Source organism: Zingiber officinale, chromosome 8A, assembly GCF_018446385.1.
Source record: "Zingiber officinale cultivar Zhangliang chromosome 8A, Zo_v1.1, whole genome shotgun sequence".
Lineage (NCBI taxonomy): Eukaryota > Viridiplantae > Streptophyta > Magnoliopsida > Zingiberales > Zingiberaceae > Zingiber > Zingiber officinale.
The window spans coordinates 3,172,570-3,244,658 of NC_056000.1; the positions used below are offsets into that span (position 1 = coordinate 3,172,570).

At 35.4% G+C, this 72,089-nt stretch overlaps 5 protein-coding genes and 1 long non-coding RNA gene across 6 annotated transcripts in view; 2 read left to right on the forward strand and 4 right to left on the reverse strand.

Moving 5' to 3' along the window:
* LOC122012263 (ATP-dependent Clp protease proteolytic subunit-like) overlaps positions 1–358 on the reverse strand; it is a 2,007-nt gene extending 1,649 nt beyond the window's left edge. The window contains exon 1 of the mRNA XM_042568742.1: positions 1–358. This exon is cut by the window's left edge and continues 452 nt beyond it. Coding sequence (XP_042424676.1) covers positions 1–358 — 358 coding nt within the window.
* Positions 359–5,470: 5,112 nt separating this feature from the next.
* On the reverse strand, positions 5,471–8,801 carry LOC122012188. Its single transcript, XM_042568640.1, has 2 exons — positions 8,493–8,801; positions 5,471–5,932 (listed from the first exon to the last, which is right to left on the reverse strand). The coding sequence occupies exons 1-2, from the start codon at positions 8,610–8,612 to the stop codon at positions 5,609–5,611; spliced, it is 444 nt and encodes a 147-aa protein (XP_042424574.1). The 5' UTR covers positions 8,613–8,801; the 3' UTR covers positions 5,471–5,608.
* An 8,458-nt stretch (positions 8,802–17,259) lies between these two features.
* Positions 17,260–32,918, reverse strand: LOC122009622. Its single transcript, XM_042565849.1, has 4 exons — positions 32,910–32,918; positions 30,990–31,154; positions 30,539–30,719; positions 17,260–17,837 (listed from the first exon to the last, which is right to left on the reverse strand). The coding sequence occupies exons 1-4, from the start codon at positions 32,916–32,918 to the stop codon at positions 17,818–17,820; spliced, it is 375 nt and encodes a 124-aa protein (XP_042421783.1). The 3' UTR covers positions 17,260–17,817.
* A 4,681-nt stretch (positions 32,919–37,599) lies between these two features.
* On the forward strand, positions 37,600–41,554 carry LOC122008568 (ATP-dependent Clp protease proteolytic subunit 2, mitochondrial-like). The gene is made up of 2 exons (XM_042564336.1): positions 37,600–38,305; positions 41,266–41,554. The coding sequence occupies exon 1, from the start codon at positions 37,649–37,651 to the stop codon at positions 38,261–38,263; it is 615 nt and encodes a 204-aa protein (XP_042420270.1). The 5' UTR covers positions 37,600–37,648; the 3' UTR covers positions 38,264–38,305; positions 41,266–41,554.
* A 7,442-nt stretch (positions 41,555–48,996) lies between these two features.
* LOC122011938 (ATP-dependent Clp protease proteolytic subunit 2, mitochondrial-like) lies at positions 48,997–52,025 on the forward strand. Its single transcript, XM_042568379.1, has one exon. It carries the CDS (start codon positions 49,096–49,098, stop codon positions 49,612–49,614), a length of 519 nt encoding a protein of 172 aa, XP_042424313.1. The 5' UTR covers positions 48,997–49,095; the 3' UTR covers positions 49,615–52,025.
* Positions 52,026–52,991: 966 nt separating this feature from the next.
* On the reverse strand, positions 52,992–57,516 carry LOC122011941. The gene is made up of 2 exons (XR_006120065.1): positions 56,822–57,516; positions 52,992–53,358 (listed from the first exon to the last, which is right to left on the reverse strand). It is a non-coding gene; the product is annotated as an uncharacterized LOC122011941 (long non-coding RNA).
* Positions 57,517–72,089: the final 14,573 nt, after the last annotated feature.

Here is a 72,089-nt window from a genome sequence, read left to right on the forward strand (position 1 = left end):
GGAGTAGCGAGGCCATGGACTCAGTATTGCCGATGCAGAAGGTGGAGACCCGGGAGCGGATGTACTGAATGGTGTTATATATCGCAAGGACGGCACTGACTGAACCCCCGGGGGAACCAATGTGGAGGTGGATGGGCTTTCGGGTGTCTTGGAACTCAAGGAAAAGAAGTTTGTCAATGACAACAGAGGATTTGGTATCGGAGATAGGACCGATGAGTAAGACCATACGGTTCTTGAGGAGCTGGTCGTTCGCCGTGGGGATGAGGCCGTAGGAGCTGTAAGCACCGGCGGCGAGTCGTGTCGACGGGCGACTTGCCGGGAGAATGGACCCGGAGAGGAACAGGCGGCGCCACAACATTTCAGGTTAGGGCTATCGCGAAGAGGCCCGAACGACTTCCCTTTTATGAATGGGCTGACAAATATAGGGCTTTTTATTTCATAATTATTTTTACATTTTATTATTAATAATTAAAAATATCAACAAAAAATACTTCTTTTAAAAAAACTTATCAAATTATAATCAGGATGCCACATTTTTCGAATATTTACTTTATAAATACATCATTTTTAAATTTAAGTTATTAATTACTTTTATCTTTTTTAAAAAAATAGATAACTTAATTAAGAAATTTTAATTTATTAAAAAGTTTAAATTTAAAAAAAAAAATCAAAAAGCTAATAAATAAATTAATTATTTCATTCTCAACTATTAGCTATTTTTATGATTGTTTAATATGAAAATAAAATATTATTTTTCAAAAAGATGTTATAATGACCTATGTCAATTAATATTAGTATTATTTCTTATTGATAACATAATGTATGATAATTTTTACATCACACACAAATTAATTTAGAAATGATTGATTGTTGTATAAATAATTGCATGATATTTCGGAATAAAGACAGTGATTTAAGTGAATGTAAAATTTGTACTCACCCTCGTTATAAGTATCGTACTCATAAACCAGGAAAGAAATGGGAAAATATTACTTAGAAAGTGATGTATTATTTGTTAGATTTTGAGGGGTTTTTAAGACAATCGTCTTATGATTTTACTATTTATTTGATAAATATATATTCACTATTTAATTGCGTATTATATGTTTGAATAGCCTTGACTTATTTACTAAATATCCGCAATATAATTGAAATAATTTGTGATTGAATCACAACTTGTAATTATCTCTACATGTATAATTATGAATATATTGGAATTTCCTAGTCATCAAATTGGTGCATTCAGACATCATCAATTCTGTAAGACTAACACGGGTTATAATCTTTGATTTGGCCAAATAGCTGTTTCTCACTAGCTGGAGACATTAGGATGTCGAGAGTTAAACGTGGATGTTAGTTATGGTAACTAGTTTATTGAAGTGATCTGTTGTAAGACTTCATATGATTTTCTATATCTATGAATATGTCTGTGAAGTCTCTACTACAGTTCAAGTACAAGTCAATGTTCTAAAACGCACCCTAGGTAGCCTCCTAGGCGCTCGACGGTCGGCAACTGCATCGGAAATGTGCTAGGCGGGCCAACCGCCTAAGCGGTGTTGGGCAGCGCTAGGCGGCCCAACCGCCTAAGTGGTGTTGGGCAACGCTAGGCGACACGAAAATTTCATGTTTTTTTTTCCTTTAAAGCCCTAAATTACTATCCACTCAGCGGCTTAGCCTCCTCCGCCTCTCGTCTCTTCCGAAAAACTGTGCTCAACACGATCAGTAAGTTTTTCATTTATGTAATAATTTTTTTCCCTCCCACGATGCTTCTGGGTCACAAGACCGTCCGCTGTCGCCGAATGCATTCTCGGATTCGTCTATTGCCGTCGAACGAGTCCGGGAACGTGTTCGACGACGACGAACGCATCCTGCGTGCGTTGTTCAGCGCTCACGATTTTATTTTTTTTTTAAAGTATATATTATTTATTTAATTAAATAATTTCTCAGTTAAATAGGATAATTCAACTAGGTTTTATACACTCTAATTATATTATTACAACAAACTATATAAAAAATATAATTAAAATAAAAATCTTTTTATTATTTTTATTAATTTATTTATATTCTAATAATATTATATTTAAAAATTAAAAATTCTGATAACTATTATTAATTAATTTATATTTTTGTTATTTTATATTTAAAATTAAATTTTTTTAATAAATCTTATTAATCCATATAAATTATATTTATATTCATAATTTTATATTTAAAATTTTTAAAAAAATCTTAATTAATTTTATTTATTAATTTATATTTTAATTTAAAATTAAAAATTTCTAATAAATCTTATTAATCCATATAAATCATATTTATATTCCTAATTTTATATTTAAATTTAAAAAAAATCCTAATAAATTTTATTAATTTATTTATATTCTAATCATATTATATTTAAAATTTAAAAATTCTAATAACTATTATTAATTAATTTATATTTTTAAAATTTATATTTAAAATAAAAAAAATTCTAATTTATATAATTTATATTTTGATATTTTATATTTAAAATTAAATTTTTTTAATAAATCTTATTAATCCATATAAAGTATATTTATATTTATAATTTTATATTTAAAATTTAAAAAAAAAATCTTAATTAATTTTATTTATTAATTTATATTTTAATTTAAAATTTAAAATTTTATTTATTAATTTTATTTATTAATTTTCATTATTTTTTTTAATAATAGAATTTTGTGGAGTTGATAGATTTTATTGACTTTTATAAAATCTCATATAGTTGTAAAAAGAATTTCATGGAGTTCTATAGACTTTTTACAAGACTTTTACTTACATTTGTATATTTCATGAAAATTTATGGATTTAGAGGAAAGTAAAATTCTAAGTTTATTATTGCCAATATGATAAACATTGCTCCACATTCAATTCATCTCTCCATAAATTGATAAATTTTATTAGTAATTAAAATTAATAATAATATTATTAATTTGATTAGTAATAATATTATTAAAATAAATAAGTATAAATATATAAAATTTATTTAGGAATTTTAAAAATTTAAATAAATTTTATAAAATATTTATATGGTCTAATTTCAATAGACTTTATTATCTATTAATTAAGTTGAGAATTAATTTGATTTATTATTATATAATTTATATTAAAACATAATGTGTCAAGCTTCTCTTCCCTTTACGCACAGTTCTGCCATCCAAATTGACTTCAACCTGCTCACGAGTAGTCGACGGAAGCATCATCGACCGTCTTAAACAATTTTTCTATTTGTTTTCCTCCTTTCTGGTGCACTGCAGGCTTCACCGGATGACATTCCTTATTCTTTCCCATCACGAACAATCGGAGAAAAATCTCCACCAGCAGCTTGCCGTCGCCGGAGAAAATGCTGCAAGCTGTTGTTGTTCTGCTCCAACCGTTTTGATTCGTTCTTTTGTCATTATAACATCGGAGAACGGTGTTTCAAAGCAAGCGACGTTATTTACCGGACTTTGAAATGACGTGAGGCGTTCCCGTGCCGGAGCGCACATTCCGGCCGTTCCACTTCCGTTTCGATGAACCATGGCGAGAGCACTCGACAAAATGCTTCAGAGGACTCTCAGCTTCGCATGAAATGCATATTGAGAGGTTGATACAGGCCGCCGAGATGTTGAACAAGGACGGGGCCTTTAAAATCAAAGAAATAATTAAAATCGAGAAACAGGAAAAGAAAGGATTATTCATAAAAAAATTAAGACGATTTGAAGTCTATAGAAATTTCGTGGGCGAGGAGAAGACTTTTTATTAAAATTTAGAAAGTTCTTATTGGTTAAATTTGTATCCATAGAATTCTAAAAGAATCCATGAAAATCTATTGAAACATTGGATACCAAAAGATTTTTATAGAGTTTTAAAAAATTAAGTTTGAATGCCATATAATTTTTTAATTCAAAGTAATTAAAAGTCTAACATTGAATACACCCTCTTAGTTGTACATTTTTCTCAAGATTCCAGACTTCCATGAAATACTTATTAGCACCCCCTTAAAAAAATATAGAACTGTCACATCAGCGGCCCCTAGAGTCGGTCCCACGGATATGGAGGGAAGTAAATGCAGGTACACAGTTGAAAGCACATGGTTGGAACGCTAACCCCAGACAATAACAATCCAATGATCAAACCCTAGATCTCTCAATCACAAAACTATACGTCTCTAACTGTGCTACGTCCTGGGGACACTTATTCACCCCTTAGTTTTTGTGCATTTTTGCTCAAGATTCCAGACTTGCCCTATAATACTTATTAGCACATGGAATATACACATATGATGATATAACATGACTAAATCATGCACTATATTGCTAACGATATATTTTTTTAGGATTTTATAAAATAAGTCATTTCTTGAATATGGTAGTTTTTTTTACAATTGACAAAATTTGAAATAAATTAATTTTTAAAAAAATACATAGATTTGACCCAAAAAAAAAAGAAGTAATTTAATGCTTGCCAAAAGCTTAATATAATATATGCTCTGTTAAAGGGAATAATTTATTTAATAGTTATTTAAGGGATTATCACATTTAGATATCTGTTTATTTGTAATTTATTTATTCTCATTTACTTTAAAGTTTGTTTTATTGGGCATTAAAAGAGATTTAAATTTCTCATTGTTTATTTCTAATTTATTTATTCTCATTTACTTTAAGTTTGTTTTATTGGGCATTTAAAAAGAGATTTGAATTTCTCATTGTTTATTAAATTTATTTATTCTCATTATGTTTAAGTTTGTTTTATTAGGCGTTAATAAGAGAATCGAATTTCTCATTTTTCATGTATGTTCTTAATAAATTTTCCTTTTAGTGAGTTTAGCTTCGATGATATATCTATTTAGTATTGATAAACCTTTAATAATGAATGATTTTAAATCATGATAGAAATCAATGAGATTGAGTTTGGATTATCTCATATGCTTCCTTATATTATTGTATCATTTTCTCCTTAATGAATAGTGAATCTGTAAATGTTGATTATTAGGATGATTTTTTATGTACATTTTTTCGATTTACCCAAGTGACTTTAATTAAGCCCCCTCGCACTTGCTTTGCCTCATGGTTGACTAACGGTCTAGTGACTAGTGCATGAGGTGTTGTCATCATGAGATCTGAAATTCCAAACCTGAATTGACCTATTAAGATTTCAAACCGTGAATTGACCGTTGGTTTCAAATCATAATCAGATTTTCCGTAATGTTCTATCCATCCCATTTTATTATTTTTCCTATCCTCGTGTGGAATAAGATGACACATTCGAACACTGTTTCTTAATTCTCAAGTAAATAGAAAAGTGCTCAATCGACCCATTTCCATTAGCCATCGTTTTTACTAAGAGCAAATGATAGCTTTCAAGTGTACATAATTCTATCAAATCAAGAAATATTTTAAACCCTAATTATGAACAGCATGTAAATTAAAATTTCCAAACAAATCAAAGTAATAAGAAAACAATTCTCAATACCCTACTCAAACTGTACCATTACAAATTACTTATCTACGGCCGCCATAAGTTATTAAAGCAGTACAAAACAAAATCACATTTCTCGATCAAATCTAATACTCAGTTCATCTTCAGTTCGGATCTTCTGTCCAGCAAATCAAACTGGTTGGTCTTCCACTTTTTCAAGTTGACTAGTACATCCATTTTCCAAATTTGATAGGAGGGGAAAGCCAACTTCAACTTTGGGTTTAGCTGTGGGAAAGTATTCAACTTCGGTTAAGTAGCATGGGAAGTATACATTAGGAAAGGGGGGTGGAAAGTACTCATATTTAGGAAAGTTTTGAACATTGTGGAAGTGTTTAACTTTGGGATAGTCAATTTTTTCTTTAAACTCTTCAATCTCTCGCTCCAGTTCTCTAAACTCTTCAATCTCTCGCTCCAGTTCCTCTCGCTCCAGTTCTTTAATCTTTGAAATCTCTAGCTGCAGAAAATGAAGTTTGTCACAAAATCAGAGAATAATCTTATAAGTGAAATTAATAATAACATGGTAAAAGAATTTGAACGGAAATAAATAAATAAATAAATAAATCATCCATAAATGAAAGACATTTTAAATAACTTCTTGAAATATCATAAAAGTATTAATAACAAAATATAATTGATACATATTTGATAATTAATATTCTAACAAACTAGTAAAATAAATAAATTTTTTAATATTGTCAGTTATGTAATAGAAATAGGATTAAGCTTACACTAATTATACATTGATTCACTATTTTAATATTTAAAAATATTCATCAAATTCTAATAGAAAATTACATGACGAATAACAATATCATTGTAAAGGAGAAATCTTTGAATCTAAATAATGAAGGACAAATACAAGTGATCCGGTAGTGAGGACGGAGGACTCCCTTTGTGGGGAGCCTACGTGTCAGAAGTCAAAAGGGTCAGCATGAGGTCCATCCGATCGGAGAAGGGTTGGGTCGATCGGCCGAACGGGTCCGGGCGGAATCAAAGACAACCCGACGGGGAGTCGGGTTTCCAACGCTCATGGTGAACAGGGTCGCCGGGCCGAGCGGGTAGCCCGCTCGGCTGAGGTGTAAAGCAGCAATGCTGTGAAGGAACAGTCTCAGCCGGGCACGCGATGGAGTGAAATCTTCCCGGTCGGACCGATACCCACGCCCGGTCGGACCGATGCCTGCCGAGCGGCTGGACGCTCGGCTCGGGAAAAAGGAGACAAGGACAAGAGGACATTGGGGAACATCTTTTGACAACAGGCATGTTCGACGACCAAGCCATACGCAGAATAATACGACGGAAGATTCTGCTGTTCCATCAGAGAGGTGCTCGGACTGTAGCAGTATGGTGTCAGACATGCTCCTCTGGTAAGCCCATACTGAGGTATGGTAAAGGACACGTGTACGTCTCGACAGGTGTGCACAAGCCTCCCTAGAGCTCTATATAAGAGCCCATAAACTTCACCGGAGGTACGTAATCTATCATCTTGGAGCCACTTCACCATTTTTTCTCTTGTCTGACTTGAGCGTCGGAGGGTCGTCGCCGGGAGCCCCTTCCCGGCTCGACTTCCTTACAGGTTCGCCGGAGATTTGTGCAGCTGGTCGGAGATATAGGAGAACGCTACGTGTCCAGCGTCTGTCGACTCAACATTCGGATAGGATCAACAAGGTTAAAGAGTTAAATCTAATTTTCAAGTTAAACTAGACAATAAAGATAAAAACACCTGTTATACCACCTACCTATAATAAAGGGATAAAAGATCCATTTTCTAATCAAATACTTGAGACATGCAGGACCTAATTTGCATTTTTCAATGAATTATTTATTACTTGATAAAATGTTATTCTATTTTCTAAAATAATAGAAAAAAAATCAACAAATGATGCAAGTCGCTATCACGTCAAAGTTAGACATCTAAAATTTCAAAGCTCAAATACAAGCTTGGATTTGAGGTTCAAACTACAAATCACACTTGCATTTTTAATTACATCTCTCCAAAAATAAATTCTAATGTCAACATTGGACTAGGGATAAATGGTTACATGCATTCAACTAAATTGACATAATTCACTAAAAGAAATTTAATTGCTATGAAGGGATTATTTAGTAAAGAAATTATTATTTGTAGAATTCAATAATTAGGATGGAAAAATAAATAGCAACTATGAAAATTATATCAAAAAGTAATTATAACTAGAATAGAAACAATTTACATGTAGATATATTCAACACAACATCCAAATATATTCTCCAACTTAAGGTACTCTCTGATTTAAGGTGAGACTATATATATTATATATATATATATATATATATATATAAGAAAATTTTGATAATAGTGGCAATAATATTGATACATTAAATAGCCTAGTTAGTAGCAATGATAATAGATAATAAACAAGTGGCATTCAAGAGAAAAAATGGATGCCGCATATCAATTTTAGTGGTTGTAGTATGTGATGATATTGATGAAGTCATGTGGGGATGCAATTAAATGTTAAATGAAATAAAAATATACCCAAAAACAATTAAGAGGACAAAATTCATGTATGTTAATACAGATAGAGAATAGTAAATTTAAAGCACCTTTTAACATGGTAGGACTATTAAGTAGTTGATTCAAGTGAACAAACTGATTGATTTAGAAAATGAAACCATACATAAATATATTAAGTATATAATTCCTTCAAAGAATGTTGACAATAAAAAGTATCAAAAAATTATTACACTCCAAACTATTTCTGTATTTAATAGAATTGTATAAGTTATAACATTTTAATAACCAAAACACTAATAAATAAAAATATTTTTCAATTGACTAAATATAATCATTATGAATTAAACAAATAAAAAATGTATAATTATTTAATATCAATTAGCTAAACAAAACATGAAATATATTTACACTACATATTAACTGCACTTTGATCCAACTATACAAACACAAAATAAATTATCATCTGATGTAAAAGAAATATATAATAAATCTATAAAACACTCAAAAAGATGTTACAAACCTGATCTATTCGAGACTTTGATGCAAAGAAATTGCAAGAAACTAACATCGGCTGGAAAATGGGTAAACGGATGAGGGACCAAACTCTTCCGGATGCGCATGACATTGACAGAGATAACATCGCGGTTGACAAATGATCCACGAGCAAAAGGTAGTAGATGAGCACATGAGAATCGATAAAATCATGCAAAGCGACGCCATATCTTTCAGAACAACCGAAACTGTGAAAAGAAAAAAGGAAAATGACACTAACAGAGAGATGGCTGGAGCGTCGAGGAGAGATGTTGGGGAAGGTTGATCTCAAAGCGATGAAGAGACGTGGAAAAGGGGAAAGAAAAGCGACGGCGGTGGATCCTACTTACTACTTACAAATACAAATCCAGCGCTACTTTTCATCCGCCAATCACGCGAAAATCTTCATCAGATTTTCCTTTTAATTTTTTATAATTCCAAATTTAACTATAATGTATTTTTTTTAAAAAAAAACAGAAGATTGTTTTTTATTTTCAAATTCATTTAAAAGAAGTCCATATTTTAATTGAGATTAAAAAAATGTTATATCATTTCGTCATAATCTTTTTATCTTAATATTAAAATTGAATCGTTGTACTAATTACCATTTAGGATGTGTAAATTTTAGGATAGTAAATTGTTTTTTCCACTCCTCTCTGACAGTCCACCCCCTCTCTCTTTTCTATTAAATGACTTTTTCATCCCTCCTTCTTTAAATAACAAATTATTTTTTTTTCTAATTTTATTTACTTCTTTAAATTTTTTTTTCAGTTGTATTTACTTCTTTAATTTTATTTTTTTAATAAATTTTGTTTATTATTTTTTCATCAAATTTTTTTATTTTTTATCCATAGTTTACTTTTAATTTTTTTTTATAAATAATAACCCCTAAAATCTACTATTTAAAAAAAAATAAAAGATTAAAAGAGATCAATCCTCTATTCCAATATCACCTACTCTTGTTCCCACTCGTCGCCTCAGCCCATCGTCGGTGGCACCGCCGGAGGCCCTCGGTTGCCGCCTCAATTAAAATTATATCATAGGGGGAAGGTGAATGTAGTGAGGTCGCATCGACGCGATCAGCGTCAAAATATGGCCGGATCTGAGCAGACTTTCCTTCACCGTCGATCTGTGTCCCTGCTCAGATTCGGTCGAATACCGATGTCGATCGTGTCAATGGCGATCCTCCTGGGTTCACCTTCCCCCTAGGGTATAGTTATGGTCGGGACAACGGTCAGAGGTTGCCGATAGTGGACTGAGGCGACGAGTGGAACACGGGGACAGAGAAAATTAGGAACATAGAATCCGATCTCAGATTACACATATGATATTATTGCTGAGAAAATACTTAATAAAAAATAAAAAAATAGAATAAAAAAATAGTATAAAGATAAATAATATGATGGAGCTGGAAGAGAGTGTGTGGAATGTGAAAATATATAATTAAAAAATAAATAAAATATTAAAAAATTATACTATTTTTTTAATATTAAATAAATATTATTTATCATGATAAATATATAATAAAAAATTATTTAAAAAGAATAAAATTGATAAAAAAAAATGATAAAAAGAACTGATTAAAAAATAAAACCGTTAAAAAAAATTTTGATAAAAAAACTGATTAAAAAGAAATAAAAAATTGTAAAAAAAAACATAGACGCTGAATAAGAGGTATAAAAGTCAAAAAAAATGGGTGGGACCGGGAGGTGAGGGTGTCAAGGGAGGGGGAAAACAGGTCTCTTTAGGATATAATATTAAGTGATATAATATTAAGTGGAAGAGACGTTGAAAAATTTGAGAGGAATTAATCAAGGTAAGAATTAGGGTTCAGATTCTTTGATATGTAATCCCTGATTCCTTCTTTAATTTGCATGTGGGATCATAATTATAATCGGGTTAAAATTAACTACGATAATTTATTTTCTCATCTATATTATAGTTTGGGTTGAAACAGGTAGCTGGAGACCTTCCATAGTAGACGGGCCGCCCTCCTGCTCGGTGCCATACAGTCTGCCTATCTCTGGTCGTCTACCTCGACCCAAACTACAATCTAGGTAGGAAGATAAGTGAATCCAAGAGAGATCACAACTAAATTTGACAGCGATAAGATGTACAAATTATGAAAGGAATAAAAAAAATGAAGGATATGATGATCTAAACTCACGAATTAGAATCTTCCTTTCTAGAAAATTATCTTATTAATCCATATAAATCATATTTATATTCCTAATTTTATATATTTTTTTAAAAAAATCCTAATAAATTTTATTAATTTATTTATGTTCCAATAATATTATATTTAAAATTTAAAAATTCTAATAACTATTATTAATTAATTTATATTTTTATATTTTAAATTAAAATTTTTTAATAAATTTTATTAATCCATATAAACCATATTTATATTTATAATTTTATATTTAAAATTTTTATGTATATAAGAGATGTTCAGTATGATAGAGAGGTTCTGTAAGCACAAGGAGGAATTTTTTATTTTTTGTTTTTGTTTTTGCAGGTAATAGCCTTTTTTTTTTTTTTTTTTTTTGGCTAAGTTTAGTTTTTCTGCATTTTTGCTCAAGATTCAAGACTTCCATGTAATACTTATTAGCACATTGAATATACACATATCATATAACATGACTAAATCTTATTGCCAAAGATATATTTTTTTGGATTTTGTAAAACAAGTCATTTCTTGTGAATATGGTAGATTTTTTTATCATTATACTCCATTGACCGACTTTTATTGATTTCTTGTTTAATGATAGACTTTTATAGTCTATTTGGGAGGAGGTGAGGGAAGAAGAAATAAAGGAAAGAGAAACTTTGAATCTTGTTTGGGAAGGAGTGAGGAAAGGGAAGGAAAAGTAAGAAAGGGTAAGCTTTAACCTTTGTTACCCATGGAAAGAAAGATTTTCTTACATCCCGAATTGAGGTGTAAGGAAGGGGAAGAGAAAACAAAAGATTTTTTATTTCAATTTTTTCTCTATTCTTAATAGTTTAAGAAATATTCAAATTTATAATTTTGCTACCTATATCGCTGGACTTCAATTTCCTCGCCTTCTTCACAACTTGCTTGCTGCCAGATTATTAGACGAGGGGATCCGACACATCTTCTAACTGAATTAAGGAATAAATCATTTTTGTCATCAAAATTTAAGATGATATCTACTATTTTTTAATTTCCCATAAAAATTTAATAAGTTTTTAAAGAATAGAAATTCTCGTTATCAACGTTATTTTTCAAATTTTTTTATTTAAGGTTTATAAAATCATTATTTTCATTATTTTTCATTTAATTACTTAATTATCGATAATTCATTGTTTTGTTATGAATAGTATAAAAATTTAATTTTTTATTAAAAAAATAGCTAATTTAAATGATAATATTTATTATTAAAAATATCTAATTTATATTTATAAAATAAATATTAATATTATGAAAATTTCTAATTTAAAAAGTAAGGGTATTTTTGTAACTTTATCTATTTAACCTTCATTCACTTTCCTTTCCTCCCAAACAAAATAACACATGCATGTTAGGTTAATGAACCTTCCCTCCCTCCCAAACAAGGAGAAGTTAAATATTTTACTTCCTCTCACTTCTCCTTCCTTCTCCTCCCTTCCCCTTCCGTTAATGAACTTTCTCTCACTCTATCCAAACAGAGGGTTATGAGATTGATAGATTTTAATGACTTTTATAGTTGTCAATATGATAAATATCACTCCACATTCGATTTACAATTATATCTTCATGAACTGATAAATTTGATTAGTAATAAAAATTAATAATAATATTATTAATTTGATTAGTAATAATATTATTAAAATAAATCAACATAAATATATAATTTTTTATGAATTTTTAAAATTTAAATAAATTTTATAGAATATTTTTAGGGTCTAATTTCATTAGACTTTATTATCTATTAATTAAGTTGAGAATTAACTTGATTTATTAATATATATATTATATTTAAACATAATGTCTCAAGCTTCTCTTCCCTGTACGCACAGCGCCGCCATCCAAATCGACTTCGACCTGCTCGTGAGTAGCCGACGGAAGCATCACCGACCACCTTAAATAATTTTTCTATTTGTTTTCCTCCTTTCTGACGCACTGCAGGCTTCACCGAATGACATTCCTCATTCTTTCCCATCACAAGCATCCGGAGAAAAATCTCCACTGGCAGCTTACCACCGTCGGAGAAAAGACTGCAAGCGGTTGTCGTTCCGTTCCTGCTGTTCCGATCCGTTCTTTTGTCGTTATAACATCGGAGAACGATGTTTCAAAGCAAGTCACGTCATTTATCGGAACTTTGAAATGACGTGAGAAGTTTCGGTGCCGGAACGTGCGTTCCGGCCGTTCCACTTCCGTTTCGATGAACCATGGCGAGAGCACTCGACAAAATTCTTCAGAGGACTCTCAGCTTCGCATGAAATGCATGCTGAGATGTTGATGCAGCCCGTCGAGAGGTTGAACAAGGACTGAGTCTTTAAGATCAAAGAAATAATTAAAATCGAGGAACAGGAAGAGAAAGAATTTATTCGTAAAAAATTAAGGCGATTTGAAGTCTATAGAAATTTCAAAGTTGAGGAGAAAACTTTTTATTAAAATTTGGAGAGTTCTTATTGGTTAAAATTTGTATCATGAAATTCTAAAAGAAATCATAAAAATCTATTGAAACGTTGGGTATCAAAATATTTTCATAGAGTTTAAAAAAGTAAAATTTGAATACCATATAACTTTTTAATTTAAAATAATTAAAAGTCTAATATTAAATACACCCTTAATTTATGTGCATTCTTTTTTCAAAATACAGACTTCCATGTAATACTTATTAGCACATTGAAAAAAAAAATATATATATATATATATATATATATATATATATATATATATATATATATATATATATATATATTTATATATATATATATATATATAACATGACTAAACCATGCACTATATTCCAAAGATATATTTTTTTAGGATTTTATAAAACAAGTCATTTCTTGTGAATATGGTAGCTTTTTTTACAATTGACAAAATTTGAAATAAAAAAAATTAAAAAATACATAAATTTGACAAAAAAATAAATTAATTTAATGCTTGCCAAAAGCTGTTAATATAATATATGCTCTATTAAAGGGAATAATTTATTTAACAGTTATTAAGGGATTATCACATTTAGATATCTGTTTATTTGTAATTTATTTATTCTCATTTACTTTAAGTTTGTTTTTTGGGCATTAAAAGAGATTTAAATTTCTCATTGTTTATTTCTATTTTATTTATTCTCATTTACTTTAAGTTTGTTTTATTGGGCATTCAAAAAGAGATTTGAATTTCTCATTGTTTATTAAATTTATTTATTCTCATTTACTTTAAGTTTGTTTTATTAGGCATTAAAAAGAGAATCGAATTTCTCATTTTTCATGTATGTTCTTAATAATTTTTTTTAATGAGTTTAGCTTCGATGATATATCTATTTAGCATTGATAAACCTTTAATAATGAATGATTTTTAATCATGATAGAAATCAATGAGTTTGGATTATCTCATATGCTTCCTCATATGCTTCCTTAGATCCATGTATCATTTTCTCCTTAATCTGAGAATGCTAACAGTTAGGATAGATTTTTATGTACACTTTTTCAATTTACCCAAGTGGCTTTAAGTCCCCTCGCACTTGCTTTGCCTCATGGCTGACTATTGTCGTGATGGGTTTTATTTTTGGAAGATATATGTTTTCTCATGATGATTTAGTGGCTAACGCATGAGGTATTGCCACCATGAAATTTGGGGTTCGAATCTTGGTATAGTTGAGGTAAATATCTCCCTCATGTGTTATTCACTATTCCAAAGGCTAGTAGACATCAGTGATTTATCTCTTTCGTGTTGGTCTTGTGACGGGTTGACGGGGGGCACTGGGGCAAGCGTAGTCATCTTTTTTTTACCACCGATTTACCCAAATGTCCAGTGGGAAACTTCTGTGATGTTAGGCTGGTCACCTTAGATTCGGTGTTACCTGATTCATTATTTTTTTTAGATCCCTATATCGTAAGTATGTACTTTGTATAGATTACTAGCTCCAACATCCAACCATCTTGATATGTAAAATTTCAACTATATATAGTTCGATGGTAGCTTTAAGTTTTTTAGATCCCTATACGTGACAAAAGGTGGTTCGTTCGTTCCAGCGCCCCCGTCAATCTATCTCTAGGTCAACATGAAGGAGGTAAATTATGGATGACTACTAGCTATTTGTGTAGGTGGCTAAAGTATGAGGAAAGGTATGCTCAAACACATCGAGCCGAGTTTTAATCCTAAAATCTCATATAACAACATCTCATATCTTAATCACCGTACAGTCTTAATAAGATTTTTTTTAGATCCCTATATGGTACTTACATACTTGGTATAGATTATCAGGTATAGATATGTGTTTATTTCTAATTTATTTATTCTCATTTACTTTAAGTTTTTTTTTTCACGAAAACAGATTTGAATTTCTCATTTTCATGCATCTTCTTATTAAAATTTCTTTTTAGTGACTTTAACTTCATTGATATATTTATTTAGCATTGATAAACCTTTAATAATGAATGATTTCTAATCATGATATAATTCGATGGGTTTGGATCATCTCATATGCTTCCTTAGATCCTTGTATCATTTTCTTCTTAATAAATAGTGAACCTGAGAATATTGACGGTTAGGATGAGCTTCCATTTATACTTTCTCGATTTATTCAGATGGTCAGTGAAAAATTTCTAAAGGACTAGACTAGTCACCCTAGGTCCGGTGTTATCTAATTTATCATTTTTTTTAATCCCTGTACGTACGTATATACTTGGTATGGCTTACTAGCTCCAACATCATCTTAATATGTAAAGTTTCAACTATATAGTTTGATGGTAGCTTTCATTAATATGATGCTTTGTTCGTTTTGGACACAACTTTCCATTTTGGTTCAACTCTCATTTTTGCTTGATTTTGTGTCTTTTCCCTTCCCATCTCTATTTACATCATCCACAAATCATGGCTACAAGTCTGAAGCCAAAAAACCGAGGACTTTTAGTGTAGGGAAGCAAAACTTTAGTAAGAAAATGGATATGACAGAGAGTTCCCATTGTTGACTACTGGATGCACATAGGGAGAAAAAATGGGTTCGCAAAGAGAGGAGGCGGAGGAGCCACAGGCTGACCTAATTGGAGAGGAAGAATCGGGATCAGGAGAGGAAAAGTAATGTAATAGAGTTGCTCAAGGGATCGAGTTGGGGATGAGAGGCGGGTCGCATGCAATAAAAAGAGAAAAGCTAAGAAGTGGTGTTATTTCCTCCCTAAATAATGTAAAATCCGCCTTTAAACCTTTAAATCCCTAAGCTAACATTTTCACCTTTAGCCAATCAAAACCAAATTGACATTAATTCGAGCCTACCTGAGTTGGAAAACTAAACTTGACCACAACGTCAAAGAACCTAACAGCCTCAAATTGAAACTCACTATAGCACTAGAATTAGCCTCTAAATTTTTTTTTAACTTTATTTGAATTGATTCATCCTCAAACCTGACCCTAAACTCTGAGCAATCTCTATAATTCAAGCCAACTTAAATAAAAGTTTGGGATACAACATAGCTTGTGTTGTGTCTTTATTTCCAATTACTCTTCATTCTTTTTCTTTTTTTAATTTATTATTTATTTATTTATTTTTCGTTAGCTCAGGTATCTAGTTTATACCGATTACATGACCGTCACACTACAAAAATAATTGAGTTTACCGACGGAATTTTCCGTCGGAATATTCGCTTACCGATGGCATACCGACGGAAAAATGCTTCTTAGGATATCATTCGTCGAAACGAGATTTTTCGACATAAATCAAAATTCTATATTTTCGATCAAATAAATATTTCATCGGTAAACACCGCAGGAAACACTGCTCCCCTCAACCAGATTTATCGACGGAAATAGTATATCCATCGGTAATTACCAACGAAAATATTATTTTCGTCGGTACCCAATAGCCAAATTTATCGACGGAAACAATATTTCCATCAGTAATCACCGACGAAAATACCGTCTCCATCGGTAATTACCGACGAAAATACCGTCTCCATCGGTAATTACCGACAAAAACGATATTTTTGTCGATGATTATCGAAAAATATTATTGACGGAAACAAAGTTTCCGACAATATTTTGTCAATAATTTTTTTTTAAATAGGACATTTTACATACAAGATCTATATATATAAAACAATCACAGACGATGATATTTTAGTACATACAAACGGCACATTTTATAATTCATACATACAATCATATTTTACACATCCTAACAATTCATACATACAATCCTAACAATCCATACATACAATCATTACTTAGACAACTTAAATAAATATATTTTTTTAATTTATATTTTTAATATAATAATTTTGAATCATAATAAATCATGAATTATCTATTCCAAACCAATTGGCCTATTAAGATTTCAAATCATGAATTGACTTATCAAAAACAGTTGGTTTCATATCATAGTCAGATTTACCGTTATCTTCTATCCATCCCATTTCATTATTTTTCTTATCCTCGTGTGGAATAAGATGATGACACATTCGATCACTGTTTCTTAATTCTAAGTAAATAGAAAAGTACTCAATCAACCCATTTCCATTAGCCATCGTTTTTACTAAGAGCAAATGATAGCTTTCAAGTGTACATAATTCTATCAAATCAAGAAATATTTTAAACACTAATTATGAACAGCATGTAAATTAAAATTTCCAAGCAAATCAAAGTAATAAGAAAACAATTCTCAATACCCTGCTCAAACTGTACCATTACAAATTACTTATCTACAGCAGCCCTGAGTAATTAAAGCAGTACAAAACAAAATCACATTTCTCGATCAAACCTAATAGTCAGTTCATCTTCAGTTCGGATCTTCTGTCCAGCAAATCAAACTGGTTGGTCTTCCACTTTTTCAAGTTGACAAGTACATCCATTTTCCAAATTTGATAGGAGGGGAAAGGCAACTTCAACTTTGGGTTTAGAGTGAAAGCCAACTTCAACTTTGGGTTTAGTTGTGGGAAAGTCTTCAACTTCGGTAAAGTAGGTTAAGTGGCATGGTAAGTATACATTAGGAAAGGGGCGTGGAAAGTATTCATATTTAGGATGGTTTAGACAATTGTGGAAGTGTTTAGCTTTGGGATAGTCAATTTTTTCTTTAAACTCTTCAACCTCTCGCTCCAGTTCTTTAAACTCTTCAATCTCTCGCTCCAGTTCCTCTCGATTCAGTTCTTTAATCTTTGAAATCCCTAGCTGCAGAAAATGAAGTTTGTCACAAAATCAGAAAATAATCTTATAAGTGAAATTAATAATGACATGATAAAAGAGTTTGACAGAGATAATAAATCTATAAAACACTCAAAAAGATGTTACACACCTGATCTATTCGAGACTTTGATGTAAAGAAATTGACAGAAACTAACATCGGCTGGAAGGGCAGGAAAATGGGCAAAGAGCCGGACGTGATCAAAACTTAATAACGACTATACCTACAACACGAGGAGAAGAGAAACCAGCTCTCGCATATCGCATCAGTAAATCATCCGATTTACGAAAGGCGTAAAGACTAGTAAAGCTCGATTTTTAGCCATCGCACATACCAAACAAAAGACGCGAGCAAAAAAAAAAAAAAAAAAATCTAACATACTGGCAATTACACCATAGTCAAAAGGTCGTAGATGGAATCGATAAAAACATGCAAAGCGACGCCATATCTTTAAGAAGAACCAAACTATGAAAAGAAAAAAGAAAATGAGACCAACGGAGAGATCGCTGGAGCGTCGAGGAGATGGAGGGAAAGAGAGGGGTAGGATTAGTAGATGTTGGGGAAGGTTGATCTCAAAGCGATGAAGAGACGTGGAAAAGGGCAAAGAAAAGCGACGGTGGTGGTTCCTACTTACTACTTAGGGTTTGGTTTGGACCAATTACTTGGGCCGGATGGGGTGGTTAATGGGGCCCACCAATGAATCAACGTCGTGAGACCAAATTTAGCGCTACTTTTCATCCGCCAATCACGCGAAACTCTTCATCAGATTTACCTTTCAATTTTTAATAATTCCAAATTTAACTATAATGTATTTTTTTTAAAAAAAAAACAAGAAGATTGCTTTTTATTTTCAAATTTATTTAAAAGAAGTCCATATTTTAATTGAGATTAACAAAATGTTATATCATCGTCATATTCTTTTTATATTAATTTTAAAATTGAATCGTGATACTAATTACCATTTAGAATGCGTAAATTTTAGGATATAATAAAAGTCGAAGAGATGTTGAACAATTGGAGAGGAATGAATCGAGCTAAGAATTAGCTGCTCAGATTCTTTGATATGTAATCCTTGAATTTTTTATAGTCCCTTCTTTAATTGACACATCGGATCATAACTTTAATCTTGTCAAAATTGACTACAATCTCATCTGAGTTCATTTTCTCACCTAGATTGTAGTTTAGATTGAGGCAGGTAGCCGGAGACCTCCCGTAGTAGACGGGCTGCCTCTTGCTCGGCGTCATACAATTCGCCTACCTCGACCCAAACTACAACCTAGGTAGGAAGATGAGTGAATCCAGTAGAGATCACATCCAATTTTGACAATGATCCGATGTGCAAACTATGAAAGGAGTCAAGAATTAGGATCTAAACTCAAGAATTAGAATCTTCCTCACTAGAAAATTATCTAAGATATCTTCATCCTTATTAATTACTAGTCAGCAAGCTGCTATAACGAGAGAGCAGATCCTCTTGTGCGCATTTCCATGGTCCCCTCTTATTCCCCTTCTCAATTGTGGCCAAATCATAATTGAAATCCTGCCAAAATTGACTACGATACATTTTTGGATTCGCATTCCCACCCAGGTTATAGTTTGTGTCAGGACAGACACCCAAAAGCCACTTAAAGGCCACCCCCGCTATACGTCGACAACCCGACCGCTCGCCCACTACCAGCGGCCTTCAGCCGCCTGCCCCAATACAAACTTTAATCTGGGTGGGAATGTGAACTCAAAGAGGAATCATAGTCAATTGCAGTCGGATTCCAGCAACGATCCGCTCGCAATTGCGATGGAAATTAATTTAATTTTTTATATCAGATATTAAATTGATACAAAGTGATATTATACTTGATCTTAGACAAAAAGTCAAAAAATGTATGCTTTCTAACGTCGTCGACTCAAGGTATTTATACAAGTTTCAACGTTCGTAATGTTGCTAATTCTAAGATATGGAATTAAATAGAATCATGACAATATATATTTTTATATAAAAAATAACCAAAGAAAATAACTAATAAACTTTAAAATGATTTTCAATGTGAAAAGTAAAAAAAATATTAACATAATTTAATTTTAAAGTTCACTAAAATTAATTATTAAGAGGTAAGATATATATACCTTGCACACCTATTCGATGTATATTCTTGGGCAACCCTCACAGGCCGGGTACACCCCCGGACAACCTTATTCTCAAAAATGAATCGGGACGTCTAAAGATGCATCCGAACGTTCGAACATGCGAGGGTCGCCTAGAAGTATGCATTGAACGAGTTTGCACAGTGTGTGTATATATATATATATATATATATATATATATATATATATATATATATATATATATATATATATATATATATATATATATATATATATATAGTTGTGAGAATCTAGGGCACCTAGATTGAATCCAGATGCCTAGATTCAATCCAGGGGCCGCATTCAATGAGAAGATTATTTTTTTCGGATATATTATATGTATTTAGGATTTAAGATTTTAGAATTTAGAGATTGAGTTATAATGGATTTAAACCAATAAAATTTTCCCTCTAAGATTCAAACTTCTCTCTTGGGTTATAATGTTTAAGATAAAAAATTTTAGATACTTACGAAGTATATTATATGTATTTAACATTTAAGATTTTAAAATTTAAGGATGGGGTTATAATGAATTTAAGCCAATAAAATTTTTTCTCTAGGGTTCATATTTCCCTTTTGAATTATAGTATTCAAAATATAAAAAAATTTAGATCACGAAATATAATATTATTTTTTTAAAAGAAATGTTCATTAAAAAAAATTGAATCAAGAGGCCTAGATGAAATCTAGGCGCCTGGATCGCTAGGCGCGCACAAACGCCTAACATTTGTTCCACATTCAATATGCTACGGACCTTTACATGCAGACTTGTCCGGAGTGCATTTGGGGAGCTTGGAATTGCCGTCGGTGATATGGTCCTAGCGTCTGGAATGAATCTAAGTGCTGGACTAATTTAATAATTTATTTTTATTATTTTTTATTTTATTTTAAGATATATTATATATATTTAGGATTTAAAATTTTAAAATTTAGGAGTTAAATTATAATAGATTTGAGTCAATAAAATATTTCCTCGGATTCAGGTTTTTTTACAAAATTAGAAATTTTAAATTTTTATAGGGTGTTTTATATGTATTTAAAGTTTAAAATTTAAGAATGGTGCTATAATAGATTTAAGTTGAATAAGATTTTCCTTCCTTCTTAGATTTTTAAAATCAAAAATAAAAAATAAATCGCGATCTGGAGGATATATATATATATATATATATATATATATATATATATATATATATATATATATATATATATATATGATCCTGTCTGAATCAGGAGTCAACGGACGCTGGGGATGTGGCGCTCCCTGCTGGATCCTCGAGTGCTCCGGCGAACCTGCAACAAAACCGAGCCGGGAGGGGTGTCCCGGCGACGGCCCTCCGACGCTCAAGTCAGGCGAGGAATAACAAAGAGGTGGCTTCATAGATCTAGCCCAGCGTCCGTTGACTCCTGGTTCGGACAGGATCAATTTGACGCCGTCTGTGGGAACACACCTGCATCCGAGCAGAGGCAATGGACGAGGCTGAAAGAATACATACTGTGGCACTCTCACAAGAAGAGTTGGACGCTATAGTCGAGGCGAGGGCAGCCAAGATAGTGGCGCAGCAAAAGGAGAAAGCACAGGCTGAGCGAGCGCAACAGCAAACCTCGGCTTCAGCAGGCCGGGCGGCGCAAGCAGACCGCCCGGAATATGTTTCAACAGGAGGGTTCCCTCAGGCACTCTTCCGTACTCCCCCAGAAATCGCGCCCGCTCATGGGGAACAAGGATCTTCATCTGATAGCCTCCCGTTCGGGATCATAGGAAGGGCAAAGCCCCCCGAGCGAACGCACCGCCCGAGCAGGTTCACCGACAGTTCTCTGAAGCCATACATCGGGATCCGTTACCAAAATACTATACACCACCGCCGATCGGAGCTTACAATGGGACGACCGACCCCGACGATCATTTGGGGAAGTTCGACAGCATCGCCACCTTGCATCAGTACTCCGATGGCGTAAAGTGCCGGGTATTTCTCACCACTCTATCGGAATCTGCACATAGGTGGTTTCGGAGGTTGCCGGACGGCTCTATCACTAGTTTCCAGGAGTTCCGAACGGCATTTCTTCATCACTTTGCGAGCAGCCGACGTTATCAAAGGACAAACGTTAGCCTGTTCACCATCAAACAGGAACCAAGAGAATCTCTCCGGGCGTATATACAGCGATTTAATCAGGTAGCGGTGGACATCCCCACAGCCACCTCGGAGACAATGGTAAACGCCTTCACGCAAGGCCTCGTGGAAGGGGACTTCTTCCGCGCGCTCATTCGCAAACCGCCCAGAGACTACGACCACATGCTACACCGGGCGAATGAGTATATAAATGTGGAAGAGGCGGAGGCTGCCCGACGGAAGGGAACCCATGCCGTCCAAGAGGTAGCGGCCGAGCAGAAGCATCGACTGCCCCAGCCATTTCCCTCAAAAGCAGATGCTTCGTCTCCCGAATTCAACTTATAGCAAGCCCCTCTTCTGGAACCTCAAGAGCGGGAGTTTGATGTCAAGCGATGAATTGACTACATAGGAGAAAGATGGGTAGACGGGCCGTCGAGCGGATGAAGATCCAAGCCACCGACTCAATAAAGTAGGCCCCAAGCCGTTCGACCGGAGGTATAATATCCGAGCCAAGCGCTCGACGAAGCAGACCCCGAGCCGTTCGGCCGGGAGTACGTTATCCGAGCTGGGTGAAAGGTGCGCTAAATGTAAATTTATATACATTTCGGTCGCCGATATACTTGTAATGCAGGAAGCAAAAAGATGAAAACACATTGAGCATTCTCCGCCGAACGGCTTACTGCGTGAAGACCCCTTGCCGATTTGGCAGGGGCATATAAATTAGCCGAGCCAAGCGCTCGAATAGCGAAGGCCCCCGAGCCGATCGGCCGGGAGGTTTATATCCGAGCTGGGAGCTCGAGAGCGAAGGCCCCCGAGCCGATCGGCCGGGAGGTTTATATCCGAGCAGGGAGCTCGAGAGCGAAGGCCACCGAGCCGATCGGCCGGGAGGTTTATACCCGAGCTGGGAGCTCGAGGACGAAGGCCCCGAGCTGCTCAGCCGGAGGTATATTGTACGAGCCAAAGGCTCAATTCCGAAGACCCTGTGCCGTTCGGCCAGGTAAACGTTGTCCAAATTAGGCTTAAAAGCCCGACGAGCTCCGTCGTTAAATATCGAGAGCCGCGCCGACCGGCTATAAATATCCGCGCCGACGAGCTCCGTCGTTAAAGATCGAGAGACGAGCCGGCGTCTATAAATCCCTGAGCAGAAGACCGACGAGCTCCGTCGTTAAAAATCGAGAGACGGTCCGGCGTCTATAAACCCTCCGGCCGGGAAACCGGGAGACGAGCCGGCGTCATTAAATACCCGAGCAAAAGACCGACGAGCTCCGTCGTTAAAGATCGAGAGCCGCGCCGACCGGCTATAAATATCCGCGCCGACGAGCTCCGTCGTTAAAGATCGAGAGCCGCGCTGACCGGCTATAAATATCCGCACCGACGAGCTCTGTCGTTAAAAATCGAGAGACGGTCCGGCGTCTATAAACCCTCCGGCCGGGAAACCGGGAGACGACCTGGCGTCTATAAATCCTCCGGCGATCGACGAGCTCGTCGTTAAAGATCGAAAGCCGCGCCGACCGGCTATAAATATCCGCGCCGACGAGCTCCGTCATTAAAGATCGAGAGCCGCGCCGACCGGCTATAAATATCCGCGCCGACGAGCTTCGTCGTTAAAAATCGAGAGACGGTCCGGCGTCTATAAACCCTCCGACCGGGAAACCGGGAGACGAGCCGACGTCTATAAATCCCCGAGCAGAAGACCGACGAGCTCCGTCGTTAAAGATCGAGAGCCGCGCCGACCGGCTATAAATATCCGCGCCGACGAGCTCCTTCGTTAAAGATCGAGAGCCGCGCCGACCGGCTATAAATATCCGCGCCGACGAGTTCCGTCATTAAAGATCGAGAGTCGAACCCGCGACTGTGAGCTTACTGGACGAAACTAAGGATGCCAAATAACGAGCGTTCGCAAGTACTAAATTGATTAAGTCCGATCGGCCATCAGTTTGCCAATACTTCGCATTCACTGAATGCAAACAGCATAGCCAAGCGCTAAACGATTTCGAGGAAAACAAGTCAACTGATTAACCTGATCGGTCGCCTAGTGGGGAACACGTGGAGCTTAACTTACTCTACGGATAAGCACCAAACAGATAAAAAAAAGGCAATGAAGGGCAAACAAAAATACAAACAAAGGAACACAACTATGCCGAACGGCGCGTACAAAAATTTTACATCCGCAAAGCGGATGAAATACAGAAAGTACTTGGAAGAACTCGCCTCACTCCGAATCCTCAAAATTAAAAAAGGCGTCCGGGATATCGTCAATCATAGCCGCCAAATCTGAAGAGGGAATGCTCAGGTCAGCAGGAAGGTGCCCTTCCTTCTTCCAGTACGCCGTGGTGACCTTGACCGCCTCGGCGAAAGTTGAGGAGACGTTGCCACCAAATTTTGCGCCGAACCGCTCCGAGAGGAGGTATTCTTGGCGCGCTGCTGCTAGGCGACTCGGCTCTCCCTCCTTATACCTTCTGGGCGCCGCTCGGGAGACAATTAGTGAATCTTGGAGAACTTTCTGGTCCACCTCCACTTTAGTGCGTTCAGCTGAGCGCTCATCCCGTTCGGCAGTTAATTGGGCTTCCAGGTCCTTAGATTGCTGATCTAGGGCTCGGACTTCAACTTTCATCTTGTCCAAATCAGCGATCGCCCGCCTCTTTCGGCTACTGGCGCGCTTCACTTCTGCGTCGCGTTTCTTCACCAGGCCTTCAAGTCGAGCCACCTCTGTAGCCAGGTCGACGGCCTTCTTCTGTTCGGCCTCACGGGCTTGCTTCTCCCGCTCGGCCGATGGACCCCCCGAGACTTGGAGTTTTTCCATGAGATCCTCCAGCTCGGCCAGTCGATGGCTAGTGGCAATTTGTTCCGCCCAATGCTGTAAGTGAAATAACAAAATCAGGAACTGAACAGTAGTATGGCACAGGAAGAAAAACGAACCTACCTGAGTGGCTTGCTGCATATGGTTATCGCCGAGCTGCTTGGGCGTCATGAGGGCCACCCGAATCTGGGCGTCCTCGAAAAGTTTGGCTAGCGGACCCGTCAGGGTTATTTCATGAACGGGGCTTGATGGCCGGTCAGCAGACAATAAATATTCCTCCGAAGGAAATCGAAGGGTCGTCTTGATGGTCGGGTAGCCGACCGGCCCTTCCTCAGCCGCAGTCGCCTGGCCCGAGGACTCCCCTATGGTTGAAGTCTCGCCCAACCGTCGTAAGCGACGACGAGTCCGTGGAGGAAAACCAGAGGGCTGTGCGGTGGGCAAAGCCACGGGGGTCCTGATCTGCGACGGCGTGCGATCTGGCAAAGCGATCTCGATCAGCGCCTGTGGTTCACCCTCTGGGGTCGGTGGAAGGCTGGAGTCCCTTCGACGTTTCCGCCGAACTTCCAGTGGTGAATCCCCGGCCTGGGGGACTCCCAGCTCTGCTGGAGCAGAGGAAACAGGATCCGCCTCAACCTCCGTTGAAGCGGCTGGGGTAACTTCTGTTTCAGGGGCGGACTGCGTCCCCCCCTCTCCTGTAGCTACCGGGCGGCTGGGGATTAGACCCCGCTCGGCGAGGGCTTTCAATTTCAGATGATCAGTAGCCTTGGAGCGCCACATGACTTCAGCTGCAGTAGAAAAAATTAAAATCAGTTAGACAAAAAAGGCGAAGTGAGTAAAGAGTCCTTACCCATGCGGTAGGGAAGATTGGCCCGAACGGGAGATAATCCAAAAATGTACAACACCCCCTTGAGAAGCAACTGGTCGATTTTGTACCGCTGACCGGACAACCAGTTTGCCGCATGAAGGTAGGCTGGATTGCTTCTGAATTTGCCGAGCTCCGGCTGGGTCGGCACAACGGTCTGCCATTTGGTTCTGAATGCTGGCCGCTCGGGAAGCCGTATATAGAAGAAGAACTCCTTCCAGTGCTTGTTGGAGGTCGGCATATTCTCAAAAAATTTGAAGCCTATTCTACTTTGGAAAATAAAAGTACCCAACTCGGATTGTTTGGGGTAGAAGAAGTAATGAAATATTTTGGGGTCGAGTGGGATACTGTGCAGCTTAAAGAGGACGACCACCCCGCTCAGCAGCCTAAAGGAATTCGACACAAGTTGGCCGAGCGGGATGCGAAAATAATTACAAACTTCCAAAATAAATGGATGGGTAGGAAATCTAAGGCCGCCCTGTAATTGGTCTAGAAAAAAACAAATGGTACCGATCGGCGGGTTATGGGGCCGATCGGTCGGGCCGACTACAACTATTTCATGGTCGTCCGGGATCCCGTACGTCCGAACAAGACGCCGAGCGCCCTCCTCGTCAAATTTACTCTCCATGGTCATATACCAAGGACCATGAACATCAACAGCGGGTACGGAAGTGCTCGCCATGACTAAAGTACCAAGAAAAAGAAAGAAGGAAGCCGAAAGAAACTCGGAAACGGAGGACAGATAAAAGTTCGCAAGCAAGGGGACGAAAGGAGTTCCCCGCGAAAGGAAAGGCCGAACGAAAGGAAGGGAGAAGCTTACTGAGGGAAGATGAACGGAGAGGATCACCAGAAAGCCGAAAACCACCAAGAGGTAAGAACTAGGACAGCCGGAACGATGCAGCCACGGGCACCTTCGACGGAAGACGCGCAATGAAACAGAGAATGCAGCGTAAGGGCGAAGACGAAGGCTTTATGCGAACGAGGCTAGTCGGCCTCGTTCGTCGGATGCAGGTCACGAGAGACGAGGTCATCATATAACCGTCCAGTTCAAAACAATCGGCGTCCCATCGTACGGATCATCACCGCCACGCGAGAAGAGCCACGTGGCGCTCTGTCACCAGGCGCAATTAATGCGCCCATACCGCGCATGCTTCGACTTAATGAAAAGGATTTGCGTGATTTTCGAGAAGATTTAGACAAGCAAACATCCACGTTGAGTGCCAAGACATCCAAAATGAATAGCCAAGCGACTGAATTTGGCATAAGGGCCGAACGGCTCAAGGGATATTATAAGCGACGGTAAGGCGACGACCGCCCGCTCGGACACATAGTCCAGTCAGTCGGACTCACTGCCTCCTTCGACTAGACTTAAAGGGGAGGCAAGTGATCCGGCGGTAAGAATGGGGGACCCACTTCCTGAAGGGTCCCAGCCTGAGGACGGATAGAGGGCTGACTAAGCGGGTAATGGCCGCGTCAAACAGTTGAGCAGGTCCGAGCGGAGCCAGAGATAACCCAGCCATAGGCTTGGGTTTCCGACGCCAAGGCGGGCGGCCTGACTGGCCGAGCGGGTGTCTGCCCGGCTGGAACCGAAGGGCCGAGCGGGTGGTCCGTTCGGCCAGGATATGGCTGGGTTTCCGACGCCAAGGCGGGAGGACTGAATGGCCGAGCGGGTGTCTGCCCGGCTGGAACCGAAGGGCCGAGCGGGTGGTCCGTTCGGCCAGGATAAGGGCGAGGATACAAAGGTTAGCCGAGCGGCCTATTCGTTCGGCTCGGGATATGGGATGTCAGCAAAGGCATGTCTGATGATTATACCGTACACAAGATTTCACGATAGAGGGTCTTGCCGTCACATCATGGAGAGGTTGATACAGTAGCGGTATGGCCTTATGGATACCCTTCTGACAGACCCATACCTGGACATGGTCGAAAGCAGGTGATTGCTTTGATTGGCGCGCCCAGGCTCCTTCGAGAGGTCTATATAAGGTCTCCATTTCTTCACCGGAGGGACGCTGGTCTAGATCTCTGAAGCCGCCTCTTTGTTATTCCTCGCCTGACTTGAGCGTCGGAGGGCCGTCACCGGGACACCCCTCCCGGCTCAGTTTTGTTGCAGGTTCGCCGGAGCACTCGAGGATCCAGCAGGGAGCGCCACAACCCCAGCGTCCGTTGACTCCTGATTCGGACAGGATCAATATATATATATATATATATATATATATATATATATATATAAAAGTTTTCTAACCTCACTACACAATAAATCGGAAAACACGACAAAACTTTTCAATAGGCAACCAAAATAAATCAGTTATGTAAATACTCTCATTAATTGATACATATTCAATAATTAATATTCTAACAACTAATAAAATAAATAAATATTTTAAAACTGTCAGTTATGTAATAGAAATAGGATTAAGCTTAGACTAATTATATCTTTTTATGAGACATTGATTCACTATTTTAATATTTAAAAAATATTTATCAAATTCTAATAAAAAAAAATGCCTGACGAATTATAATTGTGATCATTGTAAAGGTAAAATCATTCAGTCTAAATAATGAAATAGGACAAAGACAAAGTTAAAGAGTTAAATCTAGTTTAAGTCAAACTAGACAAAAAAGATTTAAAAAAAAAAAAAAAACCTCTCATATCACCTATAATAAAGGGATAAAAGATCCATTTTCTAATCAAATAGTTGAGACATATGCAGGACATTTTTTAATAAATTATTTATTACTTGATAAAATTTTATTCTATTTTCTAAAATAATAGAAGAAAATCAACAAATAATGCAAGTCACTATCACGTCAAAGTTAGACATCTAAAATTTCGAAGCTCAAATACAAGCTTGGATTTGAGGTTCAAACTCCAAATCACACTTGCATTTTTAATTACATCTCCTCTCCAAAATTAAATTCTAACGTCAACATTGAACTAGGGATAAATGGCTACATACATTCAACTAAATTGACCGAATTCACTAAAAGAAATTTAATTTCTAAGTGTATAACATGAAGGGATTATTTGGTAAAGAACTTATCCTTTGTAGAATTCAATAATTAGGATGAAAAAATAAATAGCACCTATGAAAATTATATCAGAAAGTAATTATAACTCAGAATAGAAACACTTTGCATGTAGATATATTCAATACAACATCCAAACATATTCTCCAACATACGGTACTCTCTAATTTGAGGTGAGACAACAAGTGATGCAAAATTTAAGATCATATATATATATATATATAGGAGTTGGCATACTAATCAATAAAACTAGATTAGTACATCCATCTTTACTAGTTAGAATATAAAACAACTTAGAACATTTAATTAGAAAGAAGGATAAAATTACGAAGAGTAATAAAAAAATAGGTAAAAAGAGAACAGAATGAAAAAACAAATGTAGTATCAGATTTATCTAATAGGTTGTTGGCAAAGCAAATTTTGATAATACTGTCAATAATAGTGATACATTAAACTAGGATGATTGAAATAAGCAATTGTAGCCTAGTTAGTAGCAATGGTAATAGATAATAAACAAGTGACGTTCAAGAGAAAGAATGGAAGATGCATATCAATTTTAGTGGTTGTAGTATTTGATGATGATGATATTGATGATGTCATGTAGGGATGCAATAAAATGTTAAATGAAATAAAAAACATACAAAAAATAATTAAGAGGACAAAATTCATGTATGTTAATACAGATTGAGAATAGTAATTTAGAATACCTTTGAATGGAACGTGCTATTAAGTATTAAGTATATAAACTGACTGAATTAAAAAATGACTTTGATTCAAGTCATTTTTTAAGTGAACAAACTGATTGACTTAAAAAATGACTTTAAAAATGTATGTTATACAGTTGATTCAACCGAACAAACTGATTAACTTAAAAAATGAAACCTAATAACACTCCTTTGAAAAATGTTGACAATAAAAAGTATCAAAAAAAATATTAGTATTTCTGTATTTAATAACCAAAACACTCTAATAAATAAAAATATTTTTCAATTAATTAAATATAATCATTAAGAATCAAACAAATAAAAAAATGATAATTATTTATAGCATAGTAGTTTTTAAAACGGACAAGATTATTTGTCAATTAGATAAACAAAACATAAAATATATTTACACTTCATATTATATGCATATTCTTCATTTCAAACACGATTTGTGAGAAAGCAATACTTTGATCAAACTGTCCGAACACCAAATAAATTATCATTACTGTAAAGAAAGATATAATAAAAGACTGAATTAAAAAATGACTTTGATTCAAGTCATTTTTTAAGTGAACAAACTATTTGACTTAAAAAACTGATTGACTTAAAAAATGACTTTAAAAATGTATGTTATACAGTTGATTCAACCGAACAAACTGATTAACTTAAAAAATGGAACCTAATAACACTCCTTTGAAAAATGTTGACAATAAAAAGTATCAAAAAAATATTAACACTCCAAAGTATTTCTGTATTTAATAACCAAAACACTCTAAAAAATAAAAATATTTTTCAATTGATTAAATATAATCATTAAGAATCAAACAAATAAAAAATTGATAATTATTTATAGCATAGTAGTTTATAAAACGGACAAGATTATTTGTCAATTAGATAAACAAAACATAAAATATATTTACACTTCATACTATATGCATATTCTTCATTTCAAACACGATTTGTGAGAAAACAGCACTTTGATCAAACTGTCCGATCACCAAATAAATTATCATCAACTGTAAAGAAAGATATAATAAAAGACGTTACAAACCTGATCTATTCGAGACTTTGACGCAAAGAAATTGACAGAAACTAGCATTGGCTGGAAGCGCAGGAAAGTCGGCGAACGAATCAGAGACCAAACTCTTCCGGAAGAGCATAACAGAGGTGACATCGCGGGTAGATAAATGATCCACGAGCGGCGCGAGAAACCCTGGACGACGAGGGGTTAGCTACAACACGAGGAGAAGAGAAACCAGCTGTCGCATCAGCAAATCAGCCAATCTACGAAAAGCGGAAACACTAGTAAAGCTCGATTTTTAGCCATTGCACATACCAACAAAAGACACAAGCAAAAAAATCAACAAACTGGCAATTACGCCATGGTCAAAAGGTAGTACACGGGCACATGAGAATCGAAAAAAAAACATGCAAAGCGACGCGATATCTTAAGAACCAAAACTGTGAGAGGGAAAGAAGGATGTGAACCAACAGACACTCACCTGCCTGCAAGAGAGAGATCGCTGGAGCGTCGAGGAGACGGACGGAAAGAGAGGGCCAGATATTGGGGAAGGGTTGATCTCAAAGCGATGAAGAGCCGTGGAAAAGGGGAAAGAAAAGCGACGGCGGGTTTCGTTTGGATCAATTAATTGGGCCGCAAGGGGTGGCTTAATTAGGCCCACGAATGAATCAATGCTGTGCTTTTCATCCGCCAATCACGCGAAATTTTGATTTAGCATTCAATTTTTAATAATTCCAAATTTAACTGTAATGTATTAAAAAAACAGATTGTTTTTTTATTTTCAAATTCATTTTTAAAAAGTCCACATTTTAATTGAGATAAAAAAAATGTTATATCATCCTTGTATTATTTTTTATCTTAATTTTAAAAGTGAATCATGATACTAATTACCATTTAAATTATTATCTATCCAAGGCACATTCACTTAACATTAATTTTTCAATTTCTTGTCTTATTATACAAATTGATGAGATAAGAGTGTACTCTAGAAAATATATTTTAGATATCTTTATCATTAATTAATTATGCAGTCAGCGTAGTTATCCATGAATAATTGTCTAGTTATAAAGTCCGGCATGTCGAATAATTGTCTAATTCTAGAGGTAAGAATTAGAATCTTCCTGTAGAAAAATATCTCAGATATCTTCATCGCTAAATGGTGGCAAAAGGGTAATTCGCTCACTTTTAACGTCTCCGTCAATCCGTCTCTAGATCAACACGGAGAAGATAAATCACGAGAATTATTAGTCCGAACAATAACTAATACATAGGGGAGGACCAGTGGCAGATCCAGAAATTCAAACATGAAGGGACGATTATTATATAGAATAAGAGATCGTATCCTCTATTTTCACTGATAGAATACTATAATATTAGGAGTTCCATAGGCGATAAGGGGGGGAGGGGCGACCGCCGATGCCGCCCAGCCATGGGGTTGGCCACGTGGCTGCCGCGAGCTCAGCCATGGGATCACCTTCCTTTGGGAGTTGTTCGAGCCTCCTTTGGTAGTAGATGTTGTGGTTATCTTCATTTGTATTTTTGGATTTTGACAAAACTAGTTCTTTTCATGATCTCAGTAGAAATTTAGGGTTGCTTTTTGAGTTGATTTTTTTTTCTGCTTCCATTAATTGTGTGAATCGTAATCGCATCGAATAAAGCAAGGAATTGACATGGATTTGTTAAATTGCACATCAGAGTTGATGTGTTTTGGAAGGTCTTGTGGATAATACGAGAGTTCTCTTTTTAGAAGTGTTTATAAGAGTGTTATGTGATATGTCAAATATGGTAGCCGATGATCCGACATGGAAAGAGTTTATTATGATGAGAACTTATGTTTTGAAATAATTGTACTTCCATGGTGTTTTTCCTCGTCAATTTCTCTCTTTACTGATAGTGAAAGTTCATTATTGCCCTGGAAATTAGATGCTTATACATTTCATTAATATATGACACACACTGTTCAATACATAGATTTGGCATCTATACTTTATAATATCTTTTTAGTTGTATTTAAGCTATTATGTAATATTACTGATGTTAATTTTTAATTATTTTTTTATTATTTTATGGTAGACTTCATTTTCTGAGCGTTTATCTCCAACCCATTTGCTACCTTCTGATCAGTAAGGTTCTGTTTCTTTTTTAGGTTCAATTATATGTTTAGTTTAAGTTGGAGTGCTATTGAAAGTATTATATGTTTTAATGATTTATGTTTAGTTTTACATGTTTAATGATATTTTAAATTTATTTCTTTTTTATGTTATAATGTATATACATAAAGCCTGAATATATAATAGGTTAGAAAATAAATTTATTATTGATGAATTTTTTTTTATTGGAGTTAAAAAGTTTGTGAACTTTGCTAAGTATTATCCATAATATATGGATGTAGACAAGTTACATTGTCCATGTAATCATTACAAATATCAGAATATAATTATTCGTGGTGAGGACACTATGAAAGTACATATATGTAAAAATGATTTATTCTAAATTATTACAACTGGTGTTGTTATGGAGAACATTATATGTTTGAGCCAATTAGACATTTTGTTGTTTCGCCATCTATCTCTAATATAATGCAATCAATGGTTTACGATACAATAAATGTATTTGATCATGGAAATGTTATGAAATACCAACACCTAAAGTACAACATCTATATGACATGTTAAAAGCTAATGAAAGAAAAGTATGGAAAGACATTCCTTCTAGTCATTCATAACTATCAGCTACTGTAAGACTATTGAACATTAAGGCAGGACATCATTTCTTATAATGATGTTACGATGACATTTGTAAATTAATATCTGTATTACTCTCGTCCAGTAATAATATTTATATTTTCATATCATAAAATAAAAGAATATAAAATTTATATTAACACAATAATAATAACATATTCAGCTTCAAAAATATTTCCTTGGTTTATTAGATGAGCCAACAAAACACCTAACCTACATAACAAAAAGTATTGAATCTTTTGATTCAAATATGAATGCAGAAATAATCTTTTAAAAAATGATTGATGTCACACATTACTAGACAATAGACATCCAAAAGCTCATCATTTTGGATAAAAAAAATGACAGAATATTATTAACAAAAAACTAACTCAAATAATTAAACATGTGTTTAAATAATTTAAAATCCTAACTAGACGAAAAAATTAAAAAAAAAAAAGATAAAATCTCCTGAGTCTCCGAAAAGGATTTAAATGATATTTTTGGAGTTTGAAATAGGGTGATTAAAGATAAACTTTGAAATTTATTAAAGATCTCTGAACGAGTTTTGATTTGATATATTATATGTTTCGTGGTTCAATCCAAGCCAAAAGTTATGACCTCTCAAAGCTTCCACCGATTCTGCTATGCTCTGATCTTGTTACAATTCTACCGATTCTATTTCGATCCTACTAGTCCTACTGATCCTGATGCTGTTGGAACCCTAAGGTTGTTTTGATATGATCAAACAAGTTAAGATAGGTCATGTGGTGTTTTAACCTTGTGTCTAAGTGTGTAGGAGCTTAGGAGCACAAGAAGTAGAGCAAAAGACGCAGCTAGCGAGAAGGACGACACGGGAGAGAGCTGACGGGCTCAGTGCATCTGAGGGACGAGACACTGTGGAAGAGTACGCGGGCCGACGAGAAGGAGACGCATGACATTTCCGAGGGATGAGAAGCTGGAGCGGGAAGGTTGCTTGAGAAGGCCGGAAATTGGGTTCAGGTGAGCTTTATTCCGGATGGCCGAGATCACCTAAGCGAGCGGAGCCAGAGCGGAACATCTAGACTGAGGTGAGCAGAACTAGAGTAGAGGGTCCGGATCGGAAAAAGTCAACAATGTTGACTTTAAGGGTTCGGGCGCCTGGAATGTGATTTTAACCAGATCACGTTTGACTGTGATCTGTTGCGAAAGGGATAAAGTTTTATCTCCTTCTAGGCGCCTGGAACCCTTCCAGGCGCTCCGACCAAGGCTATAAATATAGCCTTGGTCCAAGAAGCTAAACACAATAAACATTTTTGCAACAACACTTGTACACTTTCCAATTTTCATTTAACTTCTTCTTTTATGAGTTTACATTGCTGTAAAGAGACTTCTCCGCTTGAAAAAGAAAGTAGTACGCTTTACTTCTTTAGATTAACAACCTTCCCGGTTGTAACTGTTAGGGATCGATGGTCGACTTGAAGGGGGGTTGGATAGCTAGGTCACCCCTAACTTTCGATTCTTTTCTACAAGGTTAATTTACGCAAGTGGAAATACAAAAATTAAAACAATAAAGATAAGCAAGAATACAAACGCTAACACAATTCCTTTACGTGGTTCGGAGATTACTTGCTCCTACTCCACAGCGTGTCCTTGAGGTGGACAAACCCTTAATCCTTCGGTGGATTAGTCCCCGACAATCTCCGACTAGCTCTTACTCCTTCTCGGTGGAGCAAACCTCTCACAAGACTTTCTTCCTCTTTACAATGATGAAGTTTAGGTTTGGGAGGAAGATAATGACTTGGAAGTTTTGGGCAATTGCTAAGGAGTGATTCAACAATAATCAGTAATCTCCTTCAAGCCCCAAAACTTCCTATAAATAAGAGGAGAGAGTTGATTATCATATCAACTCATCTCGGCACCAGTCGACTGGCAAAACCATCATTCGACTGGTGTTACCGTTGGAGGTAGCCAACGACTACTTTGCAGTACCAATGGTTTGCCAACGGTCATTTACCAATCGACTGGTAGCTGCTGGCTGAGCGAACAAAATGTTTCTATTCGCAGCCAATTAACTATTAAAACTAGCAGTCGATTGCGCAGTCGACTGCTAAGACTGCACATACACACACTTATCCTCTCCGGAGTCATCCTTGAAGTCCTCTTCCTCGCCCTTCGTCCCTCAGATGCACCCGACCCCGCGGCTCCTCTCTGTGCTATCCTTTATGTTGCCTCGAAGTCCGCTTCCCTCGGCTCCACTCCGTTGCTCCTCGTCCAGCGGTCCCTCGGATGTCTTCCACACAATCTTTCACCGACTCAAGGATCCGAGCCCTAGGATGAGCTTCCCAAGCTTAGCTGCACCAAACTTCTCATGTGTGTTTCACCAAGTCCTGCAAGACTCAAACACACATATCAAACACATATGAAAACCTAACTTAAACTCTTTGATACACACATCAAAACCATGATCGTACCGATCAAGCATAGGTCGATCGCACCAATAGTAACCAAGTAAAAACTCTATGAGCCTTTGTCTGTTTGATTTCTTATTTTATTTAATGCAAGTGTTCATTATTTAAGCTAGTTGTCCGAGAAAGGTTCATTTGTTTTGTTTTTGCGCAGAGGCTATTCAACCCTCCTTCTAGCCGGCCAAGCAGTCCCAACAAGTGATATCAGAGTCAGGATGTTTCAGGAGGACTAATCGTTGATCGAAGCAAAGACGATGACCGGACCGAGCATATACTCACTGAAATTCGAGGGGGAGTTCACTAGCTGAAAAAAGTGAATGTATAGGTATTCTTTAAAACCGACTTTGAGTTACTTTTAATAATGAAGTTCAGTTTTGTAGCATCCAAAAGTAAGGAAGAATACCAGTGGACGAAAAAAGAGCAGATCGACTACATGGCAAACGACAAAGCAGAGTTCCATTTGCTAAGTGTCCTTCCGCCACGAGAAGTCAATAAAATCGGTACCTACAACTCAACAAAGGAGCTTTGGGAGAAGTTCCTTGAGCACAACAAGCATTCTTGCAACAACACTTGTACACTTTCTAGTTTTCATTTAGCTTCTTCTTTTCTGAGCTTACATTGCTGTAAAAAGGCTTCTCCGCTCGAAGGAGAAAGTAATGCGCTTTATTTCATTGGATTAATAATCTCCCTGGTTGTAACCAAGTAAAAACTCTCTGGGTCTCTGTCTATTTGATTTCTTATTTTATTTAATGTAAGTGTTCATTATTTAAGCTAGTTGTCCGAGAAAGATTCATTTATTTAATTTGTTTTTTTTCAGGGATTATTTAACCCCTCTTAGCCGACCAAGTGATCCCAATAGATGCGGCGATCCTGGATCAATTTGTGCTTCTGAATAATAGGATCCTATGATGATACGTTCGAAGATCACAATTTTACAAACATAAATCTCTCTCTCATGCACGCGCATCCGTCCGATCGTTCGGCCCAGATATTATGGGAGTAAAAAAGTGATGATACTCTTTTCATATGGTCGATATCATCGGCCCTCATTATTAGATATAAATTGTGAGGGTATTTTTATCCTAATACAATAATTCTTTACCTAAGATATTTTATACCATCGGAAATCGATCCTAAACCTAATGTCTAATTTTTAAAGTGATAAAATTTTCATCCCAATGATAAATCCCAAAAGTGTGATATTTTAAGAAGATAAACTTGTGATTTTTCCTTTAACCATGATGGTTCAAATTTTTCTGCTTATTCAACGTCGGATCGAACCGTTGTCTAAATTTTGATCGGTCCACTTCAAGGTGCACAAATATATTAGATTGGGTGCGATCTGTAATGGTTCAATGAAAATTTAGAACCAACCAGCGAGTCTCGATAATTTTACTAATTAATTAAGTATCTGAACCTTTAATAATTAATTTTTATGAAAACTAAAAAAATTAAATTATTTTTTAATTTATTTTTATACTAAAAATAATTTTAAAAATTATTAGTAATTTACTTATTATTTAATTAATAATATAGACATTTTAATAATTAATTTTGAAGAAAAATAAAATAAAATAAAATTAATATCCTTTTTAATTTTTACCTAGGAAATAATTTTTAAATTTATTAGTAATTTTTCTAATTATTATTATATGAAAATATTCACTGCCATATCCGTTATTATCAATTTAATATTTGATATTTAATTTTTTATGAGGATATAGTAATTTATTATAAGGTTCATAAGTTATAGGTCTAAGGTCTAATTTATGGGTCTTTCTTCCAATGGAAGGAATAAAGATGTACTAATTTATTATAATAGTATAGAAATATTTTTTTATATACTTTTAGTAATTAATAATAAAATGTAAAAAAATTATGAAATAAAAAGTCTAGATTTCGTCAGCAGTGTTCTACACAAAAAAAAAAGGCAACTTGTTCGACCCCTTCGCATAAACCCTAACCTGACTATGTTGTGGTGCCGCCTGGCCCTCTCTGGGTCCCTTCTCCCGTCCGCACGACTCGCCGGTGCTCACCGCTCTTACAGCGTCATCCACAGGGCTAACAAGCGTATTGTCTTTATCAACGGTCCTATCTCCGACGACACGTCCTCTGACGTCATTGACCGCCTTCATTTCCTTGATTCCGAAGACCCCTCCAAGCCCATCCACCTCTACATTCACTCCGATGGGGGTTCCGTCAATGCCGGCCTCGCGATCTATGACGCCATGCAGGACATCCGCTCCCGGATCTCCACCCTCTGCATTGGTCAGGCCTGCTCCATTGGCTCGCTACTCCTTGCGGCTGGCGCTCCTGGCGAGCGCCGTGCCTTCCCCCATTCCGAGATCATGATCCACCAGCCATCTTGTGAGATCTCCGGCCAGGTCGGTGTCGTGGCCATCCGTGTCAAGGAGATTCTCAAAGTCTATGACCGCCTCATCATGATCTACAGCCGCCACACGGGACAGCCTATCCAGCGAATCGAGCAGTGCATGGAGCGTGACATGGACATGTCCCCTGATGAGGCCAAGGAACTTGGGCTGGTCGACGAGGTAATTGTCCTGCCTTTGGCACTCCGGTGCTGATCAAGATTATGATGGAAGGGTGGCCAAGGAACCAAAATGAAGGTCAAGCATATGAAACCATTTTTTTTCTTCATATAATCACATTATTCTGATTACATGTCAAAATTGGCATTTTAGTTGCATTGTTACATAATTAGTAAGTTGAATTCTTTTGAAAATATACTAGATTCACAAATTTCAAAGTTTTTATGTGAGTATTGATTCTTCATTATTTTCTGATATGGTATTGCTAATTTATAAAGGTTAGCTTGAACAAAACACAATCTATAGTGTTAGTTCCATAACAAAATATCTTCAGTATTCAGAATTGCTCATACTTTTTTTTTTAATCATAGACATATTCTTTATACCCCTTTCTATTGGATTTTATATGATCTAATCTTCCCTTAGATTATTGTCATTTTAGTTCTAGCTAGAAAAATACGAAGCATAACAGTATAGTAACGTTTGCTGACTGAGGTCAAGCTTCTTGTCCCTTCCATAATACGAATTAAATTGGTTTTACCAAATCACATCTTTTTTTATTGTTTCGATGACTGTGTGCCTGATGCATCTATTCCAATAAGACTAAATTTGATTTTAGCAGAATTTTAGCTACTATTTGCTATTCTTACATCACTAATTGATATCACAAACATGCATATATTACTGTTTTAGTTCTATCTTTGCAATCTTGCAAATAAATCTATTCTAGTTTGTTATCAGTTATGTTTTATTGATTACTTCACTCATTATCCTTGAGTCTACTTTCTCTACTTACATTCTAAAGATTTTTTGATTGCCACGCATAAATATATATGTATACATAGAGTGATTCGAGTGGATAAAATTTCTTTAAAACAACAATTAAGACTTTATACCATTAAATAAGGTTGATTATATGGATCTTTCCACTAAGTGGATAATATTTTATATATGGATCCATCAAAATATATTCCTTTACTGATCTTAACAAAAGTGATTATTTTTATGTGCAACCATCGCGATACAATTGAGGCAGTCTAGATAATGTTTTTTCCTTTTAGTAGTGTAATCATTTAGGGAGGAGCTATATAATTACATTTATTATATTGAGCTTTAATTAGGATTTATTAGGAATTATATTTATGGTGAATGTTGGATTGAAGTAAGGTTGACCTGTTTAGAGGCTGATTGGTAGGTAATGAGTCTGATTTAGATACAATTTGTGGTTAGGTAATCCAATTGAAAGTTAGAACTGGTATACATATATTTGAGTTCATCTTGTGTTCAAATTAGGCTTAAATAGATCATGCTGAGTAGGATAGCGGTTATCCTGCGAGCTGATGAGAAGAAGGAATTAGGAGAAGACAAGAAGAGAAAATCGGCGTCCTCCAAAATTTTTACAAAAGAAGGAAATGTTTATTTAATAATCGAGGATTAATCCTCAAACGGTTAAATACATGTTTATATAGACTCTTGACCCTAAGTCTTAAATAAAGGGCAAAAATCCTAATTTATATATTACAATTCTTATCGTGTAAAGAAAGGAAAGAAATTATAAATGAAAGGAAAAAATTATTAATGGATTCACAATTCTAAAAATTTTATATGGACTCAAAATATTAAAAAAAATAAAAATTACCAAAAATATCTAAAAATAAAAAATACCTAAATACCAAAAGGGTGAAAATGTTCAAAAATAATAATAAAAATCTACATATCCTCCTGGATCAATAGATCTTATGGTTGAATTGAGGTGGGACCAGGTTGAGCTAAACTGGGATGGTCCTGTTGACAGGTTCAAGGATGAATTAGAGTTTTGCGCGTCAAAACCCACTCACACTTATTTTCCCTGGACTCATCTCTTCTCTTCTCTTGCGAGCTAAGTAAGCATGTCCTCAACCTGTTCACCCATTTGAACAGTAGCCCTTTCACCATGAGGCTTTACAAACCTTCATCGAAAGAATCCCATGATGACTTTCCTCTCCTCTTCACTTGTCACTGTCAATGGAGGTTTATCATCACAGTGGCGCATAGCTAAGTTACAATTGTAGCTTTTCAGCGCCCTTGTTACTATCCTCCATTTATAAGAAGGTTGTTTGCCCATTATATCTCATAATCTCTTGATTTAATATTGAGTTTGTGTACATCATATCAATCATTGCGTGTCCATCCTAATTACTCTTCAATCTGTTGACATTCGCTATTTTTCTTCTAACTTGAAGGGATCTTAGGTTCTGGTAATTGTATTGTGATTTTATATCAAACTTATGAGCTCAATAATACTGACTTGATTATGTTGTACTTTTGCATATATGAAGGTATACACCCTCTTTTAAATAAAAAAGGAAAAAATAGTCCTTTAACCTTAATTTCATATGTGTACAAGGGTTGAAATATAATGAGTATTATTGTGAAGGGGATGCTTGATTTGTGATTGGTGTAAAGAGGAAATTGAGTAGTAGCGAGTTGAAGTTACAAATCATAAAATCATTTACAACAAGAAGGGAAATCCATATCTATATTCAGGACGGTGGTAATAAATCTTGAGTATCATTTAAGATGTATTTCAAAGCCAATAGAACCTCAAGTTGGTATACCTGAAGTTTTTTTGGGAATTAGAGAAGTGTTTGGAGATTGGAGAACATAAAGAGAAGGATTGCTTCTCAATATATGTTATTGGTGATCAGCAAAGTTTGAGTAGAGTTGTTGTATACTATATTTTTCATTTAGTCCAGTGAGGATAATAGTTTGTTGTCCGTTAATTTGCATAGCGTTTATCTGGAGTTCATGTTTGCTCTTTTATTTGAATAGTTTGTTTCCATGATTTTCATTCTAAATTCGCTGACAAAGTTAATTATCTCATGCAAACAACTAAACAGTTTGAACACGTAATTCCTAATCAACAATGCCAAAATTACGAGTCACACTTTAATATTTTCTCAATCAAATGTTTGTTATTCTTGTAGAATTGACTCAAAAAGATTATATATTTATCTCCTGTTGTGTCTTACTTTCACATATTCATCGTTGGGTTCCAGGGGATGGATTGTTCTGAACGACTGCTGATCGTGGTGTGCCATACTTGCTGGAAAGATTGTATATTTATCTCCTCTAATGTCTTACTTTCACATATTTGTCGTTTGGTTCCACGGGATGGTTTGTTCGGAACGACTACGGATTGTGGTGCTTCATACTTGTTGGAAAGATTGTATATTTATCTTCCGTAGTGTCTTAGCTTTCACATATTCATCGTTTGGTTCCACTCGATTGTTTCTTTCTAATCAATACTTTTGTAGGCTTTTGAATTGGTGTGTGCAATTATGTTATGGATCCAGATTTGATAATTTTGATTTGATAAGCTTCATATTTATTTCGTACCTTTATGAAAATATTTTTATTAAAGAAACAAAATTATAAAAAATTTAATATTATATATTTATTAGCGTAAAATTGAGATAATATTTTCAATAAAATTGGTGAAGTAACGTCTCTTTTTATTTTATTACCAAAGATGTTTTTGGATACTTTGGTCGGTGTGCTCTTGTAAATCAGTAAATTTATATAATAATTTTAATTAAAAAATTGATAAACTTTTTAGAAAATAAAAGGTAGAATTATATAAATTATATATATATATATATATAAATAATTGAGTTGCAGACAATTTTAACGATAGAATTTGTTTCTATAGTTAATTAGCGACGGATGTATATTTCTATCGTTATAATTTTACGATGGCATTTATAGGTCGTCACTATAATTAACGATAGAAATAAAATTTCCGTCACTAATTATAGCGATGGAAACTTTAGTTCCATCGTTAATTATTTGGCGGAAAATAAACTTCCGTTACAATAATTAGCAATGGAAAATAAAATTTCCGTCGTTAGAATTAGCGATCGAAATAAAGATTCCGTCACTAATTCTAACAACGGAAACTTTATTTCCATTGCTAATTCTGGCAGCGGGATTAAAATTCCGTCACTAATTAACGGTTAACTATTTAATTCGATAGTTAATTATGAAATTAATTTTTGTAATTATTCCATCACTAAATAGTGACGGCTATTTTAATTTCATCTTACCAACAGACAATTTAATTTTATTGTCAAATAGCGATGAAATATTTAATTTCACCGCTAATTAACAATGGAAATAAAGTTTCTGTCGCTAATTATAAACATAATTCTATCACAATATTTAGTGAGGAAAATAAATTTTTCGTCGTTAATTAGTTACGGAATTAAATTTTCGATCGCTAAAATTTGTAAATTTTTGACAAGAGCTTTCGTTTTCACTATTTACATAAGGAGTAACGATCAATAAAAAATGATAATCAGACTGGGTAACGTCAAACTTGAGGTGATGGGTCAGGCTCCACGGAAGTTTCCCACCGACCACTAGAGTAAATCGGGAAGCGCTTGCAGCGGGCAGCCCAGGAGTCCAACATCCTTTAGTTGCGTGCCCCATTTGGAGAAATTTTTTTTACAAATTCGTCATAGCTGGGGCTCAAACCACGGGTACCTAGGTAACAACTTGCATGCCGTACTGTTGCATCATAATCCCGAGGATAAAGAAGTAACGATCAATAAACCAACACAAACAGTAGTTATCACACCACAATTTACATTACAGAACTAAACAATACAACCTATAAATTACAAACCTAAATAACACAACATGAACATTTTCAATCGGGATGGAGAAGAGGGTTTACATCGTTGAATTTGTTACATCTCAATTTTCTATGATCATCTCAATATAATTGAATATATTTCAAGGTTATTGGATAATCTATCAAAGATTTTAAAAAATTAGTTAAATTAAAATTACATAAAATTAATTTAAACTTATATATCGAAATGTCCCGCAAGTAGTACAGAATTCATAAACTAAAGTATTTTTTTATATGGATTAGATAATTTATTTTATATGTACATAACCCCTTAATCTTTTTTTATGTAAAGTAATTTTTTAAAACTTTGTTCAATATACTTTTATATATTTTTTAATAAAACAAAAATGTTCTCTATTTAATTCATAAAATTATATAATTTAGTTTTGAATAATAAAACGATATCACTAACTATTGCTTTCCATAAAAAGAACTTCAAAATAGTTTGTTTTAAGCAGTAAAATTCGATGACATTATTTTCTTTTCAATAAAAAAAATGATAGTCACCCTAGCATAATTAAGATAAATAGAACATGCTAACAATCTGTGCAATGTAAATTGTCGAGACACCAGCCCTTATAGTTTGATGGGTAGCGGAAGGTTGATTATTAGGATGAGATTTTACGTGTATATTTTTTATTTATTTTGATAATCGATAAAAAATTTTAATGACGTCGAGTGAGTTATCCCAATGGAAGAGCACTTAATTATTACTCAGGTATTCACAGTTCGATTTTCAAATACAATATATTTATAGGAGTTTTTCCTCAAATGAGACGAGTAACTAAGGGATATTAGGTTTCGGGACTGTCCACCATGAGCGCTCCTAATTTACCCTAATGATTAATGAAAAATTCATATGAGATCGAGTCAAACCAGATTCAAAGTTATCTGACTGATTTTATCTGATTGATTTTATTTTTAATTGGCATCATCTGTTTCAATTCCACAAGCATTCTCAAGTCGAAAGGATTACGACTTCTTTAGTAAAAAAATTGCAATCATTTAGAAGTCTTGACTTTATTATTGATTTAAATTATGACACATACATTAATATTGTAAGCATATGCATAGGGAGAGACTCTCATACACGTGAATATATAGGGGCGGGTGCAAATCCAGAGCCCAGATTGTATTGAACCAAGGTTGACTCATGTGCGAGCACAACCTGTACACGTTGAATGCCGGACCGGTCGAGGCAAAATTTGCCCAAGTGAATAAACCAACATTTTGCCTCCGAATATCTTTTTGCTACTTGCTCAAGAGTGTAACGGAAGCATTAATATAAAATTAATAGTGATTCCGTAACGTCTCGACATTAAACTCATTAATAGTGATTTCGTAACGTCTCAGTATTAATGATGACATTAAACCCATTAATAATGATCCCGTAACATCTCAACATTAATGAAGACATTAAATCCATTAATGATGACATTAAACCCAGCATTAAATGACCATAATTTGATCATTTATTATAAACAAGGTGAGAGCTCCTATATAAAGAGACTGAATCTTGAGCAAAGAGGGGATAGTAGAAGATAAGCAAAAAGAGAGAGCAAGAGCGACAACGAAAGCAAAAGCAAAAGAGTTCCTCCACCTTCGTTCTCAGATTCTTTTCCCTCAGTCGTGTAGCCGTGTTAGTGCGGAAGTACCAGACGATCAAACCTATGTTTTGATAATGACAAAGGATTTAAAGTTATGGTTTCTTGTTGTCTAACAAGTGTGAATGAGATTGCAGGAAAGTCCTAAGTGTTTTTAGGCAAAAGTCCTAGTGGATTCTAGGCAGATGGAAAACCTTACGTGCAGGTAACCCTAAGTCCTAGAGGGTGGTAATCCTAGGTAGAAAGTCTTGGCGGGTCGAGCACTTTGGGCGAAATCCTAGAGTCAAGGACTCTAGGTGAAAATCTTGATGGTCACGGACCAGGTGAAAGACTGGACGGGTAGGAGATCGGACGTCCAGTGGGAAAGTCCTGAAGTCTCGGGCGCTGAGCAAAAGTCTAGTCGGTCTCGAGGACCGGTCTAGCAAAAGGTAAACTCTCCTGAAAGGAGTAGGTGAGGACGCGTTCCCCGAAGAGGGAACAATAAGCGTCGGTTCGACCTAGAGTTTTAGCGAAACTCAAAGTCAGCTGTCAATCACTTATATTATTCATAATTTATTGTGCTAACTTTGTTTTGCAGGGTATACTTTATTTGTGGACTAATATACCTTGCAGGAAGGGAGATGGACAAGGAAAAGAGCGGATGAATAGTGTCCGAGGCGCCACCGAGGCTGTTGGAGGCGCCACCGAGGCTGTTGGAGGCGCCTCGGGTACCTTAGTTGAAGGCTCCGTGCAGCAAGGCGCGAAGGCGCCTTCCATCTAGCATCCAAGGCGCCTTGGATGCTCGATGGAAGGCACCTTCCATGGAGTTTGAAGGCGCCTTCGGAGGGATAAAGTTCACAGAATGCGGGAGTTATCGTCTCCGCGGACTCGAGGATAAGAATCCAAGCTGAAGGCGCCTTCCATGGAGGTTGAAGGCGCCTTCAATAGCCTATATAAGGCGGTCTCGACCAGATGCATAAACACAACATTCTGAATGACTTCTGCTCTTGCACGTTTGTTAAAAAACATCTCCTTGATGCCCAAATGCTTCTCCAATGACCTAGAACGAGAATATTCAGATTTGGTATTGTCGGTATACTTTGTCTTTTCATTACCTGTACTTACATACTTGTAAAGAATTTTTGGATCTATAGTGATTTCCCAACGAAAGCGATCGATGATCATGGACTTTGGTGTAGGAGTCATCACAGGCTCTGAACCAAGTAAAAAAAATTGTGTTAGCGATTGTTTTTTTTTTATTTCCGCTGCATATTTATTCTGTGCTTTCTTAAACGAGTGAAAAAGTCACGAGTGTTATTCACCCCCTCCTCTCTAGCACGCATCGATTCTACAATTGATATCAGAGCGGGGTCTCTTTGAATTGGTGAAACCGCCATTCAAGTAATTTTTTTGTGGCATTAGTTTTTTTTTCAGAGTTGATCGTAATCGGTATAGTTGCCTCCTTTCAATTAAGTTTTTTCGCAATCGAGTTTTCACTTCTCGAAATTTGTGCAACACCAGTAGAGCAACTTTTTCATCTTTTCTCTCTTTTCGCACTACTAATTTAAGACTAAGTTTTGGAACAAGTTTTCCCATTTTCTTGTGTGCGAGGTTTTTTTTAATGGCCCACCAAGAAGGTTATAGCACAACACGCCCACCTCTCTTCTCCGGCGAAGACTTCGACTACTGGAAGGGTTGAATGGAGTACCAGCTCCAGACGCAAGTCGAGATGTGGATGATCATCCAGACCGGCCTAGCAATTCCATTCGACGACACTGGAAAACCAGTATCATGCGAGATCAAGGACACAAATTTGATGAAGAAGATCGAAGTCAACGCCAAGGCAACATGTATTCTACAATGTGGCCTAACAAATGAGGAGCTAAACCGAGTAGGTCCTTTCTCGAGCGCCAAAGACTTGTGGAAGAAGCTAATCGAGCTGCACGAAGGGACCTCTGATACTAAGATAAGTAAAAAAGACCTAATTTTAAATACATTATATAATAAAAAAATGCAGGATGGTGAATCGGCAAGTCAACTATATGCACGCATCCAAGACCTTCTCAATAACCTCCACGCAATTGGTCAGAAGGTGAAGAATCGCGACATCATTAGGTATGCACTCAATGCATTCCCTAGGAACATCTTGTGGGCATCAATGGTAGATGCTTATAAGGTATCCAAGGACCTTTCCTTAATTAGATTAGATGAATTGTTTTCAGAATTTGAATTACATGAACAGACTAATACACCTTTGGTCGAGAAAAGTATTGCTCTTGTTGCAGGTATAAACAAAACAAAGGAACCAAAAGTTAGGCACCAAACCGAACCCGAGCCTGAAGACGAGTCAGACTCATAGGACGACGATGAAATCACCGCCGAACTCGTCAACCTTGTACGAAAATTGTATAAGAAAAAGAAGGGCTTCACAAAATAGGAAATAAAAAAGGTGATCCGGTCAAAGACGATAAAACCAAGCCCAAGCTCCAAAACGAAATTTGAAGTCACCTGCTATGGCTGCAACAAAAAATGATATATCAAGGGGAATTGTCCAAATCAGAATGAAGTGAAGAAGCCAGGGGCGGATCCAGGGGGGGGGGGGGGGGGCATCGGCGGTAACCCCCCCTTGCCGGCAATGGAACCCCTAGTATTATGGGGCTCTACCGGTGGAGATGGAGGATACCGCCCCTTGTTTTTCATGATCGCCCCTCCATATTTGAACTCCTGGATTCGCCACTGGAAGAAGCAACGAAGAAAGAAAATGATAAGGTTCCTAAGAAAGCCTAGTGCCTCGCCACAACTAACTATTAAACCTTAGTCTAACTCAAATGTGAATAAATCCTTAGATTTTAATCTAAAATAAAGATAAAATTAACAATCCCACAAAACCAATAAGGTTCCCTAACTGATAATCTAAAAAAAAAAAATGATAATCCCAGTTAGCCTCATTGACTATCTCTGAGGTGACCGATCCGGTCCCACGGAAGTTTTCCACCGACCACCAAGGTAAATCGGTAAGCTAACTTAATTAGTTGAAAACTTAACTAAATCTAAAAAAAATGTAAGACGGATCTAGGTTTAAATTAGTTGACAACTTAATTAAACTAAATTAAAATTAAACTAAATTAAAACTTACTTAATTAATCTAACTTAATTAAACTTAATTAAAACTAACTTAATTAATTAATCTTATTTAATTAAATTAACTTAATTAAACTTAATTAAAACAAACTTAATTTATCTTATTCAAATTAAAATTAAACTTGTTAGGACCCTTGCGGCCGGCTAGGGGGGGGTGAATAGGCCATGCACAAATCAAAACAAAAACTATCTTTCTCGGCTTATAATTTAAGATAAAAGAACACTTGCATAAACAAATAATAAAGAAATTGAAAAGAAAAAAGGCACAGCGAATTACTTGGTTACAACCGGGTAGGTTGTTAATCTAAAACAAAAAAGCAAACTAAAATTCTTCTTTAGGCGGAGAAGCCTCTTTACAGCAATGGAACGCACAGAAAAAAAGCTAAACAGAAAACTAAGCGTACAAGTGTTGTTTCTTTGTATTTCTTGTTGTTATTTTAGCTTCTGGAGCAGGACTGCTTATATAGCCTTGTTCGGGGCGCCTGGAATGGAATAAAACCTTATCCCTGATGCAATAGTCAAAGGCCACGTCGAAAGTGATAAAACTTGGGTTCCGAGCGCCCAGACTGCTCTGAGCGCCCGGAATGGTTTCGGACGCTCCGACCAGGTCTGAGCGCCCAGACAGCTCTGAGCGCCTGGAATGGTTTCGGACACCCCGGCCAGATCTGGGCACCCGGACTAAGAAAGTCAACATAGTTGACTTTTTCAGTCCAGGCCTTTTGCTTCGATTTCACTCGCTTCGGTCCGGGTCTTCCGCTCCAATTTCGCTTGCTTGGGTGATTTCCGCCATCCGGAATAAGGCTCACCCGAACCCAACTTCCGGTCTTCTCCTCGAGCAAGCTTCCGCTCCAGCTTCTCATACCTCAGAATCGTCGCATGCTTCCTTCTTGTCCGCCAACGTACTCTTCTGTAGTTTCGTCATTCGGACGCACCGAGCCCGTCGGTTCTCTCCCGTGTCGACCTTCTCGCTAGCTGCGTCTTTTGTTTCCCGAACAATCTTTCGCTCTAACTTTTCGTCTCTCGGAAACATCGCACGCCTTCTTCTCGTTCGTTGGTGTATTCTTTCGTAACATTACATCTTTTGTTTGACTTCTTGTACTTCTAAGTTCCTATACTCTTGGACACAGGATTAAATATAATTGAACCTAACTTAGCTTATTTAACGACAAAAAAAATTTTTTTTAAAAAAAAAAATCTCCCACTGTAAACTATCTGTCGGTCAATTATAAATTAATCCCATTTACCTCACTTCGCATCATTTGAGACGGATTGTGATAAACGTAATCATAATATTAAAAATAATAATAAGCCCTAGATTTTTTTCCCCTGTTCCAAATAAAAGGGCAACTTGTTCGTGCCTCTTCGCTAAACCCTAACCTGAACAAAATGCGTCGCCTGGCCCTCTGCGCGCCCATTCTCCCGTCCGCACACGACTCGCCGTTGCCTACCGTTCTCTGTCGTCACTCCCCATGGATAACGACCAGGAGCGTATTGTCTTTATCAACGATCCTATCTCCGACGACACGTCGTCTGTCGTCATTGACCGCCTTCATTTCCTCGATTCCAAAGACCCCTTCAAGCCCATCCACCTCTACATTAACTCCGATGGGGGTTCCGTCAACGCCGGCCTCGCGATCTATGACGCCATGCAGGACATCCGCTCCCGGATCTCCACCCTCTGCATGGGTCAGGCCTGCTCCATTGGCTCGCTACTCCTTGCGGCTGGCGCTCCTGGCGAGCGCCGCGCCTTACCCTATTCCGAGATCATGATCCACCAGCCATATTGCGAGATCTCCGGCCAGGTCGGTGTCATGACCATCTGTGTCAAAGAGATTCTCAAAGTCTATGACCGCCTCAACAAGATCTACAGCCGCCACACGGGGCAGCCTATCCAGCGAATCGAGCAGTGCATGGAGTGTAACATGGACATGTCCCCTGTTGAGGCCAAGGAATTTGGGCTGGTCGACGAGGTAATTGTCCTGCCTTAGGCACTCGGTGCTGATCAAGATTATGTTGGAAGGGTGGCCAAGGAACCAAAATGAAGGTCAAGCATATAAAACCTTTTTTTTTTTCTTCATATAATCACATTATTCTGATTGCATAGACATGTCAAAATTGGCATTTTAGTTGCATTGTTACATAATTAGTAAGTTGAATTCTTTTGAAAATATACTAGATTCACAAATTTCAAAGTTTTTATGTGAGTATTGATTCTTCATTATTTTCTGATATGGTATTGCTAATTTATAAAGGTTAGCTTGAACAAAACACAATCTATAGTGTTAGTTCCATAACAAAATATCTTCAGTATTCAGAATTGCTCATACTTTTTTTTTTAAATCATAGACATATTCTTTATACCCCTTTCTATTGGATTTTATATGATCTAATCTTCCCTTAGATTCTTGCCATTTTAGTTCTAGCTAGAAAAATACGAAGCATAACAGTATAGTAACGTTTGCTGACTAAGGTCAAGCTTCTTGTCCCTTCCATAAACCGATCAACTTTTAAGCATAGAAAATGGGTAGAAAGTCACAAGGATGGCCTTTCCACTGCATCTCATCTGAACCCTATCAAAAGAGGCTAAGTTTGCTCTGTAACAAACCTTGATGCATGGCGAAGAAAATTAAAATAAAACAGATTGCAACTTAGAGAAAAACTCAAAGTTGGGGTTTGTTTGGCATAATCCTCCTTTTAAAATAGACCCTTTTACCAAAGATTTTCAAATTCAAATTCTTACTAATAGAGTTGTGAAACAATTGCTTTAATTCTTGTCTGACTTGTGCCTGCCTTTCCTTCTGAATCGTAAATTGCATTTTCCCAAGGAAATGTAATAGTCCTAAAAACTAAATTGTTGCTATAATTTGACTGCTAAACACATGAAATCTTTCATGATCATCCCTTTGGCCTCTTATACCTTGAATATTGGTAAGATCCTTTTGAATTTGGTGTTTGAATATTTGTTCATTCACAATTAAGACTCCTCTATCTTCTATTTGTTTTGAATAGCTATTTTTTGCTTTATTCTTTATTTCATTTTAGTTTTCTTTCTCTCACGTATGTTTTATTCCACTCCACCGTTAAGTTCCCATAGGTTTTGTTGACCCTATAGAATCTAATCTTTTTGTTTTGAGCAATCTGATCCATTTTCGTATCCAGCAAAGGGCATGAATTTGATTATCTTTTTCTTCATGTTTTCCTTTGGAAATTTATTAATCAATCCTTACAGGCCAAGAGTTAAATAATTGATCCATCTTCCCTTCATCTTATATTGATCATATGACCAAAAGACTAAGATTTTTGACTGCCTATTTTTCCTTCATTTTATTTGAATTAAATTGGCTTTACCAAATTGCATCTCTTTTTACTGTTTCTATGACTTGACATCTTTGTGTGCACGATGCATCTACTTCGTTAATGGTAAACTTGATTTTAACAGAATTTTAGATACTATTTGCTATTCTTACATCACTAGTTGATATCACAAACATGTATATATTATTATTTTAGTTCTATCTTTGCATTCTAAAGATTTTATTGATTACTTCACTCATTATCCCTGTGTCTACTTTCTCTATTTACATTCTAAATATTTTTGGATTGTCATGCATGAATATATACGTATGCATAGAGTGATTGGAGTGGATAATATTTCTTTAAAACAACAATTAAGGTGTCCTTGGTTTAGGGATTTGGAAACGAGAGAATGAAATAATAAAAATATGAAGTATTTGGTTAATAAGTTTGAGAATAATAATTTTGAAATCATTCCTAAATAATCTGAAATGAACAAAACTGAGCGGGTTTAGGGTTTATAATTCATCACCATCTCCAAACCTTTTTTCTCTCTCTCTTGTGTTTTACGCCACCGTTGATGAAGATGGCCTTTTTCTTTCCGCCGCCCACGACGAAATCAACCACCCTTGGGATGGAACCGCCGCCAGAGTTTTTCTTGCTGCCGCATGCTCCTAGCCAATAGCTTCTGCTGCCGACCAAGACAAGAGGAGCTGATCTCCTCTTCAGCTGCTGGCCACCCAAGGAGCCCCGGCGATGGTTGGTCGGACAACCATGCTGCTGCTGCCGGAGCAAGACCCAGCCAAAGAGTTGGCTGGATCACAAAGGAGTTGTTGCCGCCTCCTTTAGCCGTTGCAGACCATCACCAGAGGCACCCTGCTGCCTCCGGCTGATCAGGCACTTACCGCCGGACTTCCTGTCAACCTTCCAAGTTTTGGACAGCAGCACAACCCCTGCTGTGTTTTTCTCCAGCCTCTGGAAAGGAGGAAGTGAGTAAAGAAACAAAGAATTGAATCAGGAACTGAAACCATGCAATAACATTCTTTGTGCTTAGTGAAGCACAACACCTTTCTTATCACATAATTAAGATTATTTGCTTTGATTATTCTTGCCGTTTTTGAAATTTCTCATGCGGATGTTACCATTGACAAGCGCAAAAACGAATGGTTTTCGATCCGTCAGATACATGTTGAGAGAGGAACGGAGTAGAGAAAGAAAAAAACAACGATCAAAATGAATTAACAGCGCGATCGAAATCCATGACTCTCCGATCACTAAGCAGATCGAACGAAAGAAGAAAAACCGCAAGCCAAAGTTGAAGATCAGATCGACACATGGTAAAGGAGAATCAAGCGGGATTTACTTGATGGAATTTATAAAAATAAGAAGAAGAAATGTGATGTTGCTCAGATCTACAACTGCAGAAACAAAAACATTGGTGAGTCTGCACAAACAACTAAGTCTCTAGTTATAATCAATACTTTGTGATCGATGATCATCAAATTTTATAGCTTTTGAATTGGTGCTTGCAATTATGTTATGGATCTCGATTTGAGAAATTCGATCTCCTCGGGTGATACGATATGATGGTTAAGGCATTGAGTGGTAGCATATGAAATTTTAAGAGGTCGAAACTCGATGTGCTCGAGTATATCTTCCCTCATATCTTACCACCTACCCTACCGACTAATTATCACATGTGATTTACAAAAATCACCCTTGGATGGATCTTGCGCACCCTTACCTTATTTATAATCATACTTTATCACTAATATGCAAGAAAATTTAAATCTTAGGTATCAACAATTTACCATTTTTTTTCCTCTAGACATAGTGAATCTGAGCGATTTATCTCCTAGTTTTTTGAAATATTTTTAAATTTAAATTTGTAATAAATTTAAATTTCTTAATTAAGTTATCTAATTTTTAAAAATTATAAAAATAATTAATAACCTAAGTTTAACGATGATGTATCTTTAAACTAAATATTAAAAAAAATGTGACATCTTGATTATAACTTGATAAGTTTTTTAAAAGAAGTATGCCTTTTTTTCTTTTGATATTTTTAGTATTCAATAATAAACTATAAAAAATTTATCATATAAAAGCCCTAGATTTCATAACATTGTTCCTAATAAAAGAGGAGCCTCTGCGCATAAAACTTAATCAATATCTCGAAGCCGCCTGAGTCCACTCTCCGGTCCACCACTATCCCGATTCACTAATGGTGCTGCTTTCCGCTCTTGCAACCTCGTCCCATGATGAACGACAACCTCCTAAAGAAGCATATTCTCTATCTTTGTGGTAATATCACCGACGCCAGCTCCTCTTTTGTCATTAACAAACTTATTTTCTTTAAGTTTCAAGACACCACCTCTTAGTCTGAAACTTCCAACAGGCGCACCACGATCCACGATCATTAAGAACAAAACCATCCCCTGGAACCAAACGATAAATATGTGACAATAAGACAAGACAGTATATACAATCTTTTTGAGTCAATTCAAAAAGAATAACAAATATATCATTGAGGAAAGATTACCATGTCACTCCTAACTTTTGGCATTATTGTTTAGGAATTGCATGTTCTAACTATTCAATTGTTTGCATGAAATAATTAACTTTGTCAGAGAATTTAGAATGACAATCATGGAAATAAACTATCCAAATAAAAGAGCAAATACGAATTCCAGACAAACACTATCCAAATTAACGGACAACTATTCTCGAACTACTTGCAAATAAATGAAAAATATAGTACAATAACTCTACTCAAACCTAACATATATCGAGAAGCAATCCTCCTCTATATGGTCTCTAATCTCCAAACACTTCTTGATATCTTAATTCCCAAGACAACTTCAAGTAATACCAACCAACTCGAGCTTCTATTAGTCCAAAGATTGTTATAGCAGAAATACATCTAAAATGATACTCAAGATCTATCACCACGGTCCTGAATCTACATCTGAATTTCCCTTCTTGTTGTAAATGATTTTATGATTTGTAGCTTCAACTCGCTTCTACTCAATTTCCTCTTTACACCAATCACAAATCAAGCATCCCCTCTATAATAGTAGTCATTATATTTCAACCCTTGTACACGTATGAAATTAAAGTTAAGAGGACCCTTTTTTTCTTTTTTTATTTAAAAGAGAAGGTATACCTCTATATATGCAGAAGTACATAATCAAGTCAGTATTATTGAGCTTATAAATTTGCTATAAACTCACATTACAATTACCAGAATCTAAGTTTCCTTCAAGATACAAGAAAAATAGAGAATGTCATCAGATTGAAGAGTAATTAGGATGGACACAACATGACTGAGATGATATACGCAAATTCAATATTAAATCAAGAGATTATAAGATATAATGGCCATATAGCCTTCTTATATATTGAGGATAGCAACAAAGGTGTTGAAAAGCTACAATTGTGACTTAGCTATGCACCACTGTGATGATAAACCTACATTGACAGTGACAAGTGAAAAGGAGAGGAAAGTCATCATAGGGTTCTTTCGATGAAGGTTTTGTAAAGCCGCATGGTGAAAGGGCTACGGTTCAAATGGATGAACAGGTTGAGGACATCTGGACATGCTTGCTTAGCTCGCAAGAGAAGAGAAAAGAGATGAGTCCACGGAAAAGAAGTGGGAGTGGGTTTTGATGCACAAAACTCTAATTCATCCCTGAACCTGTCAACAGGACCATCCTAGTTTAGTTCAGCCTGATCCCATCTCAATTCAACCATAAGATCTATTTAAGCCTAATTTGAACACAAGATGAACTCAAATATATGTAAACCAGTTCTAACTCTCGATTGGATTTCTAACCACAAATTGTATCTAAATCAGACCCATTACCTACCAATCAGCCTCTAAACAGGATCAGCGCCTTACTTCAAAATGCTCAGTCCAACATTCACCACAAATATAATTCCTAATAAATCCTAATTAAACCTTAAAGTATACTAAACTATATAGCTTCTCCCTAAATGATTACACTACTAAAGGGAAGAAACAATATCTAGACTGCCTAAATTGTATCACGATGATTGCACATAAAAATTATCACTTTTTTTAGATTAGTAAAGAAATACATTTTGATGGATCCATACATAAAATATTATCCACTTAGTGGAAAGATACATATAATCAACCCTATTTAATGGGATAAAATACTATCCACTTGGTGGAAATCCAAAAATCTTTAGAATGTAAGTAGAGAAAATACACTCAGACATAAGAGTGCAGTAATCGATAAAACATAACAGATAACAAACTAGAATAGATTTATTTGCAAGGATGCAAAGATAGAACTAAAACAGTAATATATATCTAGCGATGTAGGAATAGCAAATAGTACCTGAAATTCTGCTAAAATCAAAATTTAGTCTTAATGGAGTAGATGTATCAAAACAGTAAAAAGAGATGTGATTTGGTAAAACCAATTTAATTCCAATAAAATGAAAGAAAAATAGGCATTCAAAAATTCTAGTCTTATAGTCATATGATAAATAAAGTATAACATAGAGGGAGGATGGATCAATTATTTAACTCTTGGCCCATAAGGATTGATTAATAAATTTCTAAAGGAAAACATGAAGAAAAAAGGTCATCAAATTCATGCCCTTTGTTGGAAAAGAAAATGGATCAGATTGCTCAAAACAAAAAGGATAGATTCTATAGGGTCAACAAAACCTAAATAAAGAATAAAGCAAAAAAATATCTATTCAAAACAAATAGACGATAGACGAGTCCTAATTGCGAATGAACAAATTCAAACGTGAAATTCAAAAGGATCATTCTAATACTCAAGGAATAAGGGGCCAAAGGAATGATCATGAAAGATTTCATGTGTTTAGCAGCCAAATTATAGCAAGAGTTTCTAGTTTTTAGGACTATTACATTTCCTTGGGAAAATGCAATTTACAATTCTATAAGAAAGGAAGGCACAAGCTAGACAAAAAGAAAAGCAATTATTTCACAACTCCATTAGTAAGAATTTGAATTTGAAAATCTTTAGGAAAAAGATCGATTTTAAAAGGAGGATTATACCAACCAAACTCCAAATTTGAAAATATGTTTCGTTTTAATTTTCTTTGTCATGCGTCAAGGTTTGTTACAGAGCAATCTTGGCCTCTTTTGATAGGGTTCAGATGAGTTGCAGTGAAAAGGTCCTCCTTGTGTCTTCCTACCCATTTTCTATGCTTAAAGCTGATTGGTTTATGGAAGAGACAAGAAGCTTGACCTTAATCAGCAATCATTACTATACTGTTATGTATATCACACAAATCCTTTGAATTGAATAGCAATTTTTTTGGACAATTTAGGCATACCAAGGAAAAGTTTTCATTCTGATAGTGATAATCATATTTTTCTAGCTAGAACTAAAATGAGAAGAAACTAGGTGAAGATTAGATCATCTAAAATCTAATAGAGAAGGAAATAAAGAATATGTCTGTGATTAAAAAAAATTAAAGTATGAGCAATTCTGAATACTGAAGATATTTTATTATGGAACTAATACTATAGATTGTGTTTAGTTCAAGCTAAATTTTATAAATTAGCAATACCATATTAGAAAATAATGAAGAATCAATACTCACATAAAAAACTTTGAAATTTGCAAATTTAGTATATTTTCAAATGAATTCAACTTACTAATTATGTAACAATGCAACTAAAAAGCCAATTTTGACATGTTTATGCAATCAGAATAATGTGATTATATGCTCAAAAAAAATAATTCTCTTACGAAGATATTGGTTAGTCCCAACATTTTTCTACACTCAAAAAATCAACACGACAGGAATAAAAAAGAGAGGAGTTTCCCAAGTAAGCCAGCGAGAACAAAAGGAAAAGTGCCTAGCCATATGCCACACTTCCATCATCATTACCGCTTTTAGCTCCGTCGTTAGAGGAACCTTGATCAGCAATGCCGGGTACTAGTCCAAATTTCTTTGACTCATTAAGAGGCATATACATGTCACGCTCTATATACTATTTGATTTGATCGATATGCTGTCCGTGTGGTGGCTATAGATCCCATTGATGTGCTCATGGAGTTTGTGAAGCAGCTTGACACTAATGTCCAGATCTTCAGCCTAGTCGGAGGCGGATGTTATGTGTGATTGATGGATTATTCCATAGAAATGGAAGAAAATGCAACCACGCCTAACATCCGCCTCCGACTCGGCCGAAGATCTGGACATGAGAGTGCTTCACAAACTACGTGAGCGCATTAATGGAATCTAAAACCACCACACGGGGCAGCATATAGATCAAATCAAGTAATATATGGAGCGTTACATATATATATACCCCTAATGAGGCCAAAAAATTTAGACTAATACCCGGCATTTGACACTCGTTGCTGATCAAGGATCCTCTAAGCTGGTCAATGAAGAGGTGGCGTCGGTGATATCACCTCAAAGGTAGACAATACGCTTTTTTAAAGGTGGTCGTTCGCCATGGGAGCGAGGGAGCAGGAGCGGAAAACAGCACCGTCGGCGGAACAGTGGCGGACGGACGGGAGAGTGGAGCCGGAGAGGGCCTGGCGGCGCGATTAGGGTTTACGCCAATAACCCTACTTGCCTTTTATTTGGAACACGAAATCTAGGGCTTTTATTTCATAAATTTTTTACATTTTATTATTAATTACTAAAAATATCTAAAAAAAATATTTCTTTTAAAAAAAAACTTATAAAATTATAATCGGAATGCCACATTTTTTGAATATTCACTTTATAAATACATTATCATTAAATTTAAGTTATTAGTTATTTTTATATTTTAAAAAAATAGATAACTTAATTAAGAAATTTTAATTTATTAAAAATTTAAATTTTAAAATATTTCAAAAAACTAAGAAAAAAATTAATTAGTTATTCCATCGATTTATAAATTATAATTTATGCAACAAGATAAAAGTAATTAATCATATTTAATTATAAAAGTAATTTATTATCGGAGTTAAATATAATTCAAATGAGTTCATTTTTCAATTTGGACTAGCTTAAGCCCCAAAGTCACGACCCGCATCTAAAAAGCCCAAATTAAAGTAAGACAAGGCACAACACAATTCATATATTATATGATAAAAAATAATTCATTCATCCTAAATTATTCTTGATAATTTTAATTATCTATTTAAAGTTACTTAAAAAATCTTATATGATTTTGATAATCAATATTTCTGAGTAATGATCTATGTCTAATACGTCAATAAAAAGAACATACAAGCATGCAACCTAAAATCAAAAAATCTTAGAAAAGTAAATTTTCTTAATTTCAATGTTAACAAAAATTTTTAACTAAAATACCCCTATTTTTTATATGAAAATTTTATTTTAAATTAAAAAAATTAAATAAAAATAGAAATATATGATATTTTATTTTTAAATCAAACTCAAAGAAAACGTAAAACCAAAGAAAAAAGAAAAACTTTAAAAAAAACGAGAAGCGTAAAAACCCCAAAAGAAAAATGTAAAACAAAAAAAATGGAAAAAACAAAAGCCAAGAAAACGTAAAAATAATAACAAAAAAAAAATAATAGGTATGACTGATTTTGTAATAGAGGATAATACAATAAAATATTAAACTAGGTTATATATTAAAATATTTAAATAAATAAATTTTCATTATATTACTTATGTTGAATCAAATAATATTAAATTATATTTTATTCCTTGTAATATTGATTATGTAATTATCTGATAATCATAATTTTTTTTTACTAAAATTATACATAATAAATTAAATCAATCACACTATATAAGTAATTAATCATCGAAGTTAAATATAACTCAAATGATTTGTATTTTTGAATTTGGACCCATTTAAGCCCAAAAGTCATGACCTTTGCATAGGGGTGTAATCGAGCAAAGGCGAGTCGAACTCTTGAATGTTTGAACTTGACTCGTTTATAATCGAGTCAAGTTCGAGCTTTATTTAACGAATATATTCATGACTGACAAACTTATTCAATCTTTTATCAAGTCTAAACGAGATTAATAAATATAAATTATAAATTTAAATATTCATTAAAAAATAAATTATATATTTCGAGGAAATTATAATATTTTTATTAAATTTTATAATTTTATTCTAATAAATAAATTTAATATATTTGTTTATATTTTATATACGTAGAGTGTAAAATCTATAAATTCAATGAGCAATGATATGCACAAGAAAAAAACCTCAATGAAAACCTTAAGGATAGACACATAAAGTCATGACCCACCATTTCACTTTTTTTGGGCCCCATCACTTTATGTGTCTATCCTTGAGGTTTTTATTGAGTTTTTTTCCTTGTGCATATCATTTTTCAAATTTAATATCAAAACTATTATTTTAAAAAAAAATTGATTCATGAGCTTAACGAACGTGTTCACGATCTAACGAGTCGAGTATTGTGAAACTTGAGCTTGGTTTGTTTATCTTAACGAGTCTCATTAAACGAGATCAAATGAGCTTTGAATAGCTCATCAGCGGCTTGGTTCATTTACACCCTTTTGCATCTAAAAACTCCAAATTAAAGCAAGGCAAGACACAACACGATCCATATATTTATATGGTAAAAGGTAATTCATTTGTCCTAACACTCTCGCCAATTCGTCCTTAAGTCAATACGGAGGAGGTAAATCATAGGTGGCTATTAACTATTAGTGCAAGTGGTCAAGAAATAGGGAAGGGCATGCTAGTACTCGTAGAGTTTTGACCCCAATACCTCATATAACAACACCTCATATCTCAACTATCGCACCGCCCCAAAGAGACACACTCCATATATATATTTAAATGTAGATCCGCTACATTAACGACCCCCTAGTACCGACCCTACGGATATAGAGGGAGGTATATGCAGGTAAACAGATATCAGGCGTATAGTGAGGTAAACTTCAGGTCGTCAGTTCTTGAGAATCGATTCCTGACCATTACGTCAGAGATATCATGCAGCCACCGTCCATACTACGCCCTAAGGGCGACACACTCCATATATAATTTATCTAAAAATTTAAAATTATTAAATACTTAGTTCACCATCTAACACTATATCAATGTATACCTAAGCTCAACATAAATAGGTTGAATCACACGTTTATTCAATTATCATAATGATTCATTTCATCATACATGATCTCTAAAGCTACATAAGTATTAGAAGTTAATTATCTTAAACACCCTCTATCACAATTTAGTGGTAATGGGAGAGTGCCGTTAAGATCAATAGTTGTTTTGATAAACTTAGCTTCGTTTCACTATGTCTAGACGGAAAAATGATAAATCATTGATACCTAAGATTAAACTTTTCTTATATACTAGCGATTGATTAATGAAAAAATTCTCAATAATACGTCACATTTGAGTTTCGAACTCTAAATCTCATTAATGAAAAAAATTTTCAATGATACATCCCATTAATGTGTTTGCAAAAATTACTAATAAATCTTAGAATTATTTTCGATGCGAATAAAAAAATATTAATATAATTTTATTTTGGCTTTACCAATATTAGATAATAAAAAGTTCATATTCTTAAAAAAATAATTAGGGGTGGTAATTCGGGTCGGATTCAGATTAGCAGGTTCGGGTTAGCGGATTGACGGGCTGGAACATCAAAACTCGAACCTGACTTGATTAATATTTCGAGTCAAATTGTTCAACCTGAATCCAACCTGTTTATTTGTATTTGATCCGAACCCGACCTGAAATGACCCGCAACCCCAATCTAACCCGAAGCCGACCCAATATGAAATGACCCATTTATAAAAAATATTCATTTTAACCCAAACGAGACCCGAAAAGACCAATTTTATTTAAATATGCTTATTTCAACCCAAACTAAATTTGAATCTGACCCACCTGACATGAAAATATTTATAAATGGATTCGCGGGTTGTAATTGGATTATTCAGGTTGACCTGAATCCGACCTATTTATTAATCGTGTCAATCAGGTCAACATGAACCCGACCCGAATCCAATAAGACCTGACCCTAATATGATTTTTTCATGTTCGATTCAGATTGTATTTTTATGTTAGGTAATTAAGAAATTGTCACCCCTAAAAATAATAGGATTATTTGTCAATATATAATAGAAGGTTATTTGACCATTATATCTCATAATATCTTGCTTTAGGTGGTGTTTGATTGATGAGAATGAAATCAAGATTTTAGAATGAAATTCAAAAATTTGGGTATGGATGAAACGTACCCCTTAAGTTTTGAGGGAATAGAAATGTAAATTAAATTTTATATAAAAATATCCTTATTAAATAAATCTAATCAGCATATTCTCCTCGAATGGCACACCAAAGAATACATAGATTCTTGATTTAATCTAAATTATTTAAGTAAATTACTTTTTATTTTTGTAAATATAATATTTTCTTTAATTAAGTCATCACTAAAATTATTTCTTTAATTAAAGTTGGAATCATTTAATTAATTAATCAATCTCGCGAAGTCTTTGATATACTGAAACAATATATTTAAAATGTAACACAAAATGCCTTTGTTATACGCTGACACAGTGACGCCGTTCTTTACGGGGTTTCAAGAAGAAGATTAGCATCTCCTGAATCATTTTTTTTATTCAAGCAATAGATCATTCATATTTGTAATCCGATCACAATTATTATGATCTTTTTCTAAATTTATCGTCTCTATCAAGTTATAATTTGGTTTGAAGTGAACGATCTCTGACCGCTCGAAGGAGACCCTCACTCGGGGCCTAGCAACCTGACCACTTATCTACTACTCGTCCGTTCCAAACCAAACTATAATTTGGTAAAGACGATGAACCCAGGAAATGATCGCAACCAATTGCGGTCAGATCATGATCACGATCCGATCGTAAATATGAATGGTCCATCTCTAGACCATAAAAAAATGATCCAAAAGATCTACTTAAGAAGATGGACCAGGTAGCGTTCGGAATATATCATTTGATCCAACGAACAAGAATGGCTGATTCCACCAATAAACATATCTTGGTCATCCACCTCGTAATATCCCCAACGGTCGCAAACTGCTCCCTCCCATTTTCTTTGCCTCTATAAATTCCTTCCGTGATTGGTTCTGGTCATCATTTTCTTTCTCCTTAGCAGCGTTAGGTTTCTGTCTTCTCGGCCGCCTCAACTGTCGATGAGGTGACTCCGGTGGAGTGGCCCGGTGAGATTTGAATCTCGACATAGATAAAGGAAATATTTCTCTTACCAATTATTACTTCAAGAATTAATAATCATTCATTATTTATTTTCTTCGTATTGACGGACAGATTGGCAGGAGTATTGGATAAGAACAATCATTTTGATCGCCTTAGCAATCGTGATGCGACTTCGTTGGTGAACAATGACGATCCAACTTGCATTGAGATATGGAATCTGGTATTTATTCAGGTGCGGCATTTGGTATTTCTCCTTCTTTTGCTTGAATTTGCATGCATCGTTGGCCTTTTACCAAACCGTTCATAATTTATAATTATGTTGCAATCTAACTCGAATCCAACCCAACTTAAAATGACTCATTTATAAAAAATATTCATTTTAACCCGAACTCGAAAAGACCAATTTTATTAAAATATGATTATTTTAATCCAAACTAAATTAAAATCCGATCCGAACTTAACTTGAAAATATTTATAAATTGATTCACGGATTGTAATCGGATCATTCAGGTTGACCTGAATCCGACTCATTTATTAATTGTGTCAATCAGGTCAACTCGAACCTGACCCGAACCCAATAAGACTTGACTCTAATATGATTTTTGCGTATTCGATTCGGATCGTAATTTTATGTTAGGTCAGAAATTACCACTCCTAAAAATAATAGGATTATTTGTCAATATATAACATAAGGTTATTTGGCCATTATATCTCATAATCTCTCTCATAACACACTCTCTTCTCATTTTCACTTTCTTCATTATCTTCCATCACACTTCCTCTCCCATTACACACTCTTTCATCATTTTTTTTAATCATACTTTTTCTCTCCTCAATCTCTCTTACTATTCTCTCCTCATTTTCTCTCATCACACTTTCTCTTTCTTCATTCTCTTCTATTACACTCTCTCTCCTCATTTTCTCATACTTTCTCTCTCATCAATCTCTCATTTTCTATCATCATACTTTTTCTCTCTTTATTTTTTCCATCACTTTCTCTCTCAACCCACTTTTTCTCTCATCATACTTCATCTATCCTCAATCTTCCATTTTATCTTATTATACTTTCTCTCTTTTCATTTTTTTCCATCACTCTTTCTCTCTCAGCACACTTTCTTTCTCATCATATTTTTTCTCTTTTCAATCTCTCCTATCATACACTCTCTCCTCATTTTATCTTATCGTACATTCTCTCTCTTCATTTTTTTCCATTACACTTTCTCTCTCATCATATATTTCTCTCACATTCAACTTTCGCTCCCATCTAATTTTTTTTTCTTATTTTTCTCTACGGGTAAAAAAGAAAATTTAGATTCATTCTGATTGAAAGTATTCAACTAATCAAACATTATTTTTAAGAATGATACTCAAACTCATACTCATTCCTATTCTATAATACTATTATATTCATTCTCATTCTAATTCTTAAGAGAGAACCAAACACCACCTTAATATTAAATTTGCGTACATCATCTCAGTCATTGTGTGTCCACCCTAATTACTCTTCAATCTGATGACATTCTATATTTTTCTTGTGTCGGAGGGAACTTAGGTTCTGGTAATTGTATTGTTTGTTTATAACAAATTTATAAGCTCAATAATATTGACTTGATTATGTACTTCTGCATATATAGAGGTATACCTTCTCTTTTAAATAAAAAAGGAAAAAAGGTCCTTTTAACCTTAATTTCACGTGTGTACAAGGGTTTAAATATTATGCCTACTATTTGGGAAGGGGATGCTTGATTTGTGATTGATGTAAAGTGGAAATTTAGTAAAAGCGATCGAGTTGAAGTTACAAATCATAAAATCATTTACAACAAGAAGGAAAATTCAGATCTAGATTCAGGGCAGTGGTAATAGATCTTGAGTATCATTTAAGATGTATTTCTGCTATAGCAATCTTTGGACAGATAGAACCTCGAGTTACGTTGGTTGGTATATCTAGGAGTGTAAATAAGTTAAGCCACTCGTGAATTATTTGAAGCTCGATTCGATAAAAATTCATTTGAGCTCGTTTAATGAGGCTCGTTAAGATAAACAAACCAAGCTCAAGCTTCATAATATTCAGCTCATTAGCTCGTGAACATGTTTGTTAAGTTCATGAATCAACTTTTAAATAAAAAAATAATAGTTTTGATATTAAATATATAGATTTTACATTCTACTTATGAAAAATATAAATAAATATATTAAATTTATTTATTAGAATAAAATTATAAATTTTAACAAGAATATTATAATTTTTTAAAAATATATAATTTAGTTTTTAATGAATATTTAAATTTATAATTTATATTTATTAAGCTCGTTTAGGCTCGATAAAAGTTCGAATAAGCTCGTGAGCCATGAATATATTCGGTAAATAAAGCTCGAGCTCGACTCGATTATAAACGAGCCAAACTCAAACATCTAAGAATTTGACTCGGCTCAGTTCGATTACACCCCTAGGTATACTTGAAGTTATCTTGGGAATTAACATCTCAAGAAGTGTTTGGATATTAGAGAATATATAGAGGAGGATTGCTTCTCGATATATGTTATTAGTGACCAGCACGGTTTGAATAGAGTTGTTGTATACTATATTTTTCATTTATTTACAAGTAGCCCTGTGAGGTGAATAGTTTATTGTCCGTTAATTTGGATAGCGTTTGTCTAGAGGTCGTATTTGCTCTTTTATTTGGATAGTTTGTTTTCGTGATTGTCATTCTAAATTCTCTGACAAAGTTAATTATCTCATGCAAACAACTGAACAGTTAGAACATGCAATGCGAAAATTTAGGAGTGACACGGTAATCTTTTCTCAATCAAATATTTGTTATTCTTTTAGAATTGACTCAGAATGATTATATATACTGTCGTGTCTTACTGTCACATATTTATTGTTTGGTTCCAGGAGATGGTTTGTTCTGAATGATCGTGAATAGTGGTGCACCTTACTTGTTGTAAGTCTTTAAACTAAGTTTCTCTTTCTAATCAATACTTTGTGATTGATGAACACCAAATTTTATAGCTTTTGAATTGGTTCTTGTAATTATGTTACGGATCTCGATTTAAGAAATTTTCTTTAATAGATTTCATATTTATTTATTACCTTTATTAAAAAAGTCATTAAAAATTTAATATTATATATTTATTAGCGTAAAATTGAAATATTATATGATAGACTTCATATTTATTAGCGTAAAATTGAATTATTAATAAGTCGAATACATAAAAATTTGTTCATTTAATTTAAAAAGTTAGTTAAATTTACTTATATCAAACACAAAATTTATTTATGAATATTTAATTTATTTACCCGTCAAATTTTTTGATTAGGAAAAAGTTCAAGTAAAACCTTCGGTGTAAAATTAATGCTCCGATAAAATAAAATACCAAAAATACTTGAAGGATAATGTTTCAACCAAATTATTGTTGTGCGTGTTTTTTTAAATCCCATTTGAACATTTTTGTTTTTTATTTAATTATAAATATATCTTAAATATATTTAAAAAATGAAGAAATTTCTTACATAAATCGTTCGAATCCAACATATTCTCTTCTAATGACACATGTTACACTAAAAAAATAAATAGATCCGCTACTTTAGCATTTAGCAGCTCCTTTAGTATCAATCCCACATATATAAAAAAAAGTATATATAGATACACAGTCACACTAAAGAATTTTAAGTGATCTCATAACTCATAAGATACGAATGTTGTTTAACAGGACAATTTCTGGGAGATGAGTGATATTGGCCCTTGTGGACCATGTACAGAAATTCATTTTGATCGCCTTGTATCGTGATGCGACTTCATTGGTGAACAATGACCATCCAACTTGCATTGAGATATGGAATCTTGTATTTATTCAGGCGTGGCTTTTGATATTTTTCCCTCTTTTGTTTGAATTTGCATGCCTCGCTGACCTTTTCCCAAACAGTTCATAATTTGTAATTATGTTGCAATTCAATAGGGAAACTGATGGCAATTTAAGGCCTTTACCCGCCAAATTAAACTTGTTGATACAGGGATGGGCTTTGAAAGATTGACCTCAATTCCTCAGAATAAAATGAGCAACTATGATACTGATGAATTATTGCCCATATTTGATGATGACAGAGTTGATATGGCTTACAGAGTAGTTGCTGATCACATAAATAACTGGAAGAGTTTCCTACTTTTGTTGCATGAAGAGACCACTGCTGGCACATTCATGTTTGATTCTATTCATTTGCACAATAATTATTGAAACAAGTATTCTACATATCCGTAACTTTTGCTTGTGAGGAAAAGACAATGCATCTCATTTTCTTTTTCAAATATATTGTATGTTTTCACTACATAAATAATTGACAATGCTAGTGGAAATCATCATCAAGGAGACTGGAGAGTGTTTACGTATTGCTTCTATACACAAATCTTCCTTTTATACCCTCAATTAACCTTTGTAGCTGGAACTTAACTTTAGGTCTCTTTATATGGGAGATAACAAATAATAAATGTAAAAAAAAAATGAAGCAATAAATACAAACCTTGGTTCTTGCCCTATAATCTATGGACTTATAGGCAACAACCATTTTTAAAACATCTACTTTTGTCATTTACGGTTGACTCATTCATTTTCATAAATATCTACAATAATCTTTGACTTTTAGGCAATGAAGGGAACAAATAATAAATGTAAAAAAATGAAGCTATAAATACAAACCTAGGTTCTTGCCCTATAACCTATGTTAAAACATCTATTTTTGTCATTTAACTGTTGACTCATCCATTTTCATAAACATCAACCATAATCTTATGTGTATGATGACTTTTAGGCTATTGTATATTTTTCTAAGCTATTCGTTTAATTTTTTATTTCATTCATTACTCTCTTAGTTTCTTTTTTGACTATTGTATATCTTTCTAAATTTTGTTCGTTCTTACAAATATATAATTTTTTATAAGTTATTTGTTTTTCCTTCACTTTTTCTTGTACTTTTCTCATTCCACCACCAATAAGATTCCTCACTTAATGATGCATGTCCCTTTAAATCACCGAGTACACTCTTAGCTACTATTTTCAACCTTAATACCATCTTGTCCCATATCATATTAGAATCATCATATATTTTCCATAATGCTTGTACTCCTACTTTCTCATTAAATATATTTTACTTCACATCCTTTAACTTCCACCACTTAATTCTATGAGGCGTATATATTCTCTTTCTATATATTGATACTATATTTGAGACTTATATCAAATGCTACTAACGTACGTTGGATAGTTAAGTTTTTTCCAGGGATGACCTTGCAAACTTGACAAATATTTTTATCATTTTTCCTAACCATAAGAAAATTAATTTACGATTTATTATTTCTACTTTTGAGCATAACTAAGTATTCTTCTCTTTTCTTAAAAAACGTATTAGCTAATATAATGTCATATGCTATCATAAAATTTACCATCCTCATTTCTCGTTCCAAACCCATAACCCCCATATACCCTCTCATATTCCTCATTTTTTACTCTGACATGCTCATTTAAATCATCTCCTATTAAAATTATTTCATTTGGCAGAATGTTTTGTAATATTTCATTTAAGTCGTCCTAAAACCTTGATTTTGTAACTTCATCTAATCCTACTTGCGGGGCATATACGCTAATTATGTTCATTATTTCTTTTGCCACTATTATCTTAAGGGCTATAATTCTATCCTTTTTTCTAACTACTATAACTTCATCTTTTAACGAATTATCTAAAACAATACCTACTATATTTCTTGCTTTACTCTTTCCTATGTACCATAATTTAAAACTCAAGTTCTTTATCAATTTTTCCTTCTCGCCTATCCATTTTTGTCTCTTGCACACATAAAATACTTATTCTTCTCCTAATCATCGTATCTACTACCTTTATTGATTAACCAGTGAGGGTTCCTAAGTTCCATGTTCCAAATATTAGATTATTAGTTTTCCTATCATATTTATTTTTATCCAATCTATGGTGTGAGAACTTTTGCCTATTTAACACTATACCTAAGTTTTTATGAAGATGTAGCAACCCTTGCCGATACGTTACAGTCGGATCCTACAATGCAAACTCTGTTGGGGCAATTTCCCTAGGTCATGTTTGACCAGTTTGACTAAGCTTGAGTTGAGTCAAGCTTGAGTCGGGAATTGAGTTTTGATGTTTGACAATGTATAGAGATTGCTGGAGCAATCGTCCGAGTGTGGAGATGGTCAAGGGATTGACCAGGTTGATGAAAAGACAAGTCAAGTGGGTCAGTGTTGACCGGGTAAGCTTAGATTATTAGTTTTCCTATCATATTTATTCTTATCCAATCTATGGTGTGAGAACTTTTGCCTATTTAACACTATACCTAAGTTTTTATGAAGATGTAGCAGCCCTTGCCGATACGTTACAGTCGGATCCTACAATGCAAACTCTGTTGGGGCAATTTCCCTAGGTTATGTTTGACCAGTTTGACTAAGCTTGAGTCGGGAATTGAGTTTTGATGTTTGACAATGTATGGAGATTGCTGGAGCAATCGCCCGAGTGTGGAGATGGTCAAGAGATTGACCAGGTTGATGAAAAGACAAGTCAAGTGGGTCAGTGCTGACCGGGTAAGTCCTAACTGGAGTTTAGGCAATGGGAAAGTCCTAACTGGAGGTTAGGTAAGAGAGAAGTCAAGTAGGTCAAGGTTGACAGGAGACTTGACTGGGAAAGTCCTAATTGGAGATCAGGCAAAGGTAAGTCTAACAGGAAGGTTGGCAAGAGTGAAAATCCAAGTAGGTCAGTGTTGACCAGACTTGGTGGTGAAAGTCCTGATAAGTGAGATCAGACAATTGGAAAGTCTTAATATAGCTAGGCAAAGGGAAAGTCTTGGTGAGGAGCCAGGCAACTGGAAGTCCAAGTGTGATCTTGGCAAGGGAGAAAGACCTGGTGAGGAGCCAGACATTTGGAAAGTCCAAGTGTGATTTTGGCAAGGGAGAAAGTCCTGGTGAGGAGCCAGGCAATTGAAAAGTCCAAGTGTGATCTTGGCACAGGTTGTAAGTCCAAGCATATGGTCTTGGCAAGATAAGTCCTAGTATAACTTGGCGAGGAGAACCCGACAACTAGGATGAGGTCAATGGAAGCTCCAGAAGGCAAGGCGTGAAGGATGGAAAAATATCCGAGGGACGTAAGGCTGATGGAGGAGGCTAGAATGCTAGTTCGAGATTGATCGGGTGTTGGCCAAATGCTAAGCATGGATACCCAACAGGTCATGGTTGACCGAGAGTTGGGTTTGGGACCTTGAGCTTGAGGTTGAGGCAAGTTCAGGGTGTTCAATTGATTGGTCGATCAATTGAACCAGTGTCTAATTGATCGGTCGATCGATTGAACCAGTGTCTAATCGATCGATCGATCGATTGAACTAGTGTCCAATCGATCGGTCGATCGATTGGACTGTGCTGCGAGTGTGGGATGGCCCCAATCGATCGGTCGATCGATTGGGAACATTACTCGCGAGCACAGAAGCCATTCCAATCAATCGGTGGATCGATTAGGACCTAGAGTTCTTGTGCGAGGAGTCGCGAGAACAGCTGAATCGATCGGTCGATCGATCCAGACATTTCCAGAGAGCACAGAAAGGTACTGAATCGATCGGTCGATCGATTCAGGCAGTCTCAATCAATCGGTCGATCGATTGAGAAGTGACCGTTGGGCAGGAAACGAGCAATGGACGACTGAGATTGTGTAGATGTGACGTGACAATCGATTGGGACTAATTTGGATCGATTGGGAGCACTGTATAAAGCATGGGCGGAGCGTTTTCTTCGGCAGAACTTTGTGTTCTTCCTGCGATCTTTCGTGCGATCTTCACCGAGCTTCCTCCAATCTTCACCGCCAGTTCTTGAAGGCTCTTGGGGTGCATCTCCAAGGTTCAAGAGGCAACGTACATCAGCAAGATCAAGCAAGGAGAGGTTTTATTTTATATATTTGTGTATTTTCTTCTTGTTTGAGTGATTCTTGTTGTGAGGTGTTTGTGTAAAGCTTCTCCGCCTTCGGCTGCGACCGAGAAGGAGTGTTTCATAGTGGAGGTGTGTGCTCGGCGTGTGAATCCTTGGATTAGTCACCTCTTCTTGAGGTGGATACCAAGTAAATCATTTCCGCTGCATATCAACAACAAGACAAAGCAGACGACACAAGGAGCGCGACAAAACGCTATTCACCCCCTCTAGCGGGCATCAATGTCCCAACAAACTCTTGCATATTTAGTACTACATTTGAATTCTGGAGATGTAGTCGTCCTTGCTGAGACATTACAGTCGACCTTGCAACTAGGGTTGCAAATGAGCCAAGCTGCTCATGAGCCGCTCGCATGCAGTTCGGTCAAAACTCGACTTGAGCTCGAGCTCGAGCCGGCTTGATTAGTCTTGACATCCATCTATCGTATCTCATAGTTATGGTGTAGTGATAACAAGTAAGTTTTGGACTTTACCATAGTCATTGGTGAAGACATTGATGATATTTTGTTGCAATGAACCTAACCTTTGACATTGTACATTACCCTCCATATTATTCTTTCTCTTGAAGATCCACTTGCATCCAATGTTTTCATCCTTTAGGTGGATTAGTCAAGGTGTACACTTAGTTGGCCTTTGATACAACTTGTATCATTGACCTCTATCAAGAGTACATTATCATGGGGGAGATTTGAGATTCATATCTCTTAGTCTTTTAATGAATCCTACAAGATTATGTGGCTCTTATATCTTAAGTAGTGGAGCTATCATAAGGTCTTTTGATTCATCTGATTTTGAAGAGAGGAATGTCTATAAGTGACATGGTTTAAACCTCTTCAAGCTCTACTTTTCTCCTACTTATTCTAACATTTATGTATTTTTTTCCCCTTTAAAAACACCATGTCACAAGCAACAAACACTTTTTTCTTGTGAGTCATAAAAATAATGCCCATTGGCCATTGGTCTCCCTATGCTATACTGGATTTGTTAAAGTTTATTAATGTCATATAACCTTCACAACTCCAAGTCGTATGGAAGGAAAGAGTCACATCTTACCTTTCTATATCCCAAACTTTTTGGAACTTTATGGAGAACAAGTATCTCAATCTCAAGTGTATATCCCAAAAATCAGACGGACGTCACTATCACTCATCATGGATTAAATAATGTCCAATAAGGAGTCAGTGGCGAATCCAAAAATCTAATATGAAGAGATGATTTTTACGTGGAACAAAAGGTGGTATTTTGTATCTTTACCGATGAAATTTCATAATACTAGGAGTTTCATTACCGATAAGAAAGGATGATCGCCGATGCCACCCTTATTCTGGATCCACCTCTAAAGGACTTGATGATTTCTCCTCTCAAATTCAACTGATCAACTGCCGCATTTTTCGAGAAGTTTATTGTGAGAGAATCTCATTATCTTTCAAATAGAAATTCATAGTGAGAGAATCTTTGCATATTATTATCCCACTAACATAAAAATATGTGTTCCATTTTCTGAACTAACTCTATGCTTCGGAACCTTTGGTTGACTACAAAGACCAAATTTCCTAGTTGTGTTGCTGCATCCTCGGAATTGCTGAAAAGCTCAGTAGTAGCTCCCCAAAATTACTCTACATCTATTTGATTATGAATTCTTAATCATATTTTATCAAGTTCAGGATCTGCAACATTTTTTGCCATTGAGACTTGTGAGAAAAAAATAAGAGATGTCAGAGATCTTAAGAGAAACTATAGAAAATTTAGTAATATAGGAAAGATATTGAGATAGGTGCAGGGAGGAAATGGAAGGTGTTAAGATTTTATAGTCTGTGATTAATTTCCTTGTCCTTTTTGTTTGTTTATTTGTCGTGAATAGTGCCAATGGAGGGAATTAAGCCTTTGAGCTTTGTACCATCTCATACCTGGTGGAATTCTTGTTTTTTGCTTATATCAGTCAATACTACTGGTTAACACATAAATCACTTGAATTCAAATTGTCCATGTGGTGCTCATTTGTCAC

Excerpts from the sequence above, each read along its gene's own strand:
- LOC122012188 (XM_042568640.1), bottom strand. The coding sequence starts at position 8,612 with ATGTTATCTCTGTCAATGTCATGCGCATCCGGAAGAGTTTGGTCCCTC. Across the intron at positions 5,933-8,492 it reads CAAAGTCTCGAATAGATCAG|CTAGAGATTTCAAAGATTAA; the intron begins GTTTGTAACATC and ends CATTTTCTGCAG.
- LOC122009622 (XM_042565849.1), bottom strand. Across the intron at positions 30,720-30,989 it reads GATCTCTCTCTTGCAGGCAG|CTAACCCCTCGTCGTCCAGG; the intron begins GTGAGTGTCTGT and ends CTCGTGTTGTAG. Across the intron at positions 17,838-30,538 it reads CAAAGTCTCGAATAGATCAG|CTAGGGATTTCAAAGATTAA; the intron begins GTTTGTAACGTC and ends CATTTTCTGCAG.
- LOC122008568 (XM_042564336.1), top strand. The coding sequence starts at position 37,649 with ATGTTGTGGTGCCGCCTGGCCCTCTCTGGGTCCCTTCTCCCGTCCGCA.
- LOC122011938 (XM_042568379.1), top strand. The coding sequence starts at position 49,096 with ATGGATAACGACCAGGAGCGTATTGTCTTTATCAACGATCCTATCTCC.